General features: G+C 40.7%; 3 protein-coding genes and 1 long non-coding RNA gene across 6 annotated transcripts; 1 reads left to right on the top strand and 3 right to left on the bottom strand.

Moving 5' to 3' along the window:
* Positions 1 to 8,178: 8,178 nt before the first annotated feature.
* LOC131698760 (uncharacterized) lies at positions 8,179 to 9,720 on the bottom strand. Its single transcript, XR_009307770.1, has 3 exons — positions 9,594 to 9,720; positions 9,065 to 9,227; positions 8,179 to 8,289 (listed from the first exon to the last, which is right to left on the bottom strand). It is a non-coding gene; the product is annotated as an uncharacterized LOC131698760 (long non-coding RNA).
* Positions 9,721 to 19,261: 9,541 nt separating this feature from the next.
* LOC131698758 (histone H2A-like) lies at positions 19,262 to 19,651 on the bottom strand (the record flags this gene model as incomplete). The annotated part of the gene is made up of 1 exon (XM_058992544.1): positions 19,262 to 19,651. A coding segment is annotated over one exon (351 nt), but the record flags the coding sequence as incomplete, so codon positions are not given.
* Positions 19,652 to 35,034: 15,383 nt separating this feature from the next.
* LOC117424804 (adenosine receptor A2b-like) lies at positions 35,035 to 37,171 on the top strand. The gene is made up of 2 exons (XM_034041513.2): positions 35,035 to 35,644; positions 36,415 to 37,171. Exons 1-2 carry the CDS (start codon positions 35,232 to 35,234, stop codon positions 37,169 to 37,171), a joined length of 1,170 nt encoding a protein of 389 aa, XP_033897404.1. The 5' UTR covers positions 35,035 to 35,231.
* Positions 37,172 to 38,625: 1,454 nt separating this feature from the next.
* On the bottom strand, positions 38,626 to 68,865 carry LOC117424845 (tumor necrosis factor receptor superfamily member 3-like). Of its 3 annotated transcripts, none has more exons than XM_058992517.1 (11): positions 68,230 to 68,865; positions 66,639 to 66,718; positions 65,815 to 65,905; positions 64,858 to 64,977; positions 64,132 to 64,278; positions 59,359 to 59,452; positions 59,132 to 59,220; positions 53,416 to 53,526; positions 52,360 to 52,382; positions 50,738 to 50,975; positions 38,626 to 40,539 (listed from the first exon to the last, which is right to left on the bottom strand). In XM_058992517.1, exons 2-11 carry the CDS (start codon positions 66,708 to 66,710, stop codon positions 40,310 to 40,312), a joined length of 1,215 nt encoding a protein of 404 aa, XP_058848500.1. In that variant the 5' UTR covers positions 66,711 to 66,718; positions 68,230 to 68,865; the 3' UTR covers positions 38,626 to 40,309. The 3 variants fall into 3 exon arrangements, with proteins under 3 accessions (XP_058848500.1, XP_033897447.2, XP_033897446.2); XM_034041556.3 differs by having other exon boundaries at positions 66,639 to 66,832; positions 68,230 to 68,863; XM_034041555.3 differs by having other exon boundaries at positions 66,639 to 66,829; positions 68,230 to 68,863.
* Between the last annotated feature and the right edge of the window lie 3,224 nt (positions 68,866 to 72,089).

Here is a 72,089-nt window from a genome sequence, read left to right as displayed (position 1 = left end):
TTTCGTCAAACTAGAAACTTCTGCTTTGACCTGGGTTGTGGGTGCTTTTTCTTCTTGGAGAGAGTGTGCGTCATCTTCCAGTGTTGGGGTTTCTGTGAGTGGTTGGAGCTCCTCCTCCACACCTTGCAAGTGTATTTCCTTTACTTTACTAGGTGTAGAGGGATCTTGGCTTAGTCAGCTGTCAGGTGCGTGTTTAGAGGTGTTGGCCTGGCAATTCCTAGATCCACTAGGGGGCATCTCAGTAGCATGTGGTGCAGTAGGAGGAGGAGTCGCAGAATCAAATTCTGCATGTGTTGTCGTACACAAAGTTGCACTTCCTGCTCAAGTTCCTGTTGCTTTTCCTTTCAATCATCTGCTCTCCTGTTGCCGTGGTGGTATCCCTTGTGGTTAGGTGGTTTGTAGTTCTTGCGTTGATTGTAGTTCTTGTGTTGATTGTAGTTCTTGTGGGGCCCATCAGAGTATTCTCGTCGCCGTGGGTGGTTTCTCTCTGTGGGTTTCTGGCTGCTGTTAGATGGCAGTGTTTTCTTCCAAGTAGGATTATTTGGAGGCAGTTCACCCCCCTCAGGTTCAAGGAAGTCTGATGTGGTTGTAACTGCTACTACTTGGGGAGTTTCTTGTACTTTTCTTGTAGGCATTTTGGAAACCTGTGCATTTTGCCATACTGTCCTAGCAGCTTTCAGAATGTCGTGCATGGGCGTGTCTGCATTTACCACCGCACTTATGGCAACTCTGACTTCTTGGGGCAAGTTGCAAATGTACAGTTGTTTGAAGCATTTGTCCACATTTTCTCCAGGGTTAGGCTCACCAGCATGGTAAAGGCGTTTAAGTTCCTCGACTTTTTTGACCTGAAAAAAGAAACAAGGACCAGGGGTCACAAATGGAGATTAGATAAAGGGGCATTCAGATCAGAAAATAGGAGGCACTTTGTAGAGAATTGTGAGGGTCTGGAGCCAACTCCCCAGTAATGTTGTTGAAGCTGACACCCTGGGATCCTTCAAGAAGCTGCTTGATGAGATTCTGGGATCAATAAGCTACTAACAACCAAACGAACAAGATGGACTGAATGGCCTTCTCTCGTTTGTAAACTTTCTTATGTTCTTATGTAACCAATAGCGCCTGAGCTGCCTACTTTTCCCCCATGGGTGTGGGGACACTGAGAGTCTATGTGAGCACATCGGCCCATATGGATCGGGTCCAGCATTCAATTCAACCTACTAGCCCCACTGGGAATTCCCCAACCCGATAAAGCGAGGATGGTCAAGTCACTGCCCATTGTTAGAGCCGGGCATGTTACCCGGATAGTAGGAGTGGCGTATACTAGCACTGGTACCCAGGGAACGTTGTACACCCAGGATTTTTGCACCCACTCAGACCAGGAGGTGCTCTGCACCTGCTCCACCGACTCTATGGCCAGCCTCACCAGGTTCGAGCTCACAGTCACCGATCAACCCTGGCACATTGAACTGTTACATATGAATGAAACAATGTGGTGTATTGCAGGGCCTAATAACTCAATAGAGATCAACGGGAAGGTTTGCCCCTCTGTCGCACCATCCGTGTGCATGGAAGTGCCCCGTCGTGCCATACTCACCGTTGGGGGGGGTGCCACCTCTACCGCACGCCCCCCCTTCGAGGTAATCTGACCTGGGATCCTTCGTGGCACCACGGCAATGATGAACTGATTCAGGGGCTGACAGCATTACAGGAAGAAATAAAGAAAATGGTGGCGGAAGCCAAAAAACACATACACCATGCCCAAATGAATCACCGACACACTTCAGCAAGCAGACCAAGGGTATCGAACAGCGGAAGTCCAGGCGGTGCTTGTCAAGACCTCGCTTTACGGACAAGGAGTGACTGGGGCAGGGGTCAACTGGGGGTGGATTTGGGTGGTGTTTTGTCAAATAATGTGGGGGCTGTCAATACTTACGTCCCTGTTGATACAAGTGCTATATAAGAAACTCCGCTCTAAGCTTAGAACATTACAAATTTTTTACTTGACCTGTCGGGCTCGGGAACCACTTGCAGAGGAATGCATGACTTACAAAACCGAAAAGCTATAATAAAATAAACATTTCAAAAGAAGATATTGCGTAAACAGGTGTAAACTGCTATATGTACCTACAAAATTGTAAAATCAATTATTTACAAAAATAAGATAAAAGGCTTTTTTCACATTACTGCATAGCACGACTTCAAAAAATGAAAAACTATAATAAAATAAACATTTCAAAACAAAATATTGTGCAACCAGCTGTAAACTGGTTATATGTAGGCCTACATACACAATTGTAAAATCGAAATAATTATTTATAGAACAATAACATAAAAAAGAAAATAACTCAGTTCACATTGTGTAACGGGAATGTGCATTCAGGGAAACATACTTCAAAATAGCCCCCATATTCGCACAATCCACACAGATGTAACGCTTGTGAACTTGTCCTGTGCATTTACCACTTACTGGACACAGATATCAAACGTTTTATTTGTATTGCATTTAGCTACCTGGCATTGTGTTTTTGTTGCTTGTGTCACTTGATGCGCACTGTATCCAGACTGAGCTGCGTTTCCCTGCTGCTTTGCAGTTTTCTAATCGCAATGTTTCTACCAAAGCTCTGTGGCTAGCATCATAAGAGATCTCTCCTACTGATATTTTCCCCGGTGCATTCATTGTACAAAACGAAGGAATTGATGGCTGCCATGTCCAGTACATTGTAAGAACAGCACCTGGACGCCGGTGATTGCTTTCACTGAGTACTACGTTTTGCGCAGACGGTGGAAAAGCCCTTCTTCTTTGTTTACTGCATACAGCAGACTATGCTCACGTAGACAGCCAGACGGCAGTTCTGCAAGGAATTGATATTATAACGTAGCGGTAAAGAATGAAATCCAGACGGGTATTCCGGTAACAAGGCTCGGTTTAATATGCCACAGTGAGCAATTCAATAAAATAAACATAACCAACAATAACGAACACAGGTTAAATGAAAGAGTTGAACAAACAGGCAGGTAACGCACACAAAGGGAACAGTCCCTGTGTGTCTCCTCGAGTCCTCTCCAGCCCCGCCTCTGCCCTTCCGCTCCGAAACTTCCCCCTATCACAGGCATGCATTCCCGTTGTCTGCCTCGTCGTTAAAATATATAGAAATTTGGATAACACATATCAAGACGTCAGGAGTAATATTCTATTCAAATACATACTGCTGTAAACTCAGCGTAGCTACAGATAAACTGGCTTGTATAAATATAAAAATAGCTTATTGCAGGTTACATTAATAATAGAAGCATGTATTGTAACAAGCCGTCAAAATGACTACTTTTGGTGGTTCTAGGTAGAAGTGCTCATAACTTTTTTTTTATTTTTGCAATCCTGCCTTTCAAACGTCGTCAGTATATTTAATACATGTATTTAGGAAAAGTCAAGAACAGACAACCATGGATCTTTAACACATGCATAGTAATTAAAATTTTAAAAGTGAAAACTGTCAAAATGACTACCGTGGCGGTTCTGGTGTTAAAAAGAATAGCCTGCTTGTCCACGAGGTTACTTTTAACATTATAGCAGAGAAGCTGGTCAGCTCGTATTTATTTAACTGAAATAACCTGTTTATGAAAGATACGTTTGCAAACCCAGCAAACACAATGATATCATAAAAATGTTATATAAACATTTTGCCAAACATCACGAAAATGTTTTTTCATAATGTTTAAATGATATGAAAATGTAGGGGCTCAGCAACATTTTTTAAATGTAATCACATTTCATTGACACTTCAATACAAAAAGCGGGCATTCCAGGTTTCCCAGGTTGCTTAGAACACATCAATGTGATTTGGCAACAAATTCAATCAGCTAAAAAGGAGAGGAAGGAGCTCCATGTGACATTCCTGGATTTGGCTAATGCATATGGTTCAGTGCCACATGAACTACTTTGGGCAGCATTTGATTTTTTCAGTGTACCGATGACAATAACAAATTTAGTGAAAGCCTATTTTGGAGATTTGCAATTCAGTTTTTCAACTTCAGAATTCAGCACTACATGGCAATGCCTAGAGGTTGGAATAATGGCAGGATGCACCATTTCTCCACTGGCTTTTACCATGGCAATGGAAGTAATCATTAGGGCATCAAAATGGGTAGTAGGAGGAGAGCGCTTGGCTTCTGGAATGCGACTACCACCAATTCGAGCATACATGGATGACATGACAACCATGACTACAACAGTAGCCTGCACTAGTCGATTATTGGGCAAATTAACCAATAACATTGAATGGGCACGAATGCAATTCAAGCCCACTAAATCAAGGAGCATCTCTATAATTAAAGGCAAAGTAGTAGATAAAACATTCTTCATTAATGGTGAGGCAATACCAACAGTGTCTGAGAAGCCAGTGAAGAGTCTTGGGAGATGGTACGACGGGGATCTAAAGGACACAGTTCGTGTGGGAGAAGTTAGACAACAAGCAGTGGAAGGGTTGAAGAGCATAGACAGCTGCGCTCTACCAGGTAAACTAAAACTCTGGTGCTTTCAGTTTGGTCTACTGCCGAGGTTGCTGTGGCCACTGACTGTGTACGAGGTTTCTTTGACAACAGTAGAGAAGCTGGAAGCTTTAATCAGTTCATACATCAGGAAATGGTTGGGAGTTCCACGCTGCCTCAGCAGAGTGGGACTTTATGGTAAAGGAATACTGCAGCTACCAGTCTCTGCTCTAACCGAGGAGTTTAAGTGCGCCAAGGTCAGACTGGAAATGACATTAGTAGAGTCACGCGATAAATGCGTAAGGGAGGCAGCACCTGTGTTGAAAACTGGAAGAAAGTGGGCGGCAAAGAAAGCTGTGGAAGATGCAAAGGCTGCCCTTCGAATTGGTGATATCATGGGGCAAGTTCAGCATGGAAGAGGGGGTCTTGGTTTCAGTTCAGCTCCTCCTACATGGCACAAGGCAGCCCCAGCTCAAAGGAGGAAGCTGGTAGTCAACGAGGTGCAAAAGCAGGAGGAGAGGATGAGGTGTATAAAGGCCATTTCCCAGGCCAAGCAGGGAGAATGGATGAGATGGGAGAGTGTAAAACAACGCAAGATTAGCTGGCAAGACCTATGGTCAATGGAACAGAGCAGGATCAGTTTCCTCATCAGGTCAACATATGATGTTCTCCCATCACCACAGAACCTAAACCTCTGGGTAGGAGAGGATCCCTCATGTCCTTTGTGTTCATCACCTGCAACATTAAGGCACATTTTGACAGGATGTAAGGTGGCTCTTAGCCAAGGACGGTTTACTTGGCGCCATGACCAGGTGCTGCGATGTTTGGCCTTAGCATTGGAAGACAAGCGTAACATGACCAATAAGTTGTCACCTGTTCCATCAAAACATTACACACAAAAGACAACATTCCTCCGCCCAGGAGAGCAACCACCAAGAAAAGGTGTTAAAACCAATCCTCGCCCAGGACAACTGGAAGCTGCTAGAGACTGGAAAATACTGGCAGATGTTGGTCAACGGCTTATTTTTCCACCTGAGATTGCCACCACTAACCTTCGACCAGATATTGTCTTGTGGTCTGGATCAGCACGCCTTGTTCACCTGGTAGAGTTAACAGTGCTGAGGATGCTGTAGATGAGGCGTATGAGAGGAAGAGACTGCGGTATGCTCAACTAGCCACTGAAGCGGAACAGCGAGGATGGAGAGTTCGGGTTTACCCAGTGGAAGTGGGTTGTCAAGGATTTGTGGCACACTCTACAACCCGGTTTCTCAGAGACGTTGGATTCAGTGGCCAAGAGTTGCGTCGCACAGTGAAGAACTTATCTGAAGCAGGAGCAGCAACTGGCTGTGGTTGAGACGGAAAGATTCTGGCTGGGGATCTCAAGCACAATAGAAAGAAAGAAACGCTGATGTACAGGTAAGTAAGCTGGGCTGAGTTGAGTGGGGGACGGAGGGGGGTGATGCTGGGACGCCAGAATCACCGTCGAGCCCTCTTGAGGTGTCGTGGGCTAGTCGACGAAACACTGAGGATGGAAGGTGCCCACTTGAAGACCCCAGAGATGTACCCTATTTAGCTCAATCCAGACGGTTGTCATGCTGATGCGCTGGGGAGACCGCACTGTGGTTGATACCTGGAGTCAGCATCGCAGCCGTTGTGTGTGCTGATGCGCCAGGGAGGCAAAATAAGCTGATCCCTGGAGCCAGCATTACACTTCAGCCATTAACACCAGACAGAAGGATATCTACATCATCATATGGAAGGAAACGTAAATGGATGGATACACATGTGGATCACATTAGTTTACTGTAAAGCTACGCCTTAGTTGGTGCTTATCTTGGCGAGACCCGAGTTCAAATCAGCATGAAGTTTTAACATCTACTCTCGTGTAATGGAAATCATAAACATTATATAAAAACATTATAAAATGTTATATAAGCATTTTACCAAACATCACGAAAATGTTTTTTTCACAGTTTAAATGATATGAAAATGTAGGGGCTCAGCAACATTTTTAAAATGTTATCACATAACATATAAAAACATAAGTGCAGCAGTGTAGCGTAGTGGTTAGTGCTCTGGACTCTAGACCGGAGGGTTGTGGGTTCAATCCCTGGTATGGGACACTGCTGTACCCTTGAGCAAGGTACTTTACCTAAAATTGCTCCAGTAAAAATCCAACTGTATAAATGGGTAATTGTATGTAAAAATAATGTGATATCTTGTAACAATTGTAAGTCGCCCTGGATAAGGGCGTCTTCTAAGAAATAAATAATAATAATAAGTCTATCATCTTATTGTGCTTAGAAAATGGGTTATTTTTTTAAATTAAGATAGACACATTTTTATTTAAAAATGAATATAAGTTTATTATTAAACTAAAAAAGTGCTCATAAATGAGAATAATAACAATGTCTATAATAATAATAAATATAGCTGCAAGCAGCAATGCAGGAAAGAAAGTGAGAGAAAACAAAGCAGAATTATCCAACTCCTCCTCCTCTAATGATCTGACTCCTCCTCTTCATCCATTCTTGGATGTTGGGTCCCACTCCTTTCCCTCCTTGCTCTGTGCCTCTAAAAAAAAAAAAAAAAAAAAAAGTTTATAAATTACAAATTCTTTACAAGAGCTTTTAATTGTTTAATATGTGTGTGTGTGTATATATATATATATATATATATATATATATATATATATATATATATATATATATATGTTAAAGATATGCTGTTTTTTGTTTATTTGATGAGTCTTTAGTCTATTTGATTAGGTTTTTGTTAAAGATATGCTGTTTTTTTGTTTATTTGATGAGTTTTCATTATATTATTTACTTTTTGTCACTTTCACCTCTCATAACATAAGGCTTTCCCCCTTAACATTCTAACCTACAATCACTCACTGCCAGCTTGAATGACACCCCACCTTCAACCACAAGTTCGGACTCAATACTACATGGATGTCCAGATCAATTAAAATAAGAAAGCGTAAGACCCCAAAATTAACATAAGTAAATTAATAAATATATTTTAGCCATGTTTACTCTCTATATGTATGCTGCAGTCGTTTTTCTATTCTAATTACATTAGGCACTCTTCCTCAGCAGAAGGTTAAATATCAGAAGTTCAAGGTAAATACAGGTTTTAATGAAAATAAACACATGAATCATTTTTTAATGATACAGCCCTCTCGATGCGGTCTCTATTGTCTCTATTGTGTGGTAGATGACCTTGACTTTCTTTGCGGGCTCTGTCGTGTGGTAGATGACCTTGATGCTCAGGACGCATAACTCCAGTCGCGGTCATCTCTATCACAAGGTTGAGGCGCACAGATTTTTTTTTTTTGTGTGCTTTTAATGTGAAGTCAGCAAAAGGTGCTCAAAATTTCTAGCTCGGTTGCAAAGCACCTAAACAGAGGCATCGTGTATATTGGCGCGTCATAGAAACGTTTTTACTGATGCAGAAATAAAACAAAATGTTAATGTACCAAAGAATCTGGCAAATCTGGTCCCTAAATCTGTTTTACTGGTGTGCAAGACAGAAAGGTAACATCTGTCAAAATCTTTTGGCTGCAGACATGGCATTGCACTGAATCTATATATACAGATATAATTTAGTTTTCTATATTTTTTTTTCTATAAATAAGATACCAAGAATACCAAAAGAATAATTATAAGGACTGAAATGCAATAATACTAACCCTCTCATAATTAATGCCCCCGGGTTGATTAGGTGCATTCCTCAATACTTCACCAATCTAGTAGAATATTTCATTTTCTTTAAATTTGTCCAGTGTGGACTTTTTGATTGCTCCTATGAAGGAAATAGAAAAATGTTATTTTTGCCATTATAAGAATTGATGTGGTGTACATCATTATTTAAAGTAAATGGCTTTAAATATCACTTTCTACTGCCTTGCGATCAATATGAAAGGATCTTACAGTGTAAGAATGTATTATGTGTTTACTGGCAATCTATTTTTTTATGTTGAGTTTACATTTAAGCATGGTTTACATTTAAGCATTTGAGCAGGAAAGAAAATGCAATAGCCAAAGGTTCCTGAGGGCTCAAATGCTATTAGAATATAAATACTAAAATAATAAAAAAAAGTTTTATTTTTTTCCCCAAATTTTATGAAGCGCTAGTTTTTATCCAGTTCCACAGAGTGCTTTAACTATACCCTTCTTTCCATGCTGAGAACACTGGATGGAGAAAAGAAACCTAACTGGAAAGAATACCTCAACAAAGCTGTACATGCATATAAATGCACTGTATGTGAAGCAGTAGGTTTCTCACCCTGCTACCTCCTCTAACAGGAATCTGTCAGAGCATAGCGGACCTGGGAAACTGAGAGCTATTAGGAAACCATTAAGTGAAATGAGGATATGGGAAAAATAAGAAAACAGAAGTGGCTGACAGTCAGAGTATTTGCAGAACACATCTGACCTTGTAAGAAAGACACTTTAGGGGAGAATTGGAAAACAAATAACTCAAGAAATGTAATCACAAAGGTATATATCCTTCATAAGAAAAGATAAAAACACTATAGAAATTTGAAAAGAAGGTGGAGGTTGGTGGCAATGCTTACTCATAATTATTTTTGCTATTTCAAGATTTTTAAAAGGCAGTTTTCCCTTTTGCCCAACAACACTGTACATGCTCATAACCTTATTGGTCAAAAGTGACCTCATTATTGCCCGACAAATCTTGGGTAGGTTGCTCCCTCCCTCTATTGATTGTAGAATCTGCACCTTCGTATAATACTGATATGTGTCAAATATGAAGTGGTACAGCACGGTTGTGTTTTACTTGGTTGTGCAGACGAGAGTAATTGGCATGGAGCGGTTCTTAATAACATGTAGGATCAAGGTGATACAGATGTGATATTTATCCCTGACATCAGAATTGAAAGTCTAAATTCATACATGGAAATTCAGTCACATAATTGTAATAATATTTTCTTTTAAGAATTATATTACCTCTGAATACTTGTTGAATTTGTTTTTAAAATGAAAAAAAAAATCTACCATTGAGGTTTGCATAGCAGTAGACTATTAATGGCTACTTTCGCAGACCCCAGTTATCTCTAATTAAATATAGCATGGAGCAATATTTACCATTCTCTTCCTGGTGTTAACATTCAAGTGCTCATCAAATTTTTGGAGCGCATCTGTAGAGTCGAGCTTTCTTCCTTCAGGTAGGACCACTTCGATGCTCTCCATTGCTTCCTCATCATCATCTGTTTTTTTTTTTTTAACATTTTTATTATTTCATTTACTGCAATTTCCAAATTTTCCAGTTTTTCTAGAACTGAAAGAAGACAAATGTAAATTAATTAACAGTAACTTCTGAACACTAGAGTGTGATAGCGCTACCACTACACATTAATTACAATATATTGGCATACACTCACCTTGATCTATTCTAGAGACACTGCATTAGTGTATGGCCGTGGAGCTGTAAAGTTTAAGACTTTTCTGTTAAGTATTTTTCAGGTAAGCTGTAGCTAATTTAAATATAAATAACATATGTGTGTAAGTAATGTTATTGATATACTGTGAAATAGCTGTACTCTTGTACTTGACTATAGCAACTGCAAGTAATTATGGATATGGTCAACTGCTCAGAAAGTTAAATATAACATAAATAATTTATATATATATAAATAATTTATTTTAGAATCAATACACATTACACCGTGTAACAATTTTTTTTTTTTTTTTTTTTTTTTGTTCCTGGGTAGTAAGTGTTATTTCCTCATTGCTTATGCCTCAAAAGTATAGAAAATGTCTATTATTCCCCACAAACTTTGCTTTTGTGACTAGGACAGTGATATCTTGAAATTTACCTATTTTCCAGAACATTCCAGATAGATTCAGTGCTGAGTAAACTTGGAGTAACTTCTAGAACTTTCTTGAACTTTCCAGTAATATAAATAGTAGTATAAATACAGGGGCCTTAAGCCCACCAGTTCAGTTTAGTTCCAGCTGCCTAAGTGGATACATATCTGCATTTTTCTGAGATGGCATCAAGAGGCTGCAAGCATCCGGCAGACGCATTTTGCTATGTCTGCGGCCAATTTATCAAGACAAGAGCGAAAAAGTACTCCATGGAAGCATCTGCTAAGATGTGTGAGGCCTACAAGACATATTTTGGCATGCCTGTCGGGGATCAAGACAAACCCTGGGCACCTCATTTCACCTGCGAGCACTGCAAAAAAACTCTGGAAGGTAAGATGGACAATTGTTGCTCGGAATTTTATGTTATAAAATTTGTTAAAATTTTTAAAATTGTAAAAGTTTTTAATTTTAAAATGTTTTTACAATTTTCAATGTTATTGAAAAAATATATCATATATGAAAAATGTTGCGAGAATCTCTTACACATTAGTCATCGGTGAAATAAATGTATTTTTGTAGGATGGTACAGAGGGGAAAAGAGAGCCATGAAGTTCGCTATCCCAAGAATTTGGCGGGAACCCACTGACCATTCAAGCAACTGCTACTTCTGCATGTTGGACCCTTCCAAACGTCGGACTGCCAAGAATGCACCTGCTATCACGTATCCGGACCTTCCTTCATCCATCGCCCCGGTGCCACACTGCCATGAGCTCCCCGTACCCACTCCTCCGGAGAGAGAGCAGCCGTCTTTAGAAGAGAGCAGCAAGTCAGAGAGCGAGGAAGACGTTGTAGATGACAATCCAGATGACAATTTCAGAGGTGGAGCTGAGGAGAGAAACTCATACTACCCCAACCAAAAAGACTACTCACTTCTAAATCTTTTGTAGTCATTTTTGTATTACTTTAGTATAAATACATGTTAATTTGGATTCATATGTTGTTTTTTTCTGACTTTAAGTGAACGAAAAGACACAAATTCGCCCGTTTTCTCATTGGAAATAGGTAAATTTCAAAATATCACTGTCCTGGTCACAAAAGCAAAGTTTGTGGGGAATAATAGCCATTTTCTATACTTTTGAGACATAAGCAATTAGGAAAAAACACTTACTACCCAGGAACAAAAATTGTGTTACATAGTGTTATATTGATTGAGATTATTCAAATGTAATTTGTGAAATGTTTGAGATTTTTGATTATGAATATTATTTAACTATTGCTAGAGAAACACCGGGGTGACTGTATTGGTATAACTGTGTGGGGCGATAAAGTTTCTACAAACTTTTCTGTTACTACCTTGAATGCACAGGGAAGTAGTGGTGTTTGGTACGTCACCCTCGCCTAATGAGCCACGGCCTTGTCTATCACCACCATAAGATGCCCCTCTGGGAGTGTCAGGAGTGTGCATGCTGGTGCTCCCTCCATAAGATGCCTCTCTGGGAGTGTCAGGACGGAACATGCTGGTACTCCCACCATAAGATGCCCCTCTGAGAGTGTCAGGACGGAGCATGCTGGTCCTCCTGCCATAAGATGTGCCTCTGGGAGTATCAGGACGGAGCATGCTTGTGCCGCCACCACCACTACCACCAGATGTGCCTGCATGTTGCATGTTACCACCACCATCTGTTGTTTGCAAAATATTAGTATCCAATCCTGTAATGTAGAATTATACACTTAAGTCATAACACTGATGTAAATCTCATTTTGTTTTTCCACAGCAAATTACCACTACTCTATTTACTCCACTGTCTCCATATCACCACTCGCTTCCAATTCAATACTCTTGTACTCGACTAGAGCAACTGCAAGTCACTATGGATAAGGTCAACTGCTCAGAAAGTTAAATATAACATCTGCATGTACATTAAATAGATCTAGAATTATTAAAATTCACTGCACATAATCTCTGCTAGGGGATTTTTGTACCTGGTAAGGGTGGTCGGAGGAGGCGTTGTAACATGTTTCCGGTTATGTTCTTGTTCTCCTGAATCCAAAAAATAAAAACTAAAACATTTAATAAAATTAAGGAACTTAAAAGTTGACAAATGCTGTAACCGTCAGGTCACTGCACAGGTAATTAAATGTTTTGTGTTGTTTAATTTGCAAATTTAACTGTTCCTGTGAGATAGTAATACAAATAAAAAACAAAAATATGTATTTTACAAACAGAACATAACACCAAAGAAAATCACAAATATAGTAGATTTGAAAGAGAATCTTAATAATGCATTACCTTCTTCCACCTCAGCCTCTTCACCTCTTGAACTATATAGAACAGGGGAATCAAACCGCTTTGGCCTTTTCCGTTGTCTGCCTGTCTGTGTCTCATCATCTGATTCAATATTTGTAGTATCCTCTGCTTTTTTAGCATATTTAATTGCTGTCTCATAGTCTGGATATTCTTCAATAAATAAATGAATAATGCTAAACTTAATATACACACATTTAAAAGGATGACGTTTAATCAGTAATGCTTGACAGATTTAATATTGTAAGTCTTGAGGTGAAGCCTTATTGGAAAATAACATTTTCGTAGCTGCAGAGTTGAAATCAGCTGCTCAATTTTGGTGTAGTTGGTGTATTATTTTAGTATTTTTCAGTATTTTTTTTATTAAATACAGATAATTCTATAGCCAGGATGACATACACAAGAGGTATAGAAATATTTGTAAATGCTCCTCTGGGAATGGTTGTGATTTAATGTATAAACAGGTTACCAGGTTTTCCAAGAATCCGAACATCATATGGTGTCCATGAATCTTTATCTGGCATTTCTCTCCTCCTTATTTTTTTTTTCTGGTCCCTTCCCCCTGCTGGCCAGTAGCACATTGTCTGTGAAGTTTATCGTAAAATATGACATACATCAGGGGTGTCCAATCCTGGCCAAGGAGGGCTTTTGTTCCAACTGTACCCTAAATTACTTAAATTACTTAAGTGTGACAATTATTGGATCAATTAAGTAATTTATGGCACAGTTGCCACAAAACTCAAGAGTAACACTGGCCCTCCAGGACCAGGATTGGACAAACCTGACATACAATATGCATATATAAGGCAAAAAACACAGCCAACAACATTATCTACTCATTCTCAGCAGACAGGCATTTTGTCTTTACATTGCGTCTTACTGTATTTTTTCTGCCTACTCGGTTGGACTACTCAATGTTAATTTAGGTAAGGACGCCCAAGACTAGTGCTAATTGGGATCTGTGAAACCAGCTGCAAAATTAACCACAGAATACCCAAACACTTACCCCATTTGTTCCCTTCTCAATCCAAGAGAGTGGTACACATTCAACTGAATTATCTCTTTGAAATAGCACCACAGTGTATGCCATGGTTATCCTATAAAATAAATAAACAAATATAAATTAGAGGCTGGCTACACAGTATGCAAATTGAGCACAGGTTACAGGTTTTGGTATATACCTTAGTAGTTGTGAAGAAGTGGAAGAAATATAATGCTGTTTCCCTGGTCTATCATCATACATTTATTGGTCAGTAATTTTGCTTTGTATATTTTTATTGTGTAGTTATTCTTGTCCACTTTGTAGAAGCCTAATATGCGAGCATGGCAGGGTTGCATGTATAAAGCCTCCTTTGAATAATACACCCTGCATTTGTATTTTATCTCATGTTGGTCCTCCACACAAACAACTTCACAATATTTCCCTTCACTTGTTATAAAGGTATTTTCTGGTCTTTTTTGATGAATTATTGTGTTTGGTGTTAAGTTGTCTTCTTCGTGGACAGTTTCTTCAAAAATTCTTTTCACAATCTGTGCAGCTGGATTTGTTCCTGACCTTACTTTTATTTTTAGATGTTGCCATGTAATTTTCGAATTTCCATGAAGCACAGTTGTCAAGGCCACCAAAGTTGTCTGCATCCCTCTGAAGGTGTATCAGACAATGTACATTGTAGACTAGGAACTCTTGTCCATAGAGCTCTTCACCCTTGCTCACAAAATGCAACAGTAATTGGTGAGCATAATTCCCATATTGTGCAGATAGTTTAGAGTTCACTAAAATACAAATTGAAACATGAAGTGCCATGAAATGGTTGTAATTGTCTTGGGGGAGTACATCTTTAAGGACAAATTGCCCAGTATATAACAAGAATTGCCGGAATTCTGTTGCTTTCCATCGGTCAACCTCATTTAGTCCTCTAGGCTTTCTGACAAATTCTCTTTGAATGTACTTCCGTATGTTAATGAGACTGGTACTGATCTGTGCAATTTTACCTGCTGAAAGTCTACAGTAATCTCTTGGTCCTCTAATCCAAACAAGCAGTAATCTCTTCATGACACCCAAACAAACTCGGTGGAGATAGTCTAGTGGAAAGTCATCTATCATATCCACACCATGTAACTCAAGAAAAGGAGATATTCCTTTATGGTGCTCTTTTTGTGAACAGTTACGGAAATCTGCATTAGTTCTCGGTATATTTTCTATGATTGGATATGTAATCCTGCCAACATACTGTCCTCTTTGACAACATTTATCACCTCCATAATACCCACAATGAAGTTTAGTGGCCTTAACGAGTGCCCTTGCTTGCGCATCACAAATTATGCCTTTTACACACACTTCAGACTGTTTTCCTTCAAATTCAATGCCCTCTATAATTGCATTATTTAAATCAACAATGGCATCATGCAAAAAAGTCGAGGTTTGATGGCTTGCTCTGACCAACAGTAATAGAGAGGGGAAATACCATTGCTGGAATTATATTTGTGATGCAACACAAAATTGGCCAAACAGAGGAATTAGTGCTCTTGAAAGAGGTAATCTATCTACGTTAAGTGACAAAACTAAACTATTTACATCATTAAGGCTGTGTTTTGGTAACTTCTTTAAGCAACAAGTAAGCATCATGTTTAGCCCAAAATGAAAATAGTTCATGTCTGAAACTAATCTGATTTCTACAGTCCTTGGTGTTTTTAACAATGTTCGTGCACTGACAGGAATATCAGGACGACCGTGTCTCTTTAGAATTTTAAGTAGACTGTCGACTGCAACACCTTTGACCTCATTCTTATTTGTCCATCCCCGTAATTCTTCAATAAGTGTGTCTGGTGTTTCGTCACTTGATTCACATACATCCATTTTTTCACCTATACAAATAATAAAAATGTAAAATGTAATCTATCTATCTATCTATCTATCTATCTATCTATCTATCTATCTATCTATCTATCTATCTATCTATCTATCTATAGGGTAAGTATTAAGCCCCTGTACCAATAAGTATCTAACTAATTATATTTTCTTTAATTAATATTTATGATGAATTCAGTAGACCAGTGGTCCTCAATTATGGTCCCCTGCAATCTACATCAAAAGTTTGAAGCTTATAATATATATTTAGTTTTTTGCTTGTTTATGATTCTAAAATAACCTACCTTAAACTTACAATTATAACATAAAAATAATGTTTTATAACAAAGATTGAAAAGGTCATAAAAAATAAAAAAGGGAAATAGTAACTGCTTAAGTATTAATAACTAGTATCACTGCGCATTTACATTTTAAAACGTCAACAATCTAACCTTACATGAGAATAATAAACATAATTAAGCCTAAGCAATAATAATAGGAAGTGACTACTGTCACTGCAGATGCGGAAAATCATAAAATCAGTTTTCTTAGTCCATAATAATAACACTATGTAACACAATTTTTGTTCCTGGGTAGTAAGTGTTATTTCCTAATTGCTTATGCCTCAAAAGTATAGAAAATGGCTATTATTCCCCACAAACTTTGCTTTTGTCACCAGGACAGTGATATTTTGAAATTTACCTATTTCCAATGAGAAAATGGGCGAATTTGTGTCTTTTCGTTCACATAAAGTCAGAAAAAAACAACATATGAATCCAAATTAACATGTATTTATACTAAAGTAATACAAAAATGACATGGCATAGACTGGGCCTCCAGCCCAGCATTTTCCAGGATCCAGTCCCGTAGTTTGATGGCGTTGTCTACCATTGCCCCCTTTTTTTTTTTGTTTCCAAAAAATGCGCTTCCTGCTCTGGCCTGAGTCCTGGAGGCGCTGTAGATCCCACGCAGGACACCACGTGTCACAAAGACGGCCGGAGTGGGTGGCGTCAGACCAGAAGCAGGAAATAAACAGACAGAGAGGTGTGGTTTGGTGGAGCTGAGCGAATGGTTTCGCTCAGAATTTAATAAACAGCACAGAAAATAAAAGGTTTTAACACAAAACACGGGACACGGCACTTATGCCAAAATAAGCAGATAAACAAAACGAACAGACACTGACACACAGGGACGAACACTAAACAAACACGTACCACGTAGCAATTGCTTCTCTATAGATTATCTCCTCACTCCCGTTCCTTCGCCCTGAACACACAACCCCGAGTGAAAGAAATGTGCATCTATATATACTGTTGTGCTGGGATTCAATTACTAATTAATTATTCACTTGAATCCCAGCACGTGAATTAATTCTGTGCAACCCCGTGCTCACATTTTACATTTAACCAGCACGTGAAGTGATTTGTGCCCTCCTCGTGCCTAAATACAAATCTACATTTTTAAATACACGTGAAACACAGACTCGTTTATATCCCGTGTACCAATGACTATACACCACCATTAACACACGCAACATACAACACATAACACACAAAATACACACAGGGGCGGGCACTTCGTCACACCAGGACAGTGATATTTTGAAATTTACCTATTTCCAATGAGAAAACGGGCGAATTTGTGTCTTTTCGTTCACATAAAGTCAGAAAAAAACAACATATGAATCCAAATTAACATGTATTTATACTAAAGTAATACAAAAATGACTACAAAAGATTTAGAAGTGAGTAGTTTTTCGAGATTTACGATTATACTGTAAATCACTTTCACGAATCAGCCCCCAAATGTAGTCTCCCATCATGTTCTCGTTATACTGTCCTTGGTAGCGGCATTCAAAGTCCAGTATATCCTGGTGGAAGCGCTCGCCTTGCTCCTCCGAGTACGCTCCCATGTTCTCCTTGAATTTATCAAGATGAGCATCAAGGATATGGACTTTGAGGGACATCCTACAGCCCATTGTGCCGTAGTTCTTCACCAGAGTCTCAACCAGCTCCACATAGTTTTCGGCCTTGTGATTGCCCAGGAAGCCCCGAACCACTGCGACAAAGCTGTTCCAAGCCACTTTCTCCTTACTAGTGAGCTTCTTGTTGAATTCATTGCACTCCAGGATCTTCTTTATCTGTGGTCCGACGAAGACACCGGCTTTGACCTTTGCCTCAGACAGCTTAGGGAAGAAGTCTTGAAGGTACTTGAAGGCTGCCGACTCCTTATCTAGAGCTCTGACAAATTGTTTCATAAGGCCCAATATGATGTGCAGTGGTGGCATCAGCACCTTCCGGGGGTCCCAGCCGTACTCATCATACTTCAAGGTGTCCAGCAAGGTCTTGATGCTGTTGTAATCCTCTTTGAGGTGCACCGAGTGAGCCAGGGGAAGAGACGGGTACTTGTTACCATTATGGAGCAGCATGGCTTTGAGGCTCCTGGATGAGCTGTATAACGAGACCATGATGGGAGACTACATTTGGGGGCTGATTCGTGAAAGTGATTTACAGTATAATCGTAAATCTCGAAAAACTACTCGCTTCTAAATCTTTTGTAGTCATTTTTGTATTACTTTAGTATAAATACATGTTAATTTGGATTCATATGTTGTTTTTTTCTGACTTTATGTGAACGAAAAGACACAAATTCGCCCGTTTTCTCATTGGAAATAGGTAAATTTCAAAATATCACTGTCCTGGTGACAAAAGCAAAGTTTGTGGGGAATAATAGCCATTTTCTATACTTTTGAGGCATAAGCAATTAGGAAATAACACTTACTACCCAGGAACAAAAATTGTGTTACATAGTGTTGTCAAATTAAGACTAGTCTAATGGTTTAGACTAGTCTAATATAGTTTTATGCAGCCTGCCTGGTGGCCATGATGTTAAATAAAATGTACTTGGCACGGACGGGATGAAGTGTCATTCTATAGGTTGAGGGAGATTATTTCGCAGGGAGGAAAAAAGAGAGTTGGTTGGGGCAGTTTGTTCACAACACTTCATTTTAGGCATGTTACTTTTACCGTTTTGCTGAATGGTAGTTAATAGTAAGTCATTTATTTGAAATGTCCTGTTCCTGTAGAAAATAAATTAAGTACAGTACTTGGGATTTCCTGTTGATTTACATTCTACATTTATTTAGGCATGGGCCTAATCCAAACTTTTACCCACCCACTGATCGCAAATTACAAACCCAGTACAATAATGCTGGGTTCTCTCTGGGGTAGAAAAAATATCCTTCAGACATACAAAAATGACAAATTTGTGATATAGCGGATTGGTCAAAGTTTTGATTTGGTCCAGGCCTAAATTTGGCACTACACTACTATAGTAGTAGTATGTAAGTAGTAGAGACAAAATAGCAAATAACATGATCATCCCTGATTTTCTAATTATTAGACCACAAACATTGTGAATAGCATAGCTTGTTTAACACTATTAAATTTTGCTTGGGAAGGACGTCATCGAAAAAGGTTTATATATCTGGAAAATGTCATGGAAATGTTTTGGCTATAACGTTTTTACCACCTTTTTAAAACTGTTTTAATAACATCTAGAAAATGTTATGTAAAAATGTTTGGCGGTAACATTTTTGCAACCTTTTTTAAAATGTGGCAAAATGTTTTAATAACATCTAGAAAATCTTATGTGAAAATTTTAGCTATAACATTTCTGCAACCTTTTCAAAATGTTATAAAATGTTATGTGTTTGCTGGGTAGTCCATAAAATACAATAGTGGTGAATGCAATCTGCTCGTTTATTGAAATTGTGGGTGGCTCTTAAAAGAACCTATGTTTTTGTAGTAATAATTGGGTCCTCTGTAGTGTTTACTTGGTCTTGGCTGGCTTTTCGATTTTCTTGGGCAGCAGCACAGCCTGGATGTTGGGCAGCACTCCGCCCTGAGCGATGGTGACGCCTCCCATCAGCTTGTTGAGCTCCTCGTCATTGCGGACAGCAAGCTGCAGGTGACGTGGGACGATTCTCGTCTTCTTGTTGTCCCACGCGGCGTTCCCAGCCAGCTCCAGGATTTCAGCAGTCAGATACTCAAGCACAGCGGCCAGATAGACCGGGGCTCCAGCGCCGACACGCTGAGCATAGTTTCCTTTCCGCAGCAGCCTATGAACACGGCTGACTGGGAACTGCAGCCCCGCTCTGGATGAACAAGATTTAGCCTTGGCTTATGCCTTCCCGCTGGTTTTCCTTCTGCCAGACATTTTCGTTATTCTTGCTTTCTGTAACAGCACGCAATAAAATAAAATGGCCGTTTTCGTTGTTTTTGTAAACCGAGACTCATTCTGATTGGATAACACGTGCAGCTTTGAAGTACCCTATCACAGAGCATGTTGCACATGATTGGTCTTAGGGGTTCAGATCCGGGTCTGTAGAGATCTGTAACTGTTTAGAAATACAAAGAGAACACAAAGCTTGTTGTTTTTCTCACTCCGGTGGGTTTATCCTTCAAGAGCGAGTTTAGCAATTTTCATTTAAAAATGTTTACAGATCATAACGGTCTTTTTATAATGCTTGATATCAACAATAACTCAAAGTCATAATACAATCGTTGGCAATGAATCGTTTAACGATCAGGTAGCTACTGTTATTACTGTTAAACCATCACTTCCTGAATATGAGTGTAGTACTGTCATGCAATTTGCACCATACAAGCTCCATATTAAATGCACTGCACCTACTTTGTTGTTTTACAGCATAATGCATAACTTGCAAGCAACATTACACACCTTAAATGTGCTGTTATTTTCTAACAATCATACTCCTATCTTCTCTGCAAATAACAACACATTAAGTGCACTGAATGTATGTTAATGTTCATTAATAAACACCAATATAATAAAACTAGGGGAGTGTGGCAATGTGCCCCGCCTCTGTGTGCAATTGTATGTATGCGTGCGTATGTTAAATGTTGGTGTATAGTCATTGGTACACGGGATATAAACGGGTCTGTGTTTCACGTGTATTTAAAAAGTGTATATTTGTATTTAGGCACGGGATGGCACATCACGCACGTGCATTTAAAATGTAATATGTGAGCACGGGGTTGCACAGAATTAATTCACGTGCTGGGATTCAAGTGAATAATTAATTAGTAATTGAATCCCAGCACAACAGTATATATAGATGCACGTTTAGTCACTCGGGGTTGGGTGTTCGGAAGAGGAGAACGGGTGAGAGAGAGAGGAGTAAAAGTAAAGTAAATAGAAAGATCGTAAACGTAAAGTGTTTGTTCTCACCGTGTCTGTTTGTCTGTCCGTGCACCGTTTGTTTAGTGTTAGTCCGTTTTGTATATCTGTTTATTTTGGCGCAAGTGCCGTGTCCAGTGTTTTTGTGCTGTTTACAACCCTTTTATTTGTTAATAAACGCTGAGTGCAGCCATTGCACTCAGCTCATCACCATCACCGTCTGTCTGTGTTTGAATTCCTTCTTGCTTCCGGTCTGACGCCACCCACTCTGGCCGTCTTTGTGACAGGGAGTTAAATGCATTCAACACTCCGGTACATATACGATTTATGTAAATATAAATCATGAATCACTCCTGACTGACTTCATTTCACAGTAAGAGCACTACTTTTAGCAATATATTAAATCTGTTTAGCATCTTTAACTAATGCAATTTCAATTATATCAACCTTATTTTAACCACAGCTGATTTATTTTCCCGTGTGGCACATTAACGTAAGTTGTCATGCTCTCGGAACTAGCGATCGGTTTTAAAACAGAATTTAAAGTTCTTAAACCAAACGGTTATTTACCCATTCCAAAAATGTGTTGGAAAGATAAAGATTTTATTTATCTTGCTTCTGTGGAAGAGGGAGGGTGGAATATTTATTGCTTGGAAACGTTTCTAATGACAAAGAATAAACACGTATTTGAATTTCACGTGCATTATATAAATAAGATCTCATTTAATCGATACTTTGCTCTTTAGGAAGTTGTGGTGGCTCTTATAAGAGCCGTTGGGTTCATTTCAACACGGTCACAGCAGATTGTTCAGCGCCTTTTAGGAGCTGCCCGCTTGGTCTTCACCACCTTGGGTTTAGCGGCTTTCTTAGGACTCTTGGCTGGCTTCTTAGCAGCTGGTTTCTTTGCCTTTTTGGGTCTCTTTGCTGCTTTCTTAGCAGCTGGGTTTTTTTTGCCTTTTTGGGGCTCTTTGCTGCTGTCTTAGCAGCTGGTTTCTTTGCCTTTTTGGGTTCTTGGTTGCAGGTTTCTTTGCTGGAGCCTTCTTAGGAGCAGCCTTCTTCACCGCTGTGTTCTTTTTAGCTGCCTTATCCTTGGCTTCATCCACCTTTTTAGTGAACATAGATTGTAAAAACCTTGCTGTTTTGCCCAAATGGTCCTTTGCGGTCCATTTATTAATCGCGCGTCAGGCACGCCAGGTCTAATTAATTTTCACATGCGCAGTTAATTTTATACGCGCTGTTTAAAAGTATTTTTTTTCACAGTCAAACGGGTTTAAATGGCCCTGCATATCAACAAAGCACACACTAGGCATCTCCAGCCCCGCCCCACCCTTTCGTTTGCTATAGCGTTCAGCTATGTAAGAAATAAATAATAATAATAATAATAGTCGTACATACCGATCGATCATCTCCGGATCACTCGTTTTATCACCAAACTCCTCAATAATGCGATCCAAGTCATTATTTTATTACTATCACATCTGAAAAAAGCTCTGCAAATGTCCATGATAGTCTCAGTGCGCTGACGCACTCAGCCAGCTTGTTTACTATGAACGCCCCATTATCTGATACCATGTATGACTATTCATGAAATACGTCTTTTTTTTTTTTTTTTTTTCCGACTTGTCTCGGCTCCTGTCGCTCCCACTCTGCAATTGAATGGTTTTCTCTGCTTTTTCCGGAGAAAAAACGACTAAACACCTGTTTATTGCGTTGCTATAATGATGTCGGACCCAGTCCGACAAAGGACCTGTGAGGAATAATTGCAATGTCGGACCCAGTCCGACAGTGGACCGCAAAGGGTTAAAGGAACTTTGAGTTATTAAAATAAGAAGAAGGAATGTATAGGGAAATGTGTGAATAAAAAGCCTGTGGAATTATGAAGATGTTGTGAAAGATAATAAACAGAAAATAATAGAACTTTCTAGAAAATCAATACTGCCTCAAGTGGTTTTATTCGGTAGTGCACCCCACATTCCCGCAGTCTGTTACAAACTTGGTGTCAGGTGGGATTTGTGCCACCGTTAGGATGGATCCGAAAACATTGCAAGCCATCCTAGAAGCCCAGGACCAACGTTGCGATGGTGAGGAACGGCGACGAGAGGACAGAGACAATCAGCGGGAGTCTGAGCGGATGGCTCAGCTCACCACCATGATGGAAAAATTAGCATTGATGTGTCAGTCAGTTCAGGGAATCCTCACGGCCCAGGCTACAGCATCGGTTCCAGTAGTAGAAGATTAAACTCCAGAAGATGACGGCGGAGGACGACCCAGAGGCCTTTTTGACTATGTTTGAGCGAGTTGCCACGGTGTCAAGATGGCCTAATGAGTGTTGGGCTGCTCACTTGGCCCCCTACTTGACGGGGGAGGCAAAAGCAGCCTATCAAGGTCTTCCCGCAGGGCTTTGGTCTCTATTCAATAACTGCCCAACAAAGGGGAGAAGACGATTGGCGAGATCTTCCCCCTTCAATCTGACCTGTTTATTACCCGGTTCTGGCCCCGTAAAACACGTCGCGAGGGTCAGGCGGAGCGATACGCAGGTACATTTATGCAAAAAGGGAGGGGCCAGAGGCACTTGTAAGCCAGAATGCCAAAGGACATGGTAAAGATGCTGCCATTTAGTGTGACCTGGAGGGCGAGGTTACTAGTAATGGAGGTAGATGCTTCTCCTCATCTCAATGTTCCTGACTTATGGGAAAGAGATATTGATTTGGTCTGGGAACAACAGAACGATCCAAAAAATTTGTTAGGGGCTCGGACATGACCTACCATTTGTGGGCCATCTAGCCGCTGAAAAGACTCAGGAGCAAATCCTGGCCTGGTTCTACTGGCCCGGGCTCTATACACAGGTGCGGAACTATGTAGCAGCATGTCCTGCTTGCAAGTTAGTTGCCCCAAAACAAGTTCACCGCGCACCTCTGGTTTATTTTTGACTGTGTCCAGCAGCTGTGTAAACTGCTCAAACTTCATTCTAGCATAACCTCAGTTTATCATCCACAGACGGATAGGTTGGTAGAACGGTTTAATCAGAGCCTAAAACAAATGTTGTGCCGCTTTGTAGATCAGGAAAAGAAAAATTGGGTTAGACTCCTTCCGTAACTTATTTTTGCGGTCCGAGAAGTTCCCCAATCCTCAACGGGGTTCTCCCCGTTTGAGCTATTATATGGTTGCCAACCAAGGGGAATTTTGGATCTAGTGAAAGAAGGTTGGAAGAAAGGCTCAAAATCCTCCTAAAATATAGTGAAATATGTATTACACTTAAGAGACTGCCTGGAGTTGATCTGTCAATTGGCTTTAGACAATCTCAGAGCGCCGCAACGAAGACAAGAGAATCACTACAACCAAAAAACAAGAATTCAGACCTTCCGACCAGGAGACAAAGTGTTATTGTTGCTTCCCACAACAGAATCTAAGTTGCTTGCTAAGTGGCAGGGTCCATTTGAGGTAATTAGAGCTATTGGACCGGTTAATTATGAAATCCGACAGCCTGGGCGTTGAAAAAAACCCAAATTTACCACATTAACCTACTCAAACCCTGGATAGAAAGGGAAGTTCATTTTATTTCCTCAGAGAACATCGAGGAGGACTTTGGACCCTCAGTTGAGCCACTAAAGGCTGCTGAAATTTCGATGGGGGAGCAACTGTCACCTGATCAGCGAGGAGAACTAAGGCATCTTATTCAGCAGTTTGGTGATGTGTTTTCTAAGGTGCCTGATAGAACTCACATAATTAAACATGTGATCCTTACTCCTCCAGGTTCCAAAGTGAAGGTTCGGGCATACCAGGTCCCCGAGAGTCAGAGGGAGGCCATTCAAACAGAGGTGGAAAGCATGCTCAGGCTTGGGGTAATTGAACCTTCTTTGAGTGAATGGTGCAGTCCGGTTTTGCCCATAAAAAAAACAAACCGGTTCGCTAAGGCTGTGTATTGATTTCCAAAGGGTGAATGCCATCTCAAAGTTTGATGCTTACCCTATGCCACGAGTAGATTAACTCTTGGAGCGCCTGGGGCAGGCTAGCTTTATCTCTACTTTAGAACTCACCAAATGATATTGGCAAATTCTTTTGACGGAGGAGTCTAGGGAGAAAACAACATTTGTGACACCCAACGGCCTCTTCCAATTTCACACAATGCCATTTGGTATACACTTTTCAGAGACTGATGGATAGGTTGTTACTTCCACATCGAGAATATGCTGCCACATATATCGATGATGTGGTTGTTTATAGCTCTACCTGGAAGGAGCACCTTGATAGGCTAAGGGCCGTCCTACAATTTTTGAGAGAAGCGGGGCTCACGGCGAACCTGGCAAAGTGTGCTTTTGGAAAGGACGAGACAAAGTATTTAAGGTTTATAATTGGAAAAGGTAGAGTAAAACCATTGATCTCCAAAGTCAAGGCTTTGTTGGATACACCGATACCTGCCACTAAATCCTGGGTGAGATCACTGTTGGGCCTGGCAGGATACTACCGTCGATTTGTAAAGAACTATTCCACCATTGCCGCATCCCTCACTGATCTCACCAAAAAGAATGCACCTAACAAGGTCAAGTGGAGTGCAGAGTGTCAGAGGGCCTTCGATTCTATTAAAACAAGCTTGACTCAGACCCCTGCTCTTATAACACCGAATTTCAGTAAGGAGTTCATCCTCCAAACTGATGCTTCGGAAGTAGGTTTGGGGGCGGTTCGGTCCCAGGAGAGAGATGGTATAGAACATCCTATCTTATATATTAGCCGTAAACTATTAACTAAGGAAACTAAGTACTCAGTGACAGAAAAAGAGTGCTTAGCAGTAAAATGGACCTTAGAATCCTTAACCCTTTGCAGTCCATTTATTAAGTGCGTGTCAGGCGGGTCAGGTCCAATTTATTTTCACACGCACAGTTAATTTTAGACGCACTGTTTAAAAGTATTTTTTTCCACAGTCAAATGGGTTTAAAAGGCCCTGCATATCAACAAAGCACTCACTAGGCATCTCCAGCCCCACCCCACCCTTTTGTTCGCTATAGCTTTCACATATGCTAAGAAATAAATAATAATAATAATAATAATAATAATAGTCGTACATACCGATCAATCATCTCCTGAACACTCGTTTTATCACCAAACGCCTCAATAATGCGATCTAAGTCATTATTTTATTACTATAACATCTCAAAAAAGCTCTGCAAATGTCCGTGATATTCTCTGTGCGCTGATGCAGTTACAGTCAGCTTGTTTCCTTATGGCCGCCCTATCTGATGCCAGGGGCAAGTATGACTATTCATGAGATACGCCCTTTTTTTCAGCTTGTCTCGGCTCCTGTCGCTTCCACTTGGCCATTGAATGGTTTTCTTGGCTTTTTCCGGAGAAAAAACGACTAGATACCCGTTTTTTGCGTTTTTTGATGATGTCGGACAGGGTCCGACATTGGACCGGATAGGAATAATTGCAATGTCGGACCATGTCCGACATAGGACCGCAAAGGGTTAAAGTACTATCTCCTGGGACGTTGCTTTACTCTTGTCACTGACCACTCCCCTTTACAGTGGCTGAACACAATGAGGGACAAAAACGCCAGGATAACGCAGTGGTACCTGGTGTTGCAACCCTTCTGCTTCGATGTCAAACATCGAGCGGGTGAGCTCCATCAAAATGCTGACTATTTTTCTCGGGAGGGTGGTCAATCGGTGGGGTTAGCTAGATCTGAGTGTTCCTTTGGCTCCACTCTGAGGGGGGGGGAGGGGGTGTGACGGGGTAAAGCGATCTTGCACTACAATTCAACTTCCCAGCCATCAGAGGACTGTGAATTGACCACGAAGTTCCTAACAAGGATCACGTGATGTGGGACTGACGTTGGGGCGGAAGTGCAGTTACAGCGGTTGCCATCTTTGTTGGGGGCAGCAACCTGGGAACAAGCTCGAAAATTCTCGAATCAGCAGATGATTGAGTGCTGCTGATTGGGGGGGGGGCCGTTTCCTTCTGTATATAGGGCCCAGGTTGTAACAGCTCGGGTTGGTTTTTGGAAGGGGGCAAGCACACTGCTATCTGCTATCACAGATGCTTGTTAAAAGAGGGCATTAACACTGTGTGTGAACTTTTTATCAAATAGATCCAGAGAGAGAGAGAGAGAAAAACCAGCAGGATGCTGACTCTTCCCACGAAGTGAAGCCCTCCAGGAAGCTGTAAAAACTTTAAAACAATTTTTTTGGTTTGTTTATTGCAAGTCCTTGGTTAGCAGTTCTCTTACATTTAAGACTTTTTAATTTAACCAAACCTAATACCATTGTTGGTAGGAGAGGATGATTTTTCAAGGAATTATTTTTGGTGATTTATGTAAAGAGAGTATGATCTTTAAAGGAACTTTGAGTTATTAAAATAAGAAGAAGGAATGTATAGAGAAATGTGTGAATAAAAAGCCTGTGGAATTATGAAGATGTTGTGAAAGATAATAAACAGAAAATAATAGAACTTTCTAGAAAATCAATACTGCCTCAAGTGGTTTTATTCGGTAGCGCACCCCACATTCCCACAGTCTGTGACAAATACAATCTGATGTTATTTGTTTTGGTAATGTATAATTTTACAAAATTAATGATATTAAGAAGGTACAGCAGATACACACAAATCTGTACACACCTTTCAGGCAGATACCACTTAAACATTCCTTCCAGGCTGGTAACAGATAAACCTGCCTTCCAGGCAGCTATGGACTGCACTGACACCTGCCTGGAAGGCAGCTATAGACTGCACTGACTGTAACCTACATTTAAGCTACCGGTATATAATGCAATGATCTGCTTGCTGAAGTCAACGTTCAAACTTCTTTATGAAGGGTTATGGTTATGGTCAGTATGTATTTTGTAGTGGTATGAGAATCCACAGCAGAACTGACTGTTATGCAATTTACTTAATCTTATATGCAATTTGCTTAGCCTTACCCTGTAACTACAAAAACAGTGAACGTGCATTTCACGAAAATCGCCCTTTTTTAACGTTTTGGTCTAAACACAATGCATTTCAATGATATTGGTTTAGTTTAATATACGGACAGTGCTAGAGGTTATTATAGAAAAACAAATACAAATCTAACTTTAAAAATGCCTGTTTATAAATACCAAAACAAATAAAAAATGTACTTTAAATATACTCGATTATAAATACCTACTGTATGTATGTACATACGTCTGCTTAAAACAAATCTTTTCGTAAATTTAAATATCCAACTTCAAAATATCCGGTGGGCTTTCAATCTCCAATACAGAGAGGAAATGGCATAGCTGTAGGAGTGGCAGGGCGGGCTTAGATGTGTGACATCAGTAAAAGTTGTACTCTTTTGTTGTTATCTGCCTGTGGCAGGGCTGCCTGACAGGCGCTTTTGATTACAAACTTCTGCCTCTTGCGGGTGGGCTACCGAACCCGGAACACAGAGATCAGCCCTGCTTCTTATCCACTCTGAATATACTCGGTGTCTGACCAGTAGGATTCGCTCTTGCACAATGAGGAGAATTACTCCCTGACAGTTTCCCATCCCCAGCCCTAGGAGCGTCAGAGCAAAAGTGGGGTCCACTTCATAAGAACATAAGAAAGTTTACAAACGAGAGGAGACCATTCAGCCCACCTTGCTCATTGGGTTGTTAGTAGCTTATTGATCCCAGAATCTCATCAAGCAGCTTCTTGAAGGATCCCAGGGTGTCAGCTTCAACAACATTACTGGGGAGTTGGTTCCAGACCCTCACAATTCTCTGTGTAAAAAAGTGACTCCTATTTTCTGTTCTGAATGCCCCTTTATCTAATCTCCATTTGTGACCCCTGGTCCTTGTTTCTTTTTTCAGGTCAAAAAAGTCCCCTGGGTCGACACTGTCTATACCTTTTAGGATTTTGAATGTTTGAATCAGATCGCCGGGTAGTCTTCTTTGTTCAAGACTGAATAGATTCAATTATTTTAGCCTGTCTGCATACGACATGCCTTTTAAACCCGGGATAATTCTGGTCTCTTTCTAGAGCAACAATATCCTTTTTGTAACGAGGTGACCAGAACTGAACACAATATTCTAGGTGAGGTCTTACTAATGCATTGTAAAGTTTTAACATTACTTCCCTTGATTTAAATTCAACACTTCTCACAATATATCTGAGCATCTTGTTGGCCTTTTTTATAGCTTCCCCACATTGTCTAGATGAAGACATTTCTGAGTCAACATAAACTCCTAGGTCTTTTTCATAGTTCCCTTCTTCAATTTCAGTATCTCCCATGTGATATTTATAATGCACATTTTTATTGCCTGCATGCAATACTTTACACTTTTCTCTATTAAATGTCATTTGCCAAGTGTCTGCCTAGTTCTGAATGCTGTCTAGATCATTTTGAATGACCTTTGCTGCAGCAACAGTGTTTGCCACTCCTCCTATTTTTGTGTCGTCTGCAAATCTAACAAGTTTGCTTACTATACCAGAATCTGAATCAATAATGCAGATTAGGAATAGCAGAGGACCTAATACTGATCCTTGTGGTACACCACTGGTTACCTCACTCCATTTTGAGGTTTCTCCTCTAATCAGTACTTTCTGTTTTCTACATGTTAACCACTCCCTAATCCATGTGCATGCATTTCCTTGAATCCCTACTGTGTTCAGTTTGAGAATTAATCTTTTATGCGGGACTTTGTCAAAAGCTTTCTGGAAATCTAAATAAACCATGTCGTATGCTTTGCAATTATCCATTGTCTATGTTGCATCCTCAAAAAAGTCAAGCAGGTTAGTTAGACACGATCTCTCTTTCCTAATGATTTCCATTACACGAGAGTAGATGTTAAAACTTAATGCTGATTTGAGCTCGGCTCTCGCCAAGATAAGCACCAACTAAGACGTAGCTTTACAGTAAACTAATGTGATCCATATGTGTCTCCATCCATTTACGTTTCCTTCCATATGATGATGTAGATATCCTTCTGTCTGGTGTTAATGGCTGAAGTGTAATGCTGGCTCCAGGGATCAGCTTATTTTGCCTCCCTGGCGCATCAGCACACACAACGGCTGCGATGCTGGCTCCGGGGATCAACCAAAGTGCAGCCTCCCCAGCGCATCAGCATGACAACCGTCTGGATTGAGCTAAGTAGGGTACATCTCTGGGGTTTTCAAGTGGGCACCTTCCATCCTCAGTGTTTCGTCGACTAGCCCACGACACCTCAAGAGGGCTCGACGGTGATTCTGGCGTCCCAGCATCACCCCCCTCCATCCCCCACTCAACTCAGCCCAGCTTACTTACCTGTCCCCAGCCAGAATCTTTCTGTCTCAACCACAGCCAGTTGCTGCTTCTCTCTGCTGCTTCAGATAAGTTCTTCACTGTGCGACGCAACTCTTGGCCACTGAATCCGACGTCTCTGAGAAACCGGGTTGTAGAGTGTGCCACAAATCCTCGACAACCCACTTCCACTGGGTAAACCCGAACTCTCCATCCTCGCTGTTCCGCTTCAGTGGCTAGTTGAGCATACCGCAGTTTCTTCCTCTCATACGCCTCATCTACAGCATCCTCCCATGGCACTGTTAACTCTACCAGGTGAACAAGGCGTGCTGATCCAGACCACAAGACAATATCTGGTCGAAGGTTAGTGGTGGCAATCTCAGGTGGAAAAATAAGCCGTTGACCAACATCTGCCAGCATTTTCCAGTCTCTAGCAGCTTCCAGTTGTCCTGGGCGAGGATTGGTTTTAACACCTTTTCTTGGTGGTTGCTCTCCTGGGCGGAGGAATGTTGTCTTTTGTGTGTAATGTTTTGATGGAACAGGTGACAACTTATTGGTCATGTTACGCTTGTCTTCCAATGCTAAGGCCAAACATCGCAGCACCTGGTCATGGCGCCAAGTAAACCGTCCTTGGCTAAGAGCCACCTTACATCCTGTCAAAATGTGCCTTAATGTTGCAGGTGATTAACACAAAGGACATGAGGGATCCTCTCCTACCCAGAGGTTTAGGTTCTGTGGTGATGGGAGAACATCATATGTTGACCTGATGAGGAAACTGATCCTGCTCTGTTCCATTGACCATAGGTCTTGCCAGCCAATCTTGCGTTGTTCCACACTCTCCCATCTCATCCATTCTCCCTGCTTGGCCTGGGAAATGGCCTTTATACACCTCATCCTCTCCTCCTGCTTTTGCACCTCGTTGACTACCAGCTTCCTCCTTTGAGCTGGGGCTGCCTTGTGCCATGTAGGAGGAGTTGAACTGAAACCAAGACCCCCTCTTCCATGCTGAACTTGCCCCATGATATCACCAATTCGAAGGGCAGCCTTTGCATCTTCCACAGCTTTCTTTGCCGCCCACTTTCTTCCAGTTTTCAACACAGGTGCTGCCTCCCTTACGCATTTATCGCGTGACTCTACTAATGTCATTTCCAGTCTGACCTTGGCGCACTTAAACTCCTCGGTTAGAGCAGAGACTGGTAGCTGCAGTATTCCTTTACCATAAAGTCCCACTCTGCTGAGGCAGCGTGGAACTCCCAACCATTTCCTGATGTATGAACTGATTAAAGCTTCCAGCTTCTCTACTGTTGTCAAAGAAACCTCGTACACAGTCAGTGGCCACAGCAACCTCGGCAGTAGACCAAACTGAAAGCACCAGAGTTTTAGTTTACCTGGTAGAGCGCAGCTGTCTATGCTCTTCAACCCTTCCACTGCTTGTTGTCTAACTTCTCCCACACGAACTGTGTCCTTTAGATCCCCGTCGTACCATCTCCCAAGACTCTTCACTGGCTTCTCAGACACTGTTGGTATTGCCTCACCATTAATGAAGAATGTTTTATAAAACCATGCTGACTGCCTCCCAGGATATTGTTACCATATAGGTAATTTTCCATTTTAGATCTTATTATAGTTTCCATAAGTTTACATATAATAAAAGTCAGGCTTATTGGTCTGTAGTTACCTGGTTCGGTTTTGTCTCCCTTTTTGTGGATCGGTATTACGTTTGCAATTTTCCAGTCTGTCGGTACAACCCCTGTGTCAAGAGACTGTTGCATGATCTTGGTTAGCGGTTTGTAAACATGTGGGGCATGTTGTCCGTGTCCTCCTTTGTAAAAACCTGTGAAAAGTAATCATTTAATATATTTGCTATTTTTTTTCTTCATCTATGATATTGCCATTTGTGTCTCTTAGACATTTAACCTCCTCCTTGAATGTTCTCTTGCTGTTATAATATTGGAAAAACATTTTGGAATTGGTTTTAGCCCCTTTAGCAATATTGATTTCTATCTCTCTCTTGGCCTTCCTAACTTCCTTTTTGACTTGTGTTTGGAGTTCCAAGTACTCTTTCTGTGTACTTTGTTTTTGGTCCCTGTGGCAAAGTGGTAATGACGTGCAGGTGAGTGCAGTGCAGAATAATCACACAGACAGACGTTGGTACAGGTGCAAGGGTGTTTATTTAATTTAATAAATGTCCAGAGCCTCAAGGCAAAACCTGTAAATAATAATAGTGCTGGAAGTGATACAGCGGCGTGTATCACTTCTAATTGTAATCCTACGGGTTTGACCCGCAACCCCAAAGTCCCGTTCCGACACCCACACTAAACACGAACACAAAGACAGTGCGTGATACAAGTGTTAAAAGGTGCAAACACAGAGACAGTTCCGAAAGTGAGACAGGTGAGTGGTGAAGTCCGGGTTTTTGCTGGCCTGCGGCTGCAGCTCCGGATTGTGCTCAGTAATCTTAGTGAGACAACAACACACAAGACACACAGTGTTAGGACACAGACACAAAACACTCACGGTCGCTTTCACGTTTCGGGCTCCTTCTCGGTTATATGTTTTAACCATATGCAAAGGAACAGATCACTCAAGCCATTACCCCCTATTTATACCCTCGCCCATGACCCCGAGGTTAACGAGCGCATCCGCTCCTCCAGTCCTCGGATGCCACGCCGCTTACCGTCTGGGTCACTGAGCTCGGGTGCCATGGCTCCGCCCCCTTCCGAACTGACCGACTTCCATCTACCCTACGGAATAAATTGTCGTGCCATTTCATTAAGGGTACTCTGTTCCTCGTATACCGTGCTCTCACAGGTCGAGAGGGAGATCTAACACTAAGACTCATTCAATCTTTGTCACAGTCCCTTTTAAACTCTGCTCTGAAATGTGCCTTTTTTCGCTGAATATTTTTTTTAATTGATCTAGTTCAGAGTGATAATATTGCAGTCCCAAATGAGCCATTGTTATATTACCTCCAATAAGAACCACCAACCTCAATGAGAACTTGGATGCAGCGCTGTGAATATATGAAGAAAATATCATTTATAACATTTTATATTATAACATACAAATACAATATATATTGTATTACAAAAAATAATAGATGGGCCTCTTCAGTGAGTTACAGGAAAACAATTCCATCTCTGGTTTCTGTTACAGTTTATAAATTACTCGACCTTCGGTCTCGTAATTTATGACGTCACATTAATCCTGGATGAAATTATGTTTGTGTAACACACTGAAGCCCATCTATTATATATATATATATATATATATATATATATATATATATATATATATATAGATAGATAGATAGATAGATAGATAGATAGATAGATAGATAGATAGATAGATAGATAGATAGATAGATAGACAGACACACACTTCTCAGTTGCTTGATAAAATGCCCTTTAATCTGAAATAATGATATCCTGTGACTGGTTTGCGCTCACAGGAGACTCAGATACACACATTGGATATAATGCTATTTGCTATTTTTAAATCCTATAATGGTATCTTATTTACGCTGAAAAACTCGACTTCTTTATTCGCACTCAGTGAAGCCTAAAACATCAACCTATTCAACTGATAGAGTTAAACATCTGCAAAGCAAACCGAGCGAGTTTCAGATAAAGGGGACACAATGGTGGAGTGGAAAATTACATGACATGATTTCAAAGAAATACTCAATGCATTAACTAAAACAATAACAAGCTATAGCAAGCCTATTGAAATTGAAAATGATACTGTGTCAGTGTCTTGTTTGTCTTGAGTAGGTGTGGATCGGTTAGCGTGTATCTTTTTCTCTGTGTGTGTCTAATGCGTATCTGTGTATATTACACAGTACAATGACCTATTCACTGTATAAATCACACAAGCACGTCTTACAATTAACAAATATGTACTGTGTACTGTATGGACGCTCTGTGTTTGTTCTGACCAAGAAACTGTGGATATTGCTGCATGAAGCGCACTTCCCAGCTTCTATCACCTTCTGTCGTCCCTCCTCCCTCCTCAAACAGTTTTCATACTAAGCTACAAGCTTGTTGAATAAGTTCAGTGGCTGACAAACTGCTGGTACAGCCACCGCTGGTACAAGCTTGGAAAATATGTATTAAATTCGCGACTTGCTGGCAGCTCAAGAAAAATATACAAATCATATATTTTGTGATTGCACAGATGTGAGTATGCTGGTGGGTACAAATGCAGTATTAGAAAGCCGTTAGTTAAATGCATTTTTTTTCATTCGTATTGAAGCTACAAACTATTTCGAAAGATGTTCATGACTGAAAAAAATGTACTACTTGCAAGAAATTGTCAACAAGTTTTGAAACTGTATTTAAACTACAAATGTCATTTTAAGTCAATTTTTTACAAATGTTCCTCCTACGAAGAAATGCAACTCACCTATATAATATCACATCCTCCTCAAACTGATCGGACAATATTCAGGTGCATTTCTGAGCAGTTTTGAGAAGCAGTTCATTAGTTACATTTAGTTTGAAACAGAAAAACACGCAATGTAATATTCGCTGACAAGGGTCAAAGAATATGTTTTTTTTTTTCTTTTTTCAACCCGTTTTATTTTCGTTTATTTTTATTCAGTAACTCGACCTGTTTGCACGATCCCGGGAGTTTTCAGAAAAGGCATCTCTGAATAGTTTGGCTTGTCTTATAACTTTGAAAAGCACAGGAGACACGATTGACCCAGCTATTGCGGACAAGATTGTATCTGTCAATCTTCAGAATAGAAGACTACCTGATTCCGCATTTTCAAGGTAGGTGTAATATTTTAATAAATTATACCTCAATCCCCTATTGTGATACATTATAGGTTTCTAGTGTCGCGTGGCTTCCTCTGGGGGAGGTTGGTCGATTAATCAGATCATTGATTATTAACTGTAAAATTGTTTATATGGCTTTCCCAATCAAAAAACCTGCTACAAATACAATTAAACCCTTTTCACTGTAAATATAATATCTTATATATGAATATTTAATATATAACCTAGAGCCCTGCACTGCTGTGTAAATACCAGAGTCAAAGTGCTGGGCAGCACAGTCTCTTTGACACCAGCACAGGTTACAGGGGCTGTGTGGATAGGTTTTACTGTAAAGAAAGAAAATATAAGATTCACCCATTCCAGGTTTTAGCACAAGCTTGATTTGCCCTAGTGTGTAAGGAAGAAGCTCAGGTGTGTCTTATTAAACACACAGTAAAACCAGGAATAGCTCAAACTGCTATGCAATGGGAATCTTATTTTCCCTGCATTATCCAAATCCAAGCCTATTTATTGACACCCAACATAATTTTAATTTCTGCACCCAGGTCTTGAGAAAAAACACATGGACTCCATTTTAACTCACCTGGAACGGTCGACTAATCACAACGAGACATTCTGGGGCAAAGGTCACACGCCCTCCCCAGGGTTTCAACTCTTCCTGTGGCTCAGCCTGCCTCTGTCAATCATGCTGCTGCTGGTCCTGGGAATCTTCAACATCCTGGTCCTGCGCGCTATACTGAGGTCGTCGCGCCGGGTCAATGTGACGGCCCAGGTGATGGTTTCCATGGGGATAGCCGACACAGCGCTGTGCCTCACCGCAGGCCCGGCTTTGGTGCTGTCGGACCTGCAGTGGTGGACCCCCTTCTACCCCTGCCTGGTGCTGACCTGCACTGTGCTGAGCTGGGCAATGACCTCCTCTTTCCATCATATCCTCATTGCCTACTACCGCTGGTACATTGTGGTGCACCCCACCAGGTAACGGCCCCCTCCTTTCCGCACTCAATACTGGAACAGATTATTCAGATCAAGCCCTCCACAGTTGAGGGTCATTGCTGTTGATCAGACAAATTTACCACTCAGAGTGAAACAAGTGAAGAAACAGCTGCTTGGGTTTGTGTGGATCGCTGTTCTCCATGGAGTAAGAAAAGCAGCAATCACCACAAACCCAAGCAGCTGTTTCTTCAATCGTTTCACTTTGAATGGTAAATTATCCTGATCAACAGCAATGACCCTCACCTGATTGTCAGTACCTGATTTCTGTGGCGAGCTCAATCTGAATAATGTGCTTGTGCAGCTGTACTAACCCCCTCTTCAGAGACTATTCATTAATGGTTTTTTGATTGTTTGCAGAGTTTCTCAGTGTGCTGCAGTGTATATGCTTCCTCAGTAGCTCCTTCTGGGTTTGTTAGGAGGGGAGTCCAACATGCAGCAGCACACAATAGATCAATGTCTGCATCAATTTGGATTGGAGTTAATGAATGTATACCAGATAGATTGTAAAATGACATGAAAAATCAATATTCACTCTGTAACGTAAAAGTTATTCAACGCTACAACTCTCCATAACAGGTCTTAAGAACATAAGAAAGTTTACAAACGAGAGGAGGCCATTCAGCCCATCTTGCTTGTTTGGTTGTTAGTAGCTTATTGATCCCAGAATTTCATCAAGCAGCTTCTTGGAAGGATCCCAGGGTGTCCGCTTCAAAAACATTACTGGGGAGTCTTCTTTCTTTTTTCTTTCCCAGGTACAGAGCCTCACTGACCCAACCCAACATCCTCCTGCACATCTCTCTCTGCTGGCTGGCTGGGTTTGCAGTGAGCTCCATCCCGTACCTGGGCTACAACAACTACACCTCCCTGCAGACTGCCTCTGCCCTGCTTACCACCAACTACACCCTGGCTAGCAGCCTCTCCCCTTCCCCCTCCCCCATGGCCTTTAACACCGGGCTCTCTCCTCGCCCCTCCCCCGGGGGCTGTGCACTGTCCCCAGCAGCCTGCCGCGTCCCCTGCCTGTACCTGAACGTGCTCTCTCTGCAGTACCTCACCTACTTCATCTTCTTCGGCTGCATGCTGCTGCCCATGGTGATCACCTCCCTGCTGTACTGCCTCATCTTCCGAGCCCTGTGGGCGCACGGCCGGGGCCGCTGCCTGGGGAAGGGCTTCCTCCAGCGGCAGCAGCGCGTGGTCTGGAGCACCGGGCTCCTCTTCAGTCTCTACATGCTCTCTCGCCTGCCCTTCAACGTGACCAACGCCGTGCTGCTCTACTGCCCTGGCTGCCCGCTGCCCTACTGGCTCCCCCCCAGCGCCCTCGTCTCGGCTGTGCTCAGCGCCGCCTCCAACCCGCTGCTCTACTTCCTCCGGGACCGGGAGCTGCTGGCTGCACTCAGGGAGGCAGCGGGGAGGCTGTGCCGGGGCAGGCAGTGGCGGGGCAGGGTGGGGCCTATGGGCAGGCTGCCCACCGTGGATAAACCCGGACTCAGTCTAGCACAGGGGTTTGAGTGAGGGGGGGGGGGGGGAAGGGGGTGAGGAAAGGCAAGGTGAGGGAGGGAAGGGGGAATGAAGAAAGGAGGGGTGAGGAAGGCAGAGGAGGGGTTGAGCAAGATACAGAGAAGAAGGGAGGGAGGGAGGGAGTTGTCTCCTTAGATAATCTCATTACAATCTTACTCCCTAGTACAGATAGATGCAGTTTATTTCATGGTTCCTTGGTACAGAGTTGCAATACTCTGTCCCCTAGTGGATGTGAGAGACACAGCAGTTTTTTCTACCAGTTTTGAATTACTCTCATGGCTGCTTTCGCTGATGTTATTTTAGGTAAAGTACCATTGTTGAAGACTAGTAGCAAGCAGGAGGGTGAGTGAGTTCAGTCATTCCCCTTTGATCAGCTCCAATAACAGGTTCACCCCTTCATGGATTGCAGACACAGTTGACACAAACAGTTTTTTTTTTTTTTTTTATTTAATTTCTCAATCCTAAAACTCGAGGTGATACAAAACTTTTGGCCATAGCTGTACATGACAGATGGACAGACACAGACAGACAGCCTCCACATACCTCCAGATTGTGATTCATGCAATAACTTGTGCTAAAGAAGGTCCTTCTCAAGTTTCATCACACTCACCAAGCATTGTTTTTAACTCTGTCCAATGATTTCAATGGAAAAGGTCACACGCTTTGACACACAGCAGTGTTTTTATAGATGGTACACAGCTTTACTCTCTCAATACAGTTCCACCTCAGGTGGCGTTCAGTAGAAATGAATCATTTCACCCACACACTGTTTCAACCTCAAGCCGTGTCAATGCTAGATCTTTTTCACAGTAGCATGTTTACAAACCATTTGATCTGACATTCCACTGTGACCCTGGGGGTGCTTTGTTCTTGTCCACTCAGGGCTGTCCAATCACAGTCCTGGAGGGATGTCCCACTCCAGGTTTAACAGGTAAAATTAATGACTATTTCAGTGTCTGGATGGAAGTTGAATTGTCACAATTAAACAATTTAGAACATGGTTGGAACAAAGACCAAGAGTGGAAGGGCCAACTTTGGCCAGCCCTGAGTTATACAAACACGACTCACAGCACATGGAAGTGAGATTGAAGATAACTAAAATGGGTGTTATGGCAGAGAAACACAAGAAACAACATAACTCTGCATTATAAGAAATGCCAGGCTTATTATTTCTTATATATATATACACATATACATACATTTAATGCATTTTGATTAATCCCAACACATTTTAGAAAAGATGAAAACGGATGCATTTCAAAATACATTAACCACATGCAGTTCAGCCCCACAGAGTATTATACTGCTCTTTACATGAAGCACCTGGCATGTAATTCTGTGTGTCTGAGTCAGTGAGGATGGAGCTGTGTACACTACCAGCAGTGCTGCAAGTACATACAGCTATGGCCAATTTAGAATGAGACATGATTAAAAAAAACTATACAAAAGTCATTTAGATCTTTTATTAAACATCATGTAATCTAAGAAACTACAAAATGATATTGCAAAAGTCTACTGGAAGCCATAATAGTAGTACAGTATTTCATATTAGACTTCAAAATCTCACAGTATTCAATTGTTGTCAGTTTTTCGTTAAGTATTTGGAAAACTACAAAGTGGTATGTAATTCAATATGTTAACGTAATGTTATTCAACAGGTTTCATTCGACTTTATGAAGCAAAATTACTTAATTTTATAAGGTGATGCAAAACGTTTGGCCATAGCTGTATATTAAATAATTTACGAACAGTGCAAGTGCAGCATGGCTACAGTGTAAGTTACTGTACCTGTATTTCGAAATGCGTCCCGATCTTCTTAATATACTTATATACATGTGTATACACACAAACACAATTAAGTCTGTAAAGGTTTTAACGGTAAAGGAAATACACACACTAAACACAGCACTATTTTCCTTAGCGTTTAACAGATCATCTTGTGTTTCTTGCAGTCATTGTTGGTTTATTCCTCAAAAGCTTTTTCTGACATCTTGATGCATTGTGTACTGTAATTGAATATCTTGTGTAAAAACATATGTAAAATTTGAAATAAATATAAAAGTAGATGACTATAAATACTAAGTCAAGCCTTGTGTCTGGTGTTCAAACGTTTACCGTATTGAATGTAGTTTTACAGCCTTGATACAGTACAACAATGCTGGATTAGAAAACTGAACCTCTGAAGGGGGCTTATATTTAAGAATGAATCACAAACTCCAGTCTGTAAAACTCAATCTCCTCTCATTCACAGTATCGAACTGGGGCTGCCTACCGCTGGGTCCTTCTGCAGTCTGCAACCGGACACACTATACAAAAGTCCAGGCATGGAAATAAGACTCCTACTGCATAGCTGTTTCACCCATTCCAGGTTTTACTCCGAGCTTGATAAGCCCCAGTGTAGAGCTAACATGCGCAAGTGTATCTTAATAAACTCATAGTAAAACCAGGAATGGATCAAACAGCTATGCAATGATAGTCTTATTTCCATCCTGTATGGATCTTGCTTCTGTAGAATTGCAATTTATACATTCATTCAACAGCCGCCAATATTTCCCGAACAGTATCATATATTCTCAGCCTACTTTTTTTTTTTGCAGTCCAGGATTTAAACCCAGCCTCTCTCTAGCATTAAGACACTTCCACCATCAGTGTGGAGAGATGAATTTCTGCCAGCCTGAAATCCTGACTGGGGCTGACAGACAGGCAGACAGTCTCAATTGAAATCTGTTTGATGTTATATCTGCTGCTGATGGAAATGAAGGAACCTGATTTCAAGCCTGTCAGACTCGCTAGATGAAGGTTTTGAACTGAAAACCAGGTCTGGATGCCGCAAGGCTAATGTGCGAGTTTCTCAAAGAAGTGTTTTTTTTTTTTAGAGATCAATAATGCTTCAAACACGTTCAACAAACTGGCCAAAAAAAAGGAGCGCATTCAAATGAACTGCATGTGCCTATATGTGGTCAGGTGATGCCTCACTCTGATTCACTCCCAGACCTACATGAGCTGTGCGTGCAACTACTTGGCAACAAACACGGGAAAGATGAGGGATCTCGGTGACAGCAGCTGCACTGAACCAGCTGCAGACCCATGAACACAGCGAGACGGGGCAGGGATAGCTCAGTGATCTGTCTATTAGTACAAGTTCGTCTCCTCGATGGTGATGTGAGACTCCTTCCCTGACTCCTGCAGTGGAGTGCCCTGCTGCTCCTGCACTGGTATTGCAGACCGCTCCTCCGGCACTGGGAGCCTGAAGTGGGAGACTGGAGGAGAGGAACTGGGGTCCCTGCGCTGGTCTGAGCTGGGAGAAGCCTGGTTCACGACGGGACCATTGTAAATGTAGACATTTCCACTGACCTTCATCTCTGTGAGAAAGCGAGACAAGAGAAGGGAGAAAACAGAAATATTAAGATAAAAGAGGGATATTTATAGAATCCAAATGTTCTTAATATCTAACCTGTTTAGTATTCTAGTGTGTGTGAGTTAGCTAGTGCTTTTTATCATCATAAAGTTTTGTTTCTAAATATAATATCTGATACCATTCACATTTGCCTAAGATTGCATTTCTTTTTTGGCATTCTATCCTGTCATTATTGCTGTTTTGGCACAGATCATAATTCAGCAGGCACACTATTCCTACAAAAATGCCCCCCTTTCAGACTCCCTAAAAGGTAGATTATTTGTGAATTTAGGTTTTGAAGTCTACCCAGCTGTTTCTACCATGCTGTGTGAAGAAGGCAGGAGCCAAAACGATGCAGCTAATTATTAAAGCAGAGAGTGTTCAGTCTGTCAATGACTTTTCTTCTTCTGATTCTCCTTGGATGGAGAGCTGTTTGCTGTTTTTCAATTCTCTCTCTCACTGGCATAGCCAGGTGTGACAGAGAAAGAATGAATCTTGGTTATAAATCTCCCTCTCGATCTGGGAGGGCGCTGTGTAAAGGAAACCCGGACTGGATGGTCTGACAATTAATTCCAAAGGAAAGGTGGAAGTTGGCCATCTAGAAAGGAGGCGGAGTTACAGTATACCAAGTCATCGCCCCAGAAGGGAAGCGATATGGCAACCGTGGATTGGAAGAGAAACGGTTGCACTCGCTAACCAAGGGAGCGTGACTGACGGTACAAAAGGGGACGTGGCTAGGTGATCTGTTCCTTTTGTTATGGTTAAGGTTGAACCAAGAAAGGAGAACTGTAAAATAACCGTGAATGTTTTGTTTGTTTGTCGTGTTAATTATACTTGTTTGTTCTTGTTAGATGGCTAACACGATCCGGAGCTGTCGCTTAAGGCCAGCACCAAACCCGGGCAACACTTCACAACTGTGCACGAATAAATTGTATTTTACCACTAGCACTTTAGCACCCACTGTGGACTTGTGATCATGTGTGTGTCTTTGTGTGTGTTCTACTGTGTTTATTCTTTCGAACTGTGTTTATTCTTTCGGGATTGTAACCCGTTGTTTTTGAAACAATGCATTTCGCTGTGTATTGCCTGGGATTATTTTTTGCTGTTGCCAGACCAGGATTGTAAATAAACGTTTTCTGTTTGGATCGTGAACTTTGTTGTCTGTCTTCTGTTTCATAATCACATAACCTCTACACATGCGCACTGCAAACCAGAGTTGTAATAACTCGAGTCAATGATTCGACTAGGAATCAATTCGCAATTTTTCGTGACTTGACTCGACTCGAGTCATTGCCATCAAATGACTCGACTCGAGTCCCTGCAAGCAGACTTGGCTCGACTCCCTGCTCAAAAGACGTGACTCGACTCAAGTCATGCAAAAAGTCTCCATCTTACTCGAGTCATTGTCTTTATGATAAAATCATTAACAAACTTATTTAATTTTCAATACATGCAGCCCCTGTCTAACACACGCAGTCATCTTGTCATTTTGCATTTCATAAACAGGTTCCTGCCTGGTTGTTAAGCCAGTTGCTAAGGAAATAGAAAACACCTTTCTAGCTTATATCACCGTTCTGTGATCATAACGTCATAAGCAGCAGGGAGTGACGGAATCACAAATAAAAGGTAATGAATGCATCTAAAACGTTTCTAATAAGTAAAATGTTGCCTAGTGAAAGCTTGAAAAGTAAATCATTTGGGAAGTATTTGGTGCTCACTATTCTCTTTTTATTGAATGTATGTATGTATGTATGGTTGTATGTATGTATGGTTGTATGGATTTTATCTAATATCTCTTAAGGGAGTTGGTACTGTGTAGCTATTTTTAAATTTCCCTTTAAATCCAATTCTGAATAAAACATAAGAACATAAGAATATAAGAAAGTTTATAAACGAGAGGAGACCATTCGGTCCATCTTGCTTGTTTGTTTGTTAGTAGCGTATTGATCCCAGAATCTCATCAAGCAGCTTCTTGAAAGATCCCAGGATGTCGGCTTCAACATTACTGGGGAGTTGGTTCCAGACCCTCACAATTCTCTGTGTAAAAAAGTGCCTCCTATTTTCTGTTCTGCATGCCCCTTTATCTAATCTCCATTTGTGACCCCTGGTCCTTGTTTCTTTTTTCAGGTCGAAAAAGTCCCCAGGGTCGACACTGTCAATACCTTTTAGAATTTTGAATGCCTGAATAAGATCACCGAGTAGTCTTCTTTGTTCAAGACTGAATAGATTCAATTCTTTTAGCCTGTCTGCATACGACATGCCTTTTAAACCTGAGAGAATTCTGGTTGCTCTTCTTTGCACTCTTTCTAGAGCAGCATTATCCTTTTTGTAACGAGGTGACCAGAACTGAAAACAATATTCTAGGTGAGGTCTTACTAATGCACTGTAAAGTTTTAACATTACTTCCCTTGATTTAAATTCAACACTTCTCACAATATATCCGAGCATCTTGTTGGCCTTTTTTATAGCTTCCCTACATTGTCTAGATCAAGACACAAGGGGGGAGAAAACAAAAACAGAAGGGAGACCACATCAAAACAAGGACAACAACTCAGGTAAGACAACTATTAAATGTATTTATCTTAATGCTAGAAGTCTCAGAAACAAACTGTTAGAACTTGAAGCTACTGCACTAACAAGTAACTACGATGTGATAGGTGTTACAGAAACTTGGTTGTCTGAGAGTGATGGAGACGAATATCATATTAGTGGGTACACACTGTATAGGAAAGACAGGCAGGACAGAAGAGGCGGAGGGGTAGCGCTATACATAAGAAATAGTCTTGAAGCCCAGGTGTTAAATCTGGACAAAGAAAACACCGAAACAATATGGGTCAGAATAATGGACACAAATTCAAAGGGCATAATAGGAGCATGCTATAGACCGCCAAATTCAGACGCTGAGCAAAATAATCTGTTATACAATGACATTAGAAATGCGTGTAGAAAAGGAGAAGCCATACTAATGGGGGATTTCAACTTCCCCCGTATAAAATGGGAGAACCCGGTGGGGAGAACGACGGACGAAACTGAAATGGTGGAAATGACAAATGACTGCTTCCTAACGCAATTTGTCAAGGCACCGACTAGAGGAGAGGCATGCCTTGATTTAGTCTTTTCAAATAACGAAGACAGAATAACTAAACAGAGGTCAGAGAGCCATTGGCAAACTCAGACCACAACATGTTCTCATTTGAAGTATTTTTTAAAACCCCAAAAGTAATGACTAAAGCTAAGGTTTACAATTTTAGAAAAGCAAACTATGAAGGTATGAAACAGAGACGTAGATTGGAGTAAAATAGAGAAAACATCCACAGAAAAAGGATGGCTGTTTTTTAAAAATGTAGTACTAGAGGCGCAGAACAATTACATCCCAAAAGTAGACAAATCTAAATCTAAAACAAAATGGCCAAAATGGTTTAATAGATCAATTAAAAGAAATATTCAGCGAAAAAAGGCACTTTTCAGAGCGTTTAAAAGGGATGAAAAACAAAGTACACAGAAAGAGTACTTGGAACTGCAAACACAAGTCAAAAAGAAAGTTAGAAAGGCCAAGAGAGAGATAGAAATCAATATTGCTAAGGGGGCTAAAACCAATTCCAAAATGTTTTTCCAATATTATAACAGCAAGAGAACATTCAAAGAGGAGGTTAAATGTCTAAGAGATACAAGTGGCAAAATCATAGATGAAGAAAAAAAATAGCAAATATATTAAATGATTACTTTTCGCAGGATTTTACAAAGGAGGACACGGACAACATGCCCCACATGTCGACCTGTTCCTATCCAATTTTAAATAACTTTAGCATAACAGAGGCAGAAGTGTTAAAGGGACTACGAGCTCTTAAAATAAACAAATCCCCTGGGCCGGATGAGATCCTCCCAATAGTACTCAAAGAAATGAAAGAAGTTATTTACAAACCGCTAACCAAGATCATGCAAAAGTCTCTTGACACAGGGGTTGTACCGACAGACTGGAAAATAGCGAACGTAATACCGATCCACAAAAAGGGAGACAAAACTGAACCAGGTAACTACAGACCAATAAGCCTGACTTCTATTATATGTAAACTTATGGAAACTATAATACGATCTAAAATGGAAAACTACCTATATGGTAACAATATACTGGGAGACAGTCAGCACAGTTTTAGGAAAGGGAGATCGTGTCTAACTAACCTGCTTGACCTTTTTGAGGATGCAACATTGACAATGGATAATTGCAAAGCATACAACATGGTTTATTTAGATTTCCAGAAAGCTTTTGACAAAGTCCCGCATAAAAGATTAATTCTCAAACTGAACGCAGTAGGGATTCAAGGAAATGCATGCACATGGATTAGGGAGTTAACATGTAGAAAACAGAAAGTACTGATAAGAGGAGAAACCTCAAAATGGAGCGAGGTAACCAGTGGTGTACCACAGGGATCAGTATTAGGTCCTCTGCTATTCCTAATCTACATTAATGATTTAGATTCTGGTATAGTAAGCAAACTTGTTAGATTTGCAGACAACACAAAAATAGGAGGAGTGGCAAACACTGTTGCAGCAGCAAAGGTCATTCAAAATGATCTAGACAGCATTCAGAACTGGGCAGACACATGATAGATTCCTTCTTCAATTTCAGTATCTCCCATATGATATTTATAATGCACATTTGTATTGCCTGCGTGCAGTACCTTACACTTTTCTCTATTAAATATTATTTGCCATGTGTCTGCCCAGTTCTGAATGCTGTCTAGATTATTTTGAATGACCTTTGCTGCTGCAACAGTGTTTGCCACTCCTAATTTTATGTTGTCTGCAAATTTAACAAGTTTGCTTACTATACCAGAATCTAAATCATCAATGTAGATTAATAAATACAACCCTTTTGGAGTTTTGTTTTTAAAAAATTGCGCTTTGACTACCAAAATGTTCAAAGAAGGAAAATGTATTTGGCAAAGAAATAGCTTATAAGGATGGGAACTTAAAAGTTACATTACATATTTTATCAGAAATTATATATATATATATATATATATATATATATATATATATATATATATATATATATATATATATATATATATATATACACACATACAGTGCTGTGAAAAAGTATTTGCCACCTTTGTGATTTTCTGCATTTTTGCATATTTTTGAATGTTATCAGATCTTCAACCAAAACCTAATATTAGATAAATGGGACCCTGAGTGAACAAATAACACAAAAATTTGATACATATTTCATTTATTTATTAAAGAAAGTTATGCAACACCCAATGCCCCCGTGTGAAAAAGTAATCGCCCCCTTAGACTCAATAACTGGTTACGCCACCTTTAGCAGCAATAACTGCAACCAAATACTTCCTGTAGTTATTGATTAGTCTCTCACAGCGCCGTGGAGGAATTTTGGCCCACTCCGCCATGCAGAACTGCTTCAACTCAGTGACATTTGTGGGTTTTCGAGCATGAACTGCTCATTTCAGGTCCTGCCACAACATCTCAATGGGGTTTAGATCTGGACTTGGCCATTCCAAAACTTTAAATTTATTGTTCAACCATTCTGATGTAGACTTGCTTGTGTGTTTCGGATCATTGTCTTGCTGCATGACCCAGCTGCGCTTCAGCTTTAGCTCATGGACGGAAGGCCTGACATTCTCCTGTAGAATTCTCTGATATAGAGCAGAATTCATGGTTCCTTCAAAGATGGCAAGGCGTCCAGGTCCTGATGCAGCATGAGGTTCATACTGTGGAATGCAGGGTTTGGTTTTCGCCAGACATAACGGGGCCCATGTCGGCCAAAAAGTTCCACTTTTGACTCATCTGTCCATAGAACATTGTTTCAGAACTCTTGAGGATCATCCAGGTGCTTTTTGGCAAACTTGAGACGAGCATTCAGTTCTTCTTAGTGAGCAATGGTTTCCGCCTTGCTACTCTGCCATGAATCCCATTTTTGCCCAGTGTCTTTCTGATGGTCATGAACACTGACCTTAGCCGAGGCGAGAGAGGCCTGCAGATCCCTGGATGTTGTTCTTGGGTTCTTTGTGACTTCCTGGACAGGGGGCAAATACTTTTTCACAGCACTATATATATATATATATATTTACAGTGGCTCTCAAGTATTCACCCCCCTTGGACTTTTCCACATTTTATTGTGTTACAACATGGAATCAAAATGGATTTAAATTAGGAGTTTTTGCCACTGATTAACACACAAAAAGTCCATAATGTCAAAATGAAAAATAAAATCTACAAATTGTTCTAAATGAATTACAAATACAAAACAGAAAAGAATTGATTGCATAAGTATTCACCCCCTTGAGTCAATATTTGGTAGAGGCACCTTTGGCAGCAATTACAGCCATGAGTCTATTTGGATAAGTCTACCAGCTTTGCACATCTGGACACTGAAATTTCTGCCCATTCTTCTTTGCAACATTGCTCAAGCTCCGTCAAGTTGGATGGGGACCTTTGGTGAACAGCAGTTTTCAACTATTTCCACATATTCTCAATTGGATTGAGGTCCGGGCTTTGACTGGGCCACTCCAGGACATTGACCTTTTTGTTTTTAAGCCACTCCAGTGTGGCTTTGGCTGTATGTTTGGGGTCACTGTCCTGCTGGAAGATTAATCTTCTCCCCAGGTCTCTTGCAGACTTCAGCAGGTTTTCCTCCAGGATTTCTCTGTACTTTGCTGCATCCATTTTGCCCTCTATCTTCACAAGCTTTCCAGGCCCTGACGCAGAGAAGTATCCCCATAGCATGATGCTGCCACTACCATGCTTCACGGTAGGGATGGTGTTCTCAGGATGATGTGCGGTGTTAGGCTTGCGCCAAACATTGCGCTTAGCGTTAAGCTCTATTTTGGTCTCATCAGACCATAGAATCTTCTTCCACTTCGTCTCAGAGTCTCCCACATGCCTTCTGGCAAACTCTAGCTGAGATTTGACGTGAGTTTTTTTCAACAATGGCTTTCTTTTTGCCACTCTCCCATAAAGGCCAGTTTTGTGAAACACCCGGGCTATTGTTGCTGTATGCACAGTGTCTCCCAGCTCCGCCATGGAAGACTGTAACTCCTTTAGAGTTGCCATAGGCCTCTTGGTGGCCTCCCTGACTAATGCCCTTCTCGCCCGGATACTCAGCTTTTGAGGACGGCCTGTTCTAGACAGATTCACAGTTGTGCTATATTCTCTCCATTTCTTGATAATGGACTTTACTGTGCTCCGGGGGATATTCAATGCCTTGGAAATGTTCTTATATCCTACCCGATTGGTGCTTTTGAAGAACCTTATTCCGGATTTGCTTTGAATGTTCCTTCGTCTTCATGATGTAGTTTTTGTTAGGAAATGTACTAACCAACTATGGGACCTCCCAGAGACAGGTGTATTTAACCTGAAATCATGTGAAACACCTTAATTGCACACAGGTGGACTCCATTCAACTAATTATGTGACTTCTAAAGACAATTGGTTGCACCAGAGCTTATTTAGGTGTGTCATAGCAAAGGGGGTGAATACTTATGCAATCAATTATTTTCTGTTTTGTATTTGTAATTAATTTAGAACAATTTGTAGATTTTATTTTTCACTTTGACATTATGAACTTTTTTTGTGTTGATCAGTGGCAAAAACTCCTAATTAAATCCATTTTGATTCCATGTTGTAACACAATAAAATGTGGAAAAGTCCAAGGAGGGGTGAATACTTTTGAGAGCCACTGTATATATATATATATATATATATATATATATATATATATATATATATATATATATATATATAATGAGAGTGTAGTCCTAGGGGGAAAAAAGGACTACATCTCCCAGAAGGTCACATGCTGAAAAGCCTTAATTTTATTTAATTGTTTAATTTCATTTTGTTAATTGTTTTATTAGTGATTATCCCCTGCACCTGGTGATTATTGTGAATTGGAGCCAGGTGCAGGGTATAAAAGAAAAGCAGCCAGTCTGTTCTAGGCTGCTGTGTGGAGAGCCTGCTTGTCTGTGTGCTCAAGTGTACAAATGAAAAGGTAGTGTGTAAAACCCTTTTTGTGTATTGTTAGAGTTTTGTGTAGCAGGTAAACGGCTTAGCTGTCCTGCAGTACAGTTGAGGTTCCTGCGTGTTTAGTTAGTGCTCAGTAGAGCTAGGTGTTTGTTTTGTTTATTTTGGTTTTTGTCTTCTGTATTAAATAGCGCAACCGCGCTTAAAATCCAATTCCTGTGTCCTGGGTCTGTGTTTTAAAGGGGCAACGAACCAAAAGTGGTGAAGCTTTGTTATATATGGTGGCAGCATGTGTGGGCGCCCCTAAAGACCCAGAATAAAAAAATGGAAAGCATAGAAGAATTGATCACAAGGAATCAACCAGAATACCGCTGCTCAGAAGGAGCAGACAGAAAGGTGGAGACTGGAGCTGGGACTGCCGGAGCCTACAGAGCTGGACCTGCTGCTCCAGAAATGGAAGGTGGAGCTGCCGTCCCGAGAGCCAGAGGAGGTGGAGCTGTCGTCCCGAGAGCCAGAGGGGGTGGAACTGCCATCCCGACAGCCAGAGGCGGTGGAGCTGCCGTCCCGAGAGCCAGAGGGGGTGGAGCTGCCGTCCCGAGAGCCAGAGGGGGTGGAGCTGCCGTCCCGAGAGCCAGTGGGGGTGGAGCTGCCGTCCCGAGAGCCAGTGGGGGTGGAGCTGCCGTCCTGAGAGTCAGAGGGGGTGGAGCTGCCGTCCCGAGAGCCAGAGGGGGTGGAGCTGCCGTCCCGAGAGCCAGAGGGGGTGGAGCTGCTGTCCCGAGAGCCAGAGGGGGTGGAGCTGTTCCTGTCACCGGAGCCACCGGCTGAAGTCAAGGGGGAGGAGGTGAGCAACTCACCTCCAACAGAGCCTCAGCAACAGGCCGGGGGGCACTCCGGCGCTATCAAGTGCGGTCCTGTGCTCCAGCTACGTGGACACCAGCCCGGAATGCCTCGACCTCCCTCCACTCGACCTTGTGCCCAGGTCGCAGGACGGTCAGGCACAGTCGCTTGCCTGGTCCCTTACTCCACTTCCCCTTGGAACTCAGATGTCACTGCGCAGGAGGAAGACATCACTGCGCAAAAAGCAGACATCGCTGGCGCTCCCCCTGCTGGTTGCTCCACTCCCCCTGAGATCCAAGACGTCGCTGCGCCGGTCCACAGCCACGCGCCTCTGCCTGCCAGTCCTTACTCCCGGTCACCGGCCTGCGCTACAGTCGCCCAGGGCAAGCCGTCCGGGTCCCTTCTTGCTGGTGCGTGGTCCCTGCCTGAGTGCGCCGGAGGAAGGACCGACCCGCCCGTGGAAGAGGCCGAAGATTAAAAAGATGGGACTTGAGGGTGGGTGGTCTTTTAAGGGTGGAGGGAAGTGGCTACATCTCCCAGAAGGTCACAGGCTGAAAAGCCTTAATTTTGTTTAATTGTTTAATTTCATTTTGTTAATTGTTTTATTTGTGATTATCCCCTGCACCTGGTGATTATTGTGAATTGGAGCCAGGTGCAGGGTATAAAAGAAAAGCAGCCAGTCTGTTATAGGCTGCTGTGTAGAGAGCCCGCTTGTCTGTGTGCTCAAGCATACAAATGAAAAGGTAGTGTGTAAAACCCTTTTTGTGTATTGTTATTGTGTATTGAGTTTTGTGTAGCAGGTAAACGGCTTAGCTGTCCTGCAGTATAGTTGAGGTTCCTGCGTGTTTAGTTAGTGCTCAGTAGAGCTAGGTGTTTGTTTTGTGTATTAAATAGCGCAACCGCGCTTAAAATCCAATTCCTGTGTCCTGGGTCTGTGTTTTAAAGGGGCAACGAACGCGAGTGGGTGCGGTGCATTTACAATAAATAAAATAAAACATGTATCATTGTATTAACTTAACCCAAATTTAAACTAGGACATGTCCAAACTTAAAATGTTCATAAAACTTAACCAAAATGCACATTCCTAGTAGCTAAATATTAAAATAGGTTTCATATCTATATGAATATAGTTTAATATTATTTAACCAAGGTGTATCCTTTCTTCCATTTTTTTCTTAAAAATCCAAATTGAAATTGTATTTATTACAGTGGGATGAATAAAGCCTAGAATAGAACATGCTATTTGCCAACTATTCATACCATACATTATATTGCTTACAAGAACAACATTTCAACAAGAGGAATGAGGCGATGATCTAAATATTTTTTTCAAAGTGATTCACCTCCAATGAAGGGAAGCTGACACAGCCTCTCTTGTTGACCCGCCTCCCTGCCGCACTGTAGACCAATGGAAGCCCTGCTGTGTGCCTCATGCTCTGCCCCCTGCAGAGCAGTCAGCGAATGAGGCACGGCGATGAGGGGAGGGGGGGAGCCTGCGGAGGGAGCAGGGAACTGTGGGATGCTGGAGGTCGAGGAGATTACGCTTCCACTTGGAGACAGTAAACTGGACTGCTCTGAGTCCTGGAGGAAAGAAATAACACAGGAATCAATCAGGGAGTTCAATAAACCACAGGAATCAATCAGGGAGTTCAATAAACCACAGGAATCAATCAGGGAATTCTATAAACCACAGGAATCAATCAGGGAGTTCAATAAACCACAGGACTCAATCAGGGAGTTCAATAAACCACAGGACTCAATCAGGGAGTTCAATAAACCACAGGAATCAATCAGGGAATTCTATAAACCACAGGAATCAATCAGGGAGTTCAATAAACCACAGGAATCAATCAGGGAGTTCAATAAACCACAGGAATCAATCAGGGAATTCTATAAACCACAGGAATCAATCAGGGAGTTCAATAAACCACAGGAATCAATCAGGGAGTTCAATAAACCACAGGAATCAATCAGGGAATTCTATAAACCACAGGAATCAATCAGGGAGTTCAATAAACCACAGGAATCAATCAGGGAGTTCAATAAACCACAGGAATCAATCAGGGAATTCTATAAACCACAGGAATGAGGGTATTCTATAACTATCACTGACACTTGTACTTGCTAGAACCGAAGTCATTGTATTTTATCTTGCTCTTAATTGTATTAATACTTGTACTGTGATTCTTGAAATGTACTTTTGTTTACAACTGTAAGTCACCCTGGATAAGGGCGTCTGCTAAGAAATAAATAATAATAATAACAATAATAATAAACCACAGGAATCAATCAGGGAGTTCAATAAACCACAGGAATGATAATAGTTCCTTTTTCAGACAGGTAACGAAATGCGGTAACAGATTACATTCTATCCGAGGAAAAAAAATGACTCACTTACTTTTAGCTACATTCAAAAAACAGAATAATGTCCTAAGCTTGGGTTCCGATTTGAAGTCATTCTGTAGAGATTACATCTGAAACTTCAAAATCGCATGGAGAGATTGTGTTTTGTTCCCCCCTCGTTGTTGCAAATAAATTAAATATCGAGGGGGAGAGAGACAAGCGTGTGCAGGTTTAACCCTTAACCCTTAAGCGTGTGCAGGTTTAACCCTCCCAGGTTTTATCAGCCCAGTTTAAACAAGGCCTTTTATTTCCAACCTGGCTGCGAGCAAGAGAGTATAGGCAACTGTGAAACTCCCAATTAAGTCCTGCAACAATGATCAGACCTGCTGCCTGTGTAAAAAAAAAAAAAAAAAAAAAAAAAAAGAAAAGAAAATACAGCTCTCATCATCCCTCCCTGCTACTATGAGTGTGAAGGCTTGCTGGGAACTGTAGTTTCTATAAACATGGTAGTTTTAGGAATAAGCAGGACTCCTGAGCTGCTGTGATAGGGGATTCATTAAAGGCACTAAATCAGGGAGAAAAACGGAGATGGGGGCGTAAGGATGCTTATTAACTGACTTACCCTGCCTGAGTCTGGGGTGTGGTCTGTAAGAGAAAGAAGAGAGAGACTGCATTATTAAGCCTATTTTTAACAAAACAACATTGCAACAGGTTTATTTTAACTATTCAAAATAATTGTATTATCCATAAAGTGATCATTGCTCCCTTATAGAATTCCCTAAACCCTACCTGTTCAGCACTAGCAGTCGCCGCACAGGTTTGGAATGTGCATGGGGCAGAGCACAGAACCTACACACTTACAAATATCTTAGCTCAGCACTGGAGGAACAGCCTGGAGCGAAGATGGCCAACCACTACAAAGCCACATGCTAATTCAGTTTGGTGAAATGTGTAAATGAATTAATTGTAAAAGTGTGGAATGTGTAAATGATTTACTAGGAAAAGTGGCCAGGTGGTGATAGATTGATTGATTGATTGACTGACTGCCCATTAACTTCTGGTCACATGCTATAAATGAACAATGAAATGTTTGTTTGGGGAGGGTGCAGTACAGAGAGAGCGAGAGACGCAGGTTGTGCTCTCTGTGGAGACGCACCAGAATAACAAAGCTTATCTGGAAGTGTTTTATTTCAAGCTTTTGTTTTTGTTCCTGTATTTTGTTTTGGTTGGAAATGATAACCAAACGAGCAAGATGGGCTGAATGGCCTCCTCTCGTTTGTAAACTTTCTTATGTTCTTATAAAAGTGCCTAAAGCAGCGTTGAAGTGCAGTTTCTGTGTCTGGTCACTTAGGGGCAGACCAGCCTGGCCCGGGACGCTACGCCACAGTGCAGTTCTGAAAGAAACACATTTCACAGCACTGTGCCTTATTCTCAAAAAATATGTTATGCGTGCACTTCCTGGGTCATTTCACCGGAGCAGTGTCTTCTGTACAACACTAACTGAAAACATAGCTTGCAAACAGAGATGTATTAACAGTAGTAGTATTTAACAGCTATACCATGTGTTTCTTTCTAAACTGCACGTTTGAGACCTTCAGGACAGGTACAATTTCTGGAATTATTTTGTTCCAATCACTTTAAACCAGAATCACATGTTGCAAACACGTTTCTCCTCTACCTTTATCTTTGTGCTGCTGTTTCCTTCTCAAACAGCAGAGGGCGCCAGCGATGGCTCCAACAATGACCAGCAAGGCCAGGACTGCCAGGAGAATCAAGAACCCCAGCCAGCCTGAGAACAAACAAGACGTGCTCCATTACTGACATGGCTTTACGCTGCAAAACAAACCTCTTTGAAAAATGATCTACACATTATAAGTCACGTCCTCATTAGAACCGGTTAGCAGCAGCTACACTTATAACTTTGCTGAGAGTGTAGATCTCACACTCAGCGTGTCAATGACAAAGCATTCGAACGTTAAACCACAGGCTCTACAGAAACAGATTCAATATGCTACTATAGTACTTATATTTAATATTGTCTGTTTTTTATTTAGAGTTAATGACTTAGAATCTTTTTCTAAATGTTCATTGGATCCCTCTAATCATGTTGGCATTCTCTTACACTCTTTTGTATGACAGACCCAGACACAGCAAAGAGTGCGTGAGAATGAAACACACTCTCAACTTGATTGGATGGAGCCACCGGACACTTAGAAACACGTTACAAATCATTCAGGGTTTCATTCACTAAACAGCGGTGACGTGTTTTGCATGCAGTAAGCCCCTTTACTGTGTGCTGTGTACACCTGCTGTATTCACTAACCAGTGGCAGGCAACCTAGAGCGTAGAAAAAGTACCACGGTCGAGTCATTTAAGTACATCACAAAATACTGCGGAGAGGTATCTGATATGCAAACCATATTCACTTAAGGGCGCTAACTTTACTAGGTGCCTCAGCATGTGTTAAAAGTACCGCTTATTGAAACCAGGCGGTGTCACAGAACCAGCAGAAGAGCTACACAGGAGAGCGGGAAGAAGAGTCATGGAGAGAGTATTTCGGACCAGGCAGACATTACTGTGTGAGGAGGAGGTAATAACTAGATACAGAGTAAGCACAGATTACTATATACTAGCCATATGCAGGGCCCAGGAAAATTCACGATATCACAAATTTCATAGAAATTGTGTATTTGACTGCTTACCATGAAAAATATGATTTTTTTTCCTTACAGTATTTTACATTACTTTTCACCTCCCCTGTTCTTGTCATGCATTTATCAAGTAGAAGCAGCGCTACAGTAGCTGTACACGGTCCGGCGCCAATGCCGTGCATTTGGTTACTACGGCAACAGGGTCCATCAAATACCGGCTTCATGATTGGTGAATTCCTCATACTGTACAGTGATGTCACATGCGAGTCAGAGGCAGGAAGTTTAAAATGTTTGTTTAAATAGCATTGATTTATCAGCTTGCAGTGTATGATTAACATTAAAAATGCCGACAGCTGACAAATCAAAAAAAGCTGAATTCATTTCAACAGCAGATCGCGTTCAGAGCTACAAAAAGGGGACATTGCTGCAGAGGGTCGGATTTTGTTTCTTGTAATCTTGTACATACTGCTTACCTAGTAGATACACTGCATCTTGACTCTGTTAACCACACAGCAGGTCATTAATGATTTAGATTCTGGTATAGTAAGCAAACTTGTTAAATTTGCAGACGACACAAAAATAGGAGGAATGGCAAACACTGTTGCAGCAGCAAAGGTCATTCAAAATGATCTAGACACCATTCAGAACTGGGCAGACACATGGTAAATGACATTTAATAGAGAAAAGTGTAAAGTATTGCATGCAGGCAATAAAAATGTGCATTATAAATATCATATGGGAGATACTGAAATTGAAGAAGGGAACTATGAAAAAGACCTAGGAGTTCATGTTGACTCAGAAATGTCTTCATCTAGACAACGTGGGGAAGCTATAAAAAAAAGGCCAACAAGATGCTTGGATATATTGTGAGAAGTGTTGAATTTAAATCAAGGGAAGTAATGTTAAAACTTTACAATGCATTAGTAAGACCTCACCTAGAATATTGTGTTCAGTTCTGGTCACCTTGTTACAAAAAGGATATTGCTGCTCTAGAAAGAGTGCAAAGAAGAGCAACCAGAATTATCCCGGGTTTAAAAGGCATGTCGTATGCAGACAGGCTAAAAGAATTGAATCTATTCAGTCTTGAACAAAGAAGACTACGCGGCGATCTGATTCAAACATTCAAAATCCTAAAAGGTATAGACAGTGTCGACCCAGGGGACTTTTTTGACCTGAAAAAAGAAACAAGGATCAGGGGTCACAAATGGAGATTAGATAAAGGGGCATTCAGAACAGAAAATAGGAGGCACTTTTTTTTACACAGAGAATTGTGAGGGTCTGGAAGCAACTCCTCAGTAATGTTGTTGAAGCTGACACCCTGGGATCCTTCAAGAAGCTGCTTGATGAGATTCTGGGATCAATAAGCTACCAACAACCAAACGAGCAAGATGGGCTGAATGGCCTCCTCTCATTTGTAAACTTTCTTATGTTCTTATGTTCTTAGATCTGGTGGTGAGCTATAGTGCTGGGTAAGTGTGTACACTCACTGTTGCATGCTGCATTCAACATAACAGCTGTCAACAATGCACTACCAGGAACGCTTACCCCCACCCCTTAAGCTACAAGTCGGTGCCTGTCATGTCACATGCAACAATTTCAGCTATGTTAATATATTTACATTATCACCATGTACTTGTGATATTTAAGTAGGCTGTGCTTAAAATATAAAAAATAAACTGTAAAGGCCCAATAAATGAATGTACACAGAGTGCGAGTTGAGGTGAAGTCATAAATACAAGCAATCAAAAGGCATCTAATGTTAAAAAAGTGACATTTTGTCAAACACCTTTTGAAATGTAAATAGTGAACTTCTAATTGACTGAGTGAGTGCTTTTTCTGACCTTTGATTAATATTACAAAATAAATCAGCAGGAGATCAAGGCATGTTGAATAAACAAATATTTATTTGATTTGCAGAGAGAATTAAACATAAATGTTCCATTAACAATTACTTTCTCCACTTTGACCGTCTCACAGGATGCTGTGATTTGGGACAAGATCCCCGCCCTCCTCCTACAAAGCGCATGATTAGAAAGTTTACCACACCAACGCACCATAGTTAATGTGGTAAACTTACTTTCCAATCGCCCTGTATATACTATAATAAAGTGTGTGTAAACCTTTGCCTAATTCTGTGTGCTGAATTCCGCTCGTTGTGACAACTTGCAAATGAATCATTTAACTCGCTTTATTTGTGCATATAATTAGCTTAGTGAATAGAGCGATTGCTGCTTCATTTTTGCGAGCGGTGTGGCTTCCCCCTGCCAGGTGTTAATTCTGGTCATTTACCGCCGTTTAGTGAATGAGGTCCTAAATCTATTCAATAAAAACAGACACAAAGCTGATATATACAACCAAGGAAGCACCTCAATGCAGCCCCTTTTTAATGCTCATGTCTGCACTGTTTATCTGTGGTCAATCATCAGTTTAAACTGCAATGAATATTTACAGTGGCTCTCAAAAGTATTCACCCCCCTTGGACTTTTTCACATTTTATTGTGTTACAACATAGAATCAAAATGGATTTAATTAGGAGTTTTTGCCACTGATCAACACAAAAAAAGTCCATAATGTCAAAGTGAAAAATAAAATCTACAAATTGTTCTAAATTAATTACGAATACAAAACAGAAAATAATTGATTGCATAAGTATTCACCCCCTTTGCTATGACACACCTAAATAAGCTCTGGTGCAACCAATTGTCTTTAGAAGTCACATAATTAGTTGAATGGAGTCCACCTGTGTGCAATTAAGGTGTTTCACATGATTTCAGGTTAAATACACCTGTCTCTGGGAGGTCCCACAGTTGGTTAGTACATTTCCTAACAAAAACTACATCATGAAGACGAAGGAACATTCAAAGCAAATCCGGAATAAGGTTATTCAAAAGCACCAATCAGGGGTAGGATATAAGAACATTTCCAAGGCATTGAATATCCCCCGGAGGACAGTAAAGTCCATTATTAAGAAATGGAGAGAATATGGCACAACTGTGAATCTGTCTAGAACAGGCCGTCCTCAAAAACTGAGTATCCGGACGAGAAGGGCACCAGTCAGGGAGACCACCAAGAGGACTATGGCAACTCTAATGGAGTTACAGTCTTCCACGGCTGAGCTGGGAGACATTGTGCATATGGCAACAATAGCCCAGGTGTTTCACAAAACTGGCCTTTATGGGAGAGTGGCAAAAAGAAAGCCATTGTTGAAAAAAAACTCACATCAAATCTCGGCTAGAGTTTGCCAGAAGGCATGTGGAGACTGTGTCCCGCCCCTGTGTGTATTTTTGTGTTTTATGTTATATGTTGCGTGGGGTGTGTTAATGTTGGTGTACAGATATGGCTGCACGGGATATAAATGGGTGTGTGTAGCACAAGTTATTTAAAATGTATCATTGTATTTAGGCACGGGGATTGCACTTCACTTCACGTGCATTTAAAGTACTTTAATATGTGAGCATGGGGTTTTCACAGATTAGTTCACGTGCTGGGATTCAAGTGAATAATTAATTGGTAATTGAATCCCAGCACAATTGTATATATAGATGCACATTTCATTCACTCGGGGTTGTGTGTTCGGTGAGTGGAGAACGGGTGTGGAGGAGAAAATAAAAAGTAAAACTAAAGAAAAAGTAAATATAAGTTTGTTTGACTCACCGTGTTTTGTTTGTCTGTCCGTCCACTGTTTGTTAAGTGTTAGTCCGTTTTGTTTGTCTATTTATTTTGGCTTAAAGTGCCGTGTTCTGTTTTGTTCAACTTTTTATTTATTTGTTTATTAAAACACTGAGCGCTGCCGCATCTCAGATTCAACACAAGTACTGCCTGTCTCTGTGATTCTTTCTGGCCTGACATCATCCACTAAAGCCTGCTTGTCACAGAGACTCTGAGATAAAGTGGAAGAAGATTCTATGGTCTGATGAGACCAAAATAGAGCTTTTTGGCGTCAACACTAAGCGCTATGTTTGGCGCAAGCCTAACACTGCACATCATCCTGAAAACACCATCCCTACCGTGAAGCATGGTGGTTGCAGCATCATTCTATTGGGATGCTTCTCTGCATCAGGGCCTGGAAAGCTTGTGAAGATAGAGGGCAAAATGGATGCAGCAAAGTACAGAGAAATCCTGGAGGAAAACCTGCTGAAGTCTGCAAGAGACCTGGGACTTGGGAGAAGACTCATCTTCCAGCAGGACAATGACCCCAAACATACAGCCAAAGCCACACTGGAGTGGCTTGAAAACAAAAAGGTCAATGTTCTGGAGTGGCCCAGTCAAAGCCCGGACCTCAATCCAATTGAGAACATGTGGAAAGAGTTGAAAATTGCTGTTCATCAAAGGTCCCCATCCAACTTGACGGAGCTTTTGCAAAGAAGAATGGGCAAAAATTTCAGTGTCCAGATGTGCAAAGCTGGACTTATCCAAATAGACTTATGTCTGTAATTGCTGCCAAAGGTGCCTCTACCAAATATTGACTCAAGGGGGTGAATACTTATGCAATCAATTATTTTCTGTTTTGTATTTGTAATTAATTTAGAACAATTTGTAGATTTTATTTTTCACTTTGACATTATGGACTTTTATTGTGTTGATCAGTGGCAAAAACTCCTAATTAACCATTTTGATTCCATGTTGTAACACAATAAAATGTGGAATAGTCCAAGGGGGGTGAATACTTTTGAGAGCCACTGTATGTGTGTGTGTTTGTGTCTTTAAATAAAAAAAATTAAAATAAACACACAACTCATTTACCTGTATCCATGTCAACCTTGGGGTCCTTGCACACAGCGTCTGATTTGGGCGTCCCTGATTTTGCCTGCACCTTCCCCAATTCTGTACAGCTTAAATGCATTAAATAAAAAATGTAGAAGAAGAAGAAATAATTATTTCTCAGATCTGAGCAGGCAATGCAATCTGAAAAAACGTCAAATGCTTCTTTGAAGTGCCTGGTTGGTGTTAGCAGTGCCAGTCCCACTCACTTGCTGTGCCGGGAACAGCGCGCTGTGATGGAGGGTAGGTCATTGAAGGTGCCAGTGGGGCAGGAGGAACACTGGGGGTGCCGCGTCAAATCTCCTGCAAGACACAACATCACAGGGATGGAAATGAAACTCCCATTGCATAGCTGTTCCATCCCTTCCTGGTTTTACTACAAGTCCAACAAGACTCGGGTCTGCCAATTCGGTGATATTTGTCTTGAAAAAAACACAATGTTCTGCAAACAACGATGTTCATGCATAGATTTCATTTTAGTGTATGTGTTCAAAATTCGAGAATACAATGTATTAGTAAATACTCTAGCAGCCTCGCCCCAGCTTTTCAATCCCTGTGTGTAAAGGGTGTTTACGTCCAGCCTGCTGCAAGCGGGTTATTGTTCATCATCACAGTTAACTGAATGCTGGGGCAACACAGCAACATTCAACCTGTGTGCTGGCATGTTTAAAGTCAACAGTCTTTAATGGATTTTGTTTTCCAGCAAGGACTTGGCTTAAGTTCTTGCTAAAATAAACTATGAGGTAGTAATCAAGTACTCAGGGAATACAACACATCTCATATTAAACAACCATCAGACCAATGGTATATTAGTTTAGGGTCTTCATTGCCATTACAGTTGAAGACGGCAGCGTCAGAAATGAGCTAATGCAGGTGTGATAGTGTCTATGACTCGCTATGTATAACCTACACTGGAAGCATTCAATCACTCAAATATATCTGAAGCCTCTGTGAGCACTAACAACACTAACAGTCCCTTGTGCATTTCATATGCGTTCCCAGTGGCGACGCGTAGGAGGGGCACAACTGGTCACGGGCCCTCACAGATTTCTGCCAGGCAGTGGCTTAGCCACTGCGTTAAAGAAAAAAAAAGTGCTGAAAAGATTTTTTTTGGTGGCCTCAATACACTTCAAATCAGTACAGCTTTCAAATAGTATACACATGAACAGCCACTCACAACTGACCAATGACTTACTGTCTGCCAAAGCGCACGTTTCAAATTTCTGTTTGTGATTGGGCTATTTACTGTAATTCGTGAGAGGTTCAACCTTGAACTCTTCCGATTGGACAATGCACACAGCTTTTACACTTTACAGTCCAAACGGATGCGCAACGTGACGTAACACTGAATGAGCGATGTGAAGTATGGCCTGACAGCGGTAGGGGAAAGGAAAAAATAATTCAAAAATTAGCTATTTGTTTTGGTCGCCCTAATTTGTCTGAACGGCAGAAAACTGTTGATGAACTGTCTGAAGACAACAAGCTAGCAGCTACCACCGGCAGTCCTGCGCCAGTCAAACGGTAATTACATTAGTCAGGATATTTTTTAGATTAAATAAAATGGTTTGCTTTGCTTTGAACACAAAATGTTAGTTAACAAAAATGAACAACCATAAGTACGAATTAAATGATATACTTTTTTTTTTATTATCATAATGTGAAATTGAAATCTGATGCGCATGTTAAAGTTCAAGTCCTTTGCTTTGTGTTTCCTTTTTTGTTTTTAATCGGAAGTGTTCTAAACTGAATCTTTTTTTTAAACTATTTTGCACAACAGTGTATTTGGTTATTGGATCTTCTGTTTAAAAAAAAAAAAAGATTGTTCTTTCTTTTTCGAAAATAAAACGTCAATGCACGAATAAGAAATAAGGTTGCCAATTGCACATTGTGATTACTCACCTTAAAAAACTTACCATTTCCATCCCCTCCCGAAAAAAAAAATCCTGGCTACGTCACTGCTGCCAGGGTTTATTATTTAAAAATAAAAATACATATTTTTATGTTTTTCGTAAGTGGGTAGAGAATATGTAAGTGTGCAGTTTATTTCAAACTTTCAAACCTTAATAACATAACCAAATAGTGTCTATTACCATTTTCACACAGAAATGCAGCTACTGTGCCGTCTCTGAAACGTTTTAACGAGTGTGTAAAATACCCTTTCACACAGCATGAAATTGTGCAATCTATGCCGGTGTAATACCGTTATAACCCTTTCACACTGCCAAAGAGATCGCGACAAGACCTAACACATGCACGCAGTGCTTTATTTGTATAGAAAGAGGTGCCGGGACGCAAGCAATGACAATAATACCGACCCTAAGAAAAGCATATTCAAAATCATAACACGTTTATTTGAAAGAGTATTGTACGTACTTCTGTTAGATGTTTACAATCACGTATTCTACATTAAAAATAAAAAAAGTCCAGAAGGATGATATTGACGAAAAAACGCACCCCAACACGAACGTTGGTTTGACCCACGGTTTGCACTATTATCAGCGATGTGTAAGCAACAGAAGCTGCTGGTAGATTACAAAAACGATTAATTAAACTTAGGCTAGGTAGTTGTTAACTTAGTATGTTTTATTCTCTATTAATTAAATTATATTCATTGAAAAAGGCAAGAGAACCAGATTGTTATTATTTTTATTGTTTTGGTTTAATATAATATAGCAGGCTTAATGTTCCTATTGAAGTAGGCTACAATATATTTTTTTTCATTAAAAAGTTGCCGTTGTTCTTTGTTGAAATTAATGTTGAGCTTTCATATTTTGTTGTGTACTACTCATTTAATCAAACCAAGTAGTGTAAGAAGTTGCTTGTGTCGTTCATGACGTTTTTCAAATCAAGTAAGCTTATTTGTGTATAAAAAACGAGAATAGAGTTGCAGCCAGTGTCAACTTACTTAAAGGCACTCAAGCTGAAATCGTAAAATAATTTAAAGTAGGCTACAAACGTGGCAGCGGACTGTCTCTCTTTAACGCACACGCAAGAACATGCAGAATTAATGCAACTGTGTTGAGATTTTAAAAAGAAAGCATTTTATGAGATTTTTAACTATAGGTACCAGCACTATGACTCAAGCTCAGGCACAAATTAAGCACTATGCTATAGTGACGTGCATGTTGACTTTGAAACCACACCCACTATAGCGCTTCAGTGGCGGTATAGCCTTTCACACAGGCAGTTAAGACGGTACAGGTGGTTCGCGAGGTGGTTCAGAGACGGCATAAAATATGATGGTTCTGTGGCGGTATAAGCAATTCACACAGACCTATAAGCCGCTACAGTGGCGGTTCTGAACCGTCATAACTCCTCTGTGAAAGCACCTTAAGACCCTTCACCGTTATAGTTGTTCTCGTGTGAGACTTTAACTTTTTCAGTCAGCGAAAATATGTGCTAAAAACGGAGTGAATTTGATGTAGCCATGTTTTTCTACAAAAAGAAAGCTAAACCACCAAACGCCAGAGACATCAACAGAAACCGAACCTGACTCCTCTGTATTTCAGAATGTTATTAACAGCACGAGAGCGTGATGATACTTCCATTCAAATGGTCAGGGTAGTGCAGGTGCAGCTGTCGATAAAACAGACCCTTGCCTGTAAAGTGTCACTATCAAGAGAGCTGCAAACAACAATCTGGCGTAGAACTGTTTGTGATGAAAGATCTGGTAATGTTAGAACGCTAGCTTAATGTTTACATAAAAATGGTTAAAATCGGGCATCAGGTTTGAGCACGGTTTCGCTTCGTTAGTTTGTTTTTTGGTTGTTTTTATTTTTTTGGGAGGGGGGCTGTGCCCCTCCAGTTTTTCAAGCCCCGAGTCACCACTGTGCATGCCTATACTATGTGGAAAAGGAATTTATTACATACTTTAGATTCAAGGTACTCAAGTCTAACAGTCCTGATATTAGTGAATCTACTCCTGAATTATACCAGCATGTAAAACAAGAGGTCAAGCAAAAGCCAGATAGGGAAGCATTCATCTACAGGATTTCGTTTCAAATGAATTTCCATTTAGAGAACTCCCTTTTTTTAAAAACTGTCAGATTCAGATAAAAAATAATACAATTTTCTAAAACGTTTGTTTTCTACAACTGTGCAATTGTATAGATTATTATTATTATTATTATTATTATTATTATTATTGACAGTATTTGTAATTTTGTATTAAATAATTTTATCTGAAAGATTAATCGGAAAACAAAAACAAAGCAGCTTGGGAATCGTATTTGACCAAAACCCATTTTATTTCAAATATTAAAAGGGACAATAATTGTGTCATTTTGATGTTTCACACATAGTTTACTGTACCGTGATACACATCATGAAGACACTGCCAATGCACAGCCCTAAATTAGACTCACCTGAGTTTGTGACCTCTACACTCTGGCTAATCAAGCTCATAGTAAAACTTGGAATGGGTGAAATTAATATGCAATAGGAATCTTATTTCCATCCCTGTATTCGCAACTATTGACAACTATTTCACTCAAAATTGCTTCTGAAAAGGTAAACTGCAAGGAGAAAATACCTCATACCCCCAGTATACCAGAGACCCATTATTGCACTGACATTGTAGCACTGCTGTCTGCCACTGAAGATCATTTGGGAAGGGTATGATTAGCATACTGTGGTCATATTCTACCAATGCCAGCCTCATCCCATTGTCGCTGCCCTATGCTTGTGCTACCCTCAGAATTACACAGAACCATTCCATTGTACTGCCACTGTCTGTGTGTTTGCATTGTCACTGAAGCTGCATTTTATTCATTAAGGTTTAATTTGGGGCATTATACTTTCATGGTTCCAGCCTGTCTACAGCAGATTGGTGGTGGTTAGAGAACAGCTGCCATTTTGGCTCTGGCAGGGAATCAGCTGTGCTTGGAAAAAAAACTGCAGCCAAGATGGTGGACACCGGGCTGCCGCTTCCTACAGCAGGCTTACCTGGGTACTGTTTTTTTGTTTGTATTTTTTTATTTTACCTTTTCGTGATGTGTAGGTGCCAGGCTGGCATGGATTGTGATCTTCACAGAACTCACAGAACTCTCCGATACAGATGCTGTTTTTAGGACAAACACAGACACTCTTCCTGGTCTTGGTGCAAGGGGAAGACAAAACCAGACCAGCCTCTGGAAAACAAATGAGTAGGAGTGGACCGATGCACTAATGTCACGATACAATAAATGTGACGGGCCTGATGGGCTTGTATGATGTATAAGTGGGTTACCATTGGACTCTACATACTCTAGGAGTGTTTGGATAGCTCAGGTTTTTCAACTAACACCCCATTGTATGCTGGTAAGTGTAGACCTGCTGTGAAAGGTACCCGAGCAGGTCAAACATCCCAAAATGCATTAGGGTGTGAGTTGAAAAGCCTGATCGGGTTAATTTACCATTCACAGTGAAACGAGTGAAGAAACAGCTGCTTGGGTTTGTGATGATTGCTGCTTTTCTTCCTCTGTGGAGAACAGCGATCCACACAAACCCAAACAGCTGTTTCATCTTGTTTCACTCCGAATGGTAAATTAGCCTGATTGTCAGCACCGGCTTTCTGTGGAGAGCTCAATCCCAATAATCAAATAATTGGTTCATGCAGCTCTACTCCATGACGCATTAGGGGACCCACAATGCAGAGCTGTTATTCACTTCAGAAATTCAAACAGACAGTATCAGGCAGCTGTTGAACAGAAAATGGATTTTCTCCTTACCACAAGGTCTGCACAGCCTGCAGTTGGGTTCGTAGTTATAGAGTTCAGTGAAAGTGTTCTCCGGACAGCTGCTACAATCAGTATCAGATGTGGTTGTGCATTTGTGAAGTGCAAACTGACCTGAATACAGACAAGGCTGTTAGAGAGAGAGAGACAGACACAAACACACACACACACACACACACACACACACACACGGGTACTGATACTCTCAATAGCATGAGCTAAAGAAGGTCTTCAGCAAGTTTCATCACAATCGGACAAGCGCTTCTCTAGATATATGAAAAACTCTTAACATGCAACAGACAGACAGGCTCCATACTCCAGGGATAGATAAAGACTCTTTATCTATTGCACAGCAGTTTCACCCATTCCAGATTTTACTATGAGCTTGATTAGCCCCAGTGTGTAGGTAACAAGTTCAGGTGTGTCATATTAAACTCACAGTAAAGCCAGGAATGGATCATACTGCTATGCAATGGGAGTCATCCCTGTGATACTCTCATTAACATGAGCTAGAGAAGGTCCTTGGAATGTTTCATCACATTTGGACAAGCGCAAATGGAAGTTTGACATACAGTACAAAGAGACAGACAGCCTCCACACACCCCCAGAATTTGATAGTCTCAATAGCTTGCACTTAAGAAAGTTTTTAGCAAGCTCAAAAATAACTATGGCTATTCCTCTCTCCGACCTCTCTCCTCTATCTTTCTGCCTTCCCTCTCCTCTCCTCTCCCCCTCCCCTTTCTTTCTATCTTCTCATCTTCCCCCATCCTCTTCTCTCTCCCCTGTTCTCCTCTCCCCCTCCCCTTTTTTCTATCCTCTCCTCTCTTTCCCCTCCTCTCTCCCCCATTATCCTCTCTTCTCTCTCCCCTCCTTTCTTTCTATCCTCTCCTCTCTTTCACCCTCCTCTCTCTCCCCGGCACTCAAAACAGTTTAAAGAATGACACCAAGTACCTGGCGCACACTTCCGGCAGCACACCCCACCAGAGAGATATTCTGTTCTTGAATCTGTACAATGGCCATTTTCTGGAACGTACGGAAAAATCTGCAACACAAACAAAATGGAAAAATGCTGTGCTGGAACTGGACTCTCATCTAGAAGAGTTTGTAATGCTTAGTAGACAACACAAACAAATACCAGGGATGTCACGGCACACTAATGTCACAATACAATACGCATCACGATACACGTGACGTCTGATGGGCTGGTTGCATCACGCATGACAAGATCAAATGAGCATTTAACGATGGGACTGTTTTTTGTGAAAAGACAAATATAATGAGTTAGGGAGAGTATGTATTCATACCAGCTACAGCACACTTATTCTTCATTCAAGAATCACTTGGTGAACTGCAATGAGCTGCACTGTGCTTCTGGTCTTGTATCACAATACAAACCTCTATTACAATACAATATATCATGTACACCCCTATCAAACAGGACTGGCACAGAGTGGCTCGGGGTGCAAAAATAAAACCTAAGCACTCCCCATAGAGGGGGCTGTCTGTTGAAGCCCTCGTGTTAATATCAACTGCTGGTTAATGAACCGTGAGCAGCTCTGTAGCTGTGTGATAGAGTTCTCAGCTCAAGTGATGCCACTCAGAGGTCATTAACCGGGTGATACGAGCTTCAGTCTGAGCGCCCCCTATGGGCAGAGTCTGTTTTTATAGCGTCACTGTGTTTGTTCCCCGTGACCTGTTCTGTGCCAGGACCTACACCTGTGCATGCATCTACACCTCGAGCTAGACAGCAGAGTGCAGGTTCATTCACAACTCACCTGCCCAGGAGCTGCCTCAGTTACAAGCAGAATCCAAAACAGGCAGAGGCGAATGGATAAACAGCCAAACATCGTGGAGGCTGGGAGGGAGGGAGAGAGGCTGGGAGGCAGGCAGGCAGGATGTAGTTAATCAAGGCACTTCAGCCTCAACAAGGCAAGGTCGAAGGATCCATTTCAAAACAAAAACTTGTCTGCTGGGGCCCGATTAAAAATGAAATAAAAAACAAGGAGTCTGTTAGTAACACACACACATACTGTACTGTCGCTAGGGCTGTCCATACATACATACCTACATACAGCTCTGGCCAAAGGTTTAGCATCACCCGATAGATTTAACTAATTTAGCTTCATAAAGTCAAATGAAACCTGCTGAATAATGTTGCATTAACATATTGAATCATACAACGCTTTGTAGTTTTCCAAAACTGACCAAAATTGAGAAATGTGACATTTTGAAATTTAACATGACATACTGTACTACTATTATGGTTTCTGGTAGACTTTTGCAATATAATTTTGTAGTTTCTTTAATTACATTATGTTAAATAAAAGAGCTAAATTATGTTCATATAGTTTTTTTTTTCTTTTAATTATGTCTCAATCCTAAAATTCTAGGAGATGCAAAACTTGTGGCAATAGCTGTACATACAGAAAGAAAGAAAGAAAGAAAGAAAGAAAGAAAGAAAGAAAGAATATAATATTTTTGTATACATTAGGTCAGGACAGCTCCATATAAACCCATACTGAAATTAATATTTCTACTACAGAATGTCCTTAGCAAGTTTCATCAAAATCAGATAAGCAGTTCTCTGGATAGCTGTGAAAATGTCTGTGTGAAATTCAGCACAGCTGGACACGCTGCCCACATGGATTATGAGATTTAATAACTTGTACTAGTAAGTGTCATTCTGAACAAGCGATTCTCCAGAGACATGCAAAACTGTAAAGCGTCCCATACACTCATCTCCACAATACCCGAGCAGGGATCTGCACCCTTGTGGGGGTATCACAGATCGGTTTACAGCCTTCCAGAGGTCACTTCATTAAAACTACAGACAGACAGTACCCCACAATGATCCAGTTCAGTTTGACACCATAACATAATTCCTTCTTGGTGTTAGTTTACTACATTCTGCCTACGTTTTCAGACAAAACACACCCCTTCACATTCCCGTTTGTTTACATTGCCATAGAAAGGAAAACAAAGGAAAACAAATCTGACAGTCAAGTTTGTTTATATTGTCCCAGATATATGCATGTCACTCTTGTAGCTCATTAGAAGAATAGAACAGGTATGAACCTGCTACGACTTGCAGTATTGTAGATTATAATTGAAATTACATTTTGTTATAGCTCAGGGTAAAAAAACATAAATTCTTAAAATCAATCTATTAAATTGTTATACCTAAATACTGAAACAAAATAAAAATATAAAAACTCTTTAAAATATCTATATATTTCTAAAGTATCTGGCACAATACCAGCTCATATTTTGACACATCTGAATTATGAGGAAATAAATACACGGCCATTTTATTAACATATATTTACAACTTAAATGTTGCCCATTAATATTATTACAGCTACTTACGAGTATTTCCTCTGAGTGATTGTAAATCCTCACCGTCATCTCAAACGTTGTGTTGTACTATTAATCCAGCATTCTTTCACGGTGACAAAAAAAATAAAAAATACGAAGGTCACAGTATTCCAAAGTCTACAGTGACGATTCAAGCCCCGGATAGCAGTTCCTCAATATCCCGCGTCGTGTAAAGATAACCCGGTACTTTGTATCTGTCAAATCTATATTTTGATTGAATTAATAATGTTGCTCGTACGACAGGCTTTTTTTTTTTTTTTTTTTACAATTAACCTGTCCATTCTGCGTTACTGTATTTAAAACCAGACACTCGCCATCTCATTATACCTGTAGGCCCCCCCCTCCCTCCCTCTCTCTCTCTCTCTCTCTCTCTCTCTCTCACTCTCTATATGTATATATATATATATATATATTTAAGAAATAAAACTCCAAAGCTGTGTCAAAATGAGTCGGTGTCTTTCTCCATTTCACCCAAAATGAATAATCTAACGTTTCAATTGTTTTAAAAAAAAGGATTAAGAATACATTTTGGTTGGCCTCTCGACCCCTCAACAGTGCCCTGCTATGTACGTTGTTTATGGAAGCTTAAGATGGCGTTCTGTGAATTTAAGTTTCGTTTTTGCTCAGTGTAAAACAAACTGATTTGGGCGTCTCCATTGCTAGGAAGTGTACTTTACTTCCTGGAAATTATAGCAAAACATGTGGTCAAGTTTTCTTCAGAAATTCACACAGTGCCATTGCCGTCCTAAGGTGTATAAGGTTTTTTTTGTTTGTTTGTTTGTTTTGTTTTTTTTAACCTACTATGTTATATTAGAAGTATTAACGCTAAAAGGTCATTTTTGATTTGTCCACAACTTTACGATACATTTCCTGGTTGGATGCTGAAGTTCGGCTTAGCTTCTTGTGGGTGCACTCAGCTTTATTGGAAACTAACGTTGGCTTTCCAGTTAGTTTCCATTCCCTCAGGTAATTTAACTGTAGGCAGGCACACACGCTTCCTTCCTCCTTGAAGCTTTCTGTCGCTGTAAAGAGAACTACACCGACAGACAGAAAGGCAGTCATCCATCCTCCTTCTGTGACCTGCAGCAGCAGAGAGTTATGATAGGAACGCTGTATGTACAGTGAGCTCTGTTTCAGCTCAGGGAAGAAATGGAAACAGAAGAAAAAATAATCTAACATGTTTCCATTGTTTGCATTTAGAACACTAATAAAACTACATATAGTCTAGTGATCTTAAACTGCAGCTACAATGTACAGTAATTCAGGAGTCTAGTGATCTCAGACTGCACAATTAAAATTCTAGTAGGACTGTTCGATAGCCAGGAATTCGAAGATTGTTTTAAAAATTCAAAGGTTCGTCAGACGCCATTCACGCACTGTATGTATTTTTTTTTCTCCTGTTAACCGAAATCGTTTGACAATGTGTGAATACCATAGATAACACATTAAATGTCACTCGCATGCACAAATTGATCTTTTTTATTTGTATAATCCAACCAAATCGTTATACATAGCACCTTCATAGCGGGTATTTATCCACTGGGGCGGTACCTATAGCGGTTGGAGTGCTTCAGTAAAATATGCACTGAATATCTAGTGTACAAGATAGTGTAAGAGAAGTGCTATGGTAGAATATGTTTGAAACATACAAAATATACTCTAACATCACATTTTAATTTCGAAAATACTGAGCACCGTCCGTCCCTCAACCGTGTTAACCAGAGGCACATTTCTTCATTCACCATCTCGACAGCAAAGCGTTGTATAGCGTAAACTGTACTGAAACAAATGTCTCGAAAACCCTCTGCTGTTTGACATTTTTTTGTTAAATTCCCAGACAACCAAAAAAAAATTTGAATGCAAACTGTGCAAGCGACACAACCAATCTCTGGGTTCACTTTACAATCGTAAGTTCATATTATAATTACTAAAGCTAAGGTTTACAATTTTAGAAAATCAAACTGAAGGTATGAAACAGAGACTAACAGAAGCAGACTGGAGTAAAATAGAGAAAACATCCACAGAAAAAGGGTGGCTGTTTTTTAAAAATGTAGTACTAGAGGCGCAAAACAATTACATCCCAAAAGTAGACAAATCTAAAACAAAATGGCCAAAATGGTTTATGGATCAATTTAAAAAAAAAATTCAGTGAAAAAAGACACTTTTCAGAGCGTTTAACAGGGACCAAAAACAAAGTACACAGAAAGAGTACTTGGAACTGTAAACACAAGTCAAAAAGGAAGTTAGAAAGGCCAAGATAAATAGAAATCAAAATTGCTAAGGGGGCTAAAACCAATAAAAAAATGTTTTTCCAATATTATAACAGCAAGAGAACATTCAAAGAGGAGGTTAAATGTCTAAGAGACACAAATGACAATATCATAGATGAAGAAAAAAAAATAGCAAATATATTAAATGATTACTTTTCACAGGTTTTTACAAAGGAGGACACGGACAACATGCCCGACATGTCGACCTGTTCCTATCCAATTTTAAATAACTTTAGCATAACAGAGGCAGAAGTGTTAAAGGGACTAGGAGCTCTTAAAATAAACAAATCCCCTGGGCCAGATGATATCCTCCCAATAGTAATCAATGAAATGAAAGAAGTTATTTACAAACCGCTAACCAAGATCATGCAAAAGTCTCTTGACACAAGGGTTGTACCGACAGACTGGAAAATTGCAAACGTAATGATCCACAAAAAGGGAGACAAAACCGAACCAGGTAACTACAGACCAATAAGCCAGACTTCTATTATATGTAAACTTATGGCAACTATAATAAGATCTAAAATGGAAAATTACCTATATGGTAACAATATCCTGGCAGACAGTCAGCGTGGTTTTAGGAAAGGGAGATCGTGTCGAACTAACCTGCTTGACTTTTCTGAGGATGCAGCATTGACAATGGATAATTGCAAAGCATGCAACATGGTTTATTTAGATTTCCAGAAAGCTTTTGACAAAGTCCCGCATAAAAGATGAATTCTCAAACTGAACGCAGTAGGGATTCAAGGAAATGCATGCACATGGATTAGGGAGTGGTTAACATGTAGAAAACAGAAAGTAATGATTAGAGGAGAAACCTCAAAATGGAGTGAGGTAACCAGTGGTGTACCACAGGGATCAGTTTTAGGTCCTCTGCTATTCCTAATCTACATTAATGATTTAGATTCTGGTATAGTAAGCAAACTTGTTAAATTTGCAGACGACACAAAAATAGGAGGAGTGGCAAACACTGTTGCAGCAGCAAAGGTCATTCAAAATGATCTAGACAGCATTCAGAACTGGGCAGACACATGGCAAATTACATTTGATAGAGAAAAGTGTAAAGTACTGCACGCAGGCAATAGAAATGTGCATTATAAATATCATATGGGAGATACTGAAATTGAAGGAGGAATCTATGAAAAAGACCTAGGAGTTGTCTCAGAAATGTCTTCATCTAGACAATGTGGGGAAGCTATAAAAAAGGCCAACAAGATGCTCGGATATATTGTGAGAAGTGTTGAATTTAAATCAAGGGAAGTAATGTTAAAACTTTACAATGCATTAGTAAGACCTCACCTAGAATATTGTGTACAGTTCTGGTCACCTCGTTACAAAAATGATATTGCTGCTCTAGAAAGAGTGCAAAGAAGAGCAACCAGAATTATCCTGGGTTTAAAAGGCATGTCGTATGCAGACAGGCTAAAAGAATTTAATCTATTCAGTCTTGAACAAAGAAGACAACGCAGCGATCTGATTCAAACATTCAAAATCCTAAAAGGTATAGACAATGTTGACCCAGGGGACTTCTTTGACCTGAAAAAAGAAACAAGGACCAGGGGTCACAAATGGAGATTAGAT

Source organism: Acipenser ruthenus, chromosome 19 (assembly GCF_902713425.1).
Source record: "Acipenser ruthenus chromosome 19, fAciRut3.2 maternal haplotype, whole genome shotgun sequence".
NCBI lineage: Eukaryota > Metazoa > Chordata > Actinopteri > Acipenseriformes > Acipenseridae > Acipenser > Acipenser ruthenus.
Note: the sequence above shows the minus strand (reverse complement) of the source record. Positions and strands in the feature narration are given on the sequence as shown.

Excerpts from the sequence above, each read along its gene's own strand:
- LOC117424804 (XM_034041513.2), top strand. The coding sequence starts at position 35,232 with ATGGACTCCATTTTAACTCACCTGGAACGGTCGACTAATCACAACGAG. Across the intron at positions 35,645-36,414 it reads ATTGTGGTGCACCCCACCAG|GTACAGAGCCTCACTGACCC; the intron begins GTAACGGCCCCC and ends TTTCTTTCCCAG.
- LOC117424845 (XM_058992517.1), bottom strand. The coding sequence starts at position 66,710 with ATGTTTGGCTGTTTATCCATTCGCCTCTGCCTGTTTTGGATTCTGCTT. Across the intron at positions 52,383-53,415 it reads ACAGCAGCACAAAGATAAAG|ACCACACCCCAGACTCAGGC; the intron begins GTAGAGGAGAAA and ends TTTCTCTTACAG. Across the intron at positions 50,976-52,359 it reads ACACCCCAGACTCAGGCAGG|GACTCAGAGCAGTCCAGTTT; the intron begins GTAAGTCAGTTA and ends TCTTTCCTCCAG.